The sequence below is a fragment of the Oncorhynchus keta genome, unplaced genomic scaffold, assembly GCF_023373465.1.
Source record: "Oncorhynchus keta strain PuntledgeMale-10-30-2019 unplaced genomic scaffold, Oket_V2 Un_contig_16115_pilon_pilon, whole genome shotgun sequence".
NCBI lineage: Eukaryota > Metazoa > Chordata > Actinopteri > Salmoniformes > Salmonidae > Oncorhynchus > Oncorhynchus keta.
In genome coordinates this window covers 1-57,114 of record NW_026279714.1, presented here as the reverse complement: position 1 = coordinate 57,114, position 57,114 = coordinate 1, and the positions used below count along the sequence as shown (strand labels likewise).

General features: G+C 43.0%; 1 pseudogene; it reads right to left on the bottom strand.

The window, feature by feature from the left end:
• Positions 1 to 9,491: 9,491 nt before the first annotated feature.
• Positions 9,492 to 40,205, bottom strand: LOC127919253 (zinc finger CCCH domain-containing protein 15-like; annotated as a pseudogene).
• Between the last annotated feature and the right edge of the window lie 16,909 nt (positions 40,206 to 57,114).

The following is a 57,114-nucleotide window of genomic DNA, read 5'->3' as shown; positions in this document are numbered from 1 at the left end:
ACTGAGACAGAGATTTCTGCATTCACTCCTTAGCCACAGATCTCCTCGCCTGCCACTAGGAGAACAATATTGACAGATGGTGTGATAAAGATCACATTAATGCAGCTTTGAAGCTTACATAATAATTGTTCAGATTTGGATATAAGACTGGAGTGTTTGTCCATAAAGAGTTTGTGTGCTAGAATATTTGGCACCAAAACCCTGTGTCTTTGTTTTGCATATTTCAGTTGTGAAATGTATTCTAACCTGAGTTTCTCAGTTGTCGTAGGAAGAAAATGCCGACAGGTAATCTCTTGCTGATTTAAAAATATGGGCAAAACAAATTCTAAATAAATCACAGACAGTGTCACAAACAAAGCATACCCATACCATCACACCTCCTCCTCCATGCTTCGTGGTGGGAACTACTCTGTGTCTCAAAAAGACGGTTGAAACCAAAAATCACAATTTTAGACTCTTCAGACCAATGGACAGATTTTTACCGGTCTAATGTCCCTTGCTCATGTTTCTTGGCCTAAGCAAGTCTCTTCTTATTATTGGTGTCCTTTAGTAATGGTTTCTTTGCAGAAATTCAACCATGGTGGCCTGATTCACGCAGTCTCCTCTGAACAGTTGATATTGAGATGTGTCTGTTACTTGAACTCTGTGAAGCACTTATTTGGGATGCAATTTCTGAGGCTGGTAACTCTAATGAACGCAACCCTCGGCAGCAGAGGTAACTCTGGGTCTTCCTTTCTTGTGGCAGTCCTCACTTATGAGCCAGTTTCATCATAGCACTTGATGGTTTTTGTGACTGCACTTAAAGAAACTTTCAAAGTTCTTGAAATGTTTAGCTGACCTTCATGTCTTAATGTAATGATAGACTAACTTTTCTTTGCTTATTTGAGCTGTTCTTGCCATAATATGGACTTGGTCTTTTACCAAATAACTCTATCTTCTGTATACCACCCCTACCATGTCCAACACAACTGATGACTCAAACGCAATAAGAAGGAAAGAAATTCCATTAACTTTTAACAAGGCACACCTGTTAATTGAAATGCATTCCAGGTGACTACCTCATGATGCTGGTTGAGAGAACACAAAGATAGTGCAAAGCTGTCAACAAGGCAAAGGTTGCTACTTTTGAAGAATCTCATATAAAATATATTTTGATTTGTTTTAACACTTTTTTTTGGTTACTACATGATATGTGTTATTTCATAGTTTTGATGTCTTCACTATTATTCTACAAAGTAGAAAGTAGTTCAAATAAAGAAAACCCTTCAATGAGTAGGTGTGTCCAAACTTTTGACTGGTACTCTATATTGTGTTTAATCTGTATTTTATAATGCATTATACAGGGCACATTTGGAAAAAGAGACCAACATCCTCCGACGAACCATCAAACAAGCAAAGCATCAATACAGGACTAAGATCAAATCCTACTACATGGGCTCTGATGCTCGTCGGATGTGGCAAGGCTTGCAAACCAGCACGGATTACAAATGGAAACCCAGCCGGAGCTGCCCAGTGACACGAGCCAAACAGACAAATAAATGCCTTCTATGCTCGCTTCGAGGCAAGTGACACTGAACCATGCATGAGAGCACCAGCTTTTCCGGATGACTGTGTGATCACACTCTCCATAGCCGATGTGAGTAAGACCTTGCAACTAGTTAACCTCTCTGCGCACCGAACCCGTTAGCGGGATTAAATTCGACAACATACGGTGATCGCTACATAAATAGTCATATTAAACATTCATGGAAATACAAGTATCTCACATGTTTCGAAAGCCTAGAATCTTGCTAATCCAACTGCGTTGTCAGATTTAAAAAAGGATTTACTGCGAAAGAATATGATGCTATTATCTGAGGACAGAGCCCCATAAAAAAAACTATTTCAACCAGCACAGGCGTAACAAAATCACAAATTGCAATAAAATAAATCGTTTCTTCCTCTGTTTGTCTTCCTTTATCTTCCTCTGTTTGCAATCCCAATGCTCATTGTTACACAATGAATGGTGTTTTGTTTGATAAAATCCATTTTATAGCCTAACACGAAACATTTTGTGAACCGCTTGTGTAATGAATTCCGTCTCATTCAATTTGCGCCAACACATTTGATGTAAATGCACACACTAAACGTGACTTATCCAGTCATGTTTGGTTTCATTGCAATCAACTGGTTGTTTGTAACACAACCAAACGTGATGGGTCATTTCACGGGACGTATTGACTGAAAGAAGCCGATTTGAAGACAACAAGTAATGACATCATTGTGCACCAATGATATGACCACTGTTTCGATGATTGACTGTATTTTAACCCACTGACCACTGATCGTCTTGAAATCTATCTTGGTCAATAGACAATGAGCTGAGGTAAATGGCAATATGTAATGGTTATGTGTTGGAAGACCAACCCATGTAGTAAACTCCAGAGTAAAGAGGGTCATTCACCATTGAAGATTCATACTGGAAGGAGCCGTGCATGTTACGCACTTTTTTGGACGGAGAGGACATCGTTTTCTAGGTTAGCTAGCCAGCTATTGTCGTTCTTTTACGCAACGTAACGTAATCAACACTGCTAGCTAGCCAGCTGGCCCCCGAATAGCAGCACTGTAGAAACTATTACACTCAACGGAACGACTTGATTAGTGTAGTGTCAACAACGCAGCCACTGCCAGCTAGCCTACAAAGTCAACAACGCAGCCACTGCCAGCTAGCCTACTTCAGCAGTACTGTATCATTTTAATCATTTTAGTCAATAAGATTCTTGCTACGTAAGCTTAACTTTCTGAACATTCGAGACGTGTAGTCCACTTGTCATTCAATCTCCTTGCATTAGCGTAGCCTCTTCTGTAGCCTGTCAACTATGTGTCTGTCTATCCCTGTTCTCTCCTCTCTGCACAGACCATACAAACGCTCCACACCGCGTGGCCGCGGCCACCTAATCTGGTGGTCCCAGCGCGCACGACCCACGTGGAGTTCCAGGTCTCCGGTAGCCTCTGGAACTGCCGATCTGCGGCCAACAAGGCAGAGTTCATCTCAGCCTATGCCTCCCTCCAGTCCCTCGACTTCTTGGCACTGACGGAAACATGGATCACCACAGATAACACTGCTACTCCTACTGCTCTCTCTTCGTCCGCCCACGTGTTCTCGCACACCCCGAGAACTTCTGGTCAGCGGGGTGGTGGCACCGGGATCCTCATCTCTCCCAAGTGGTCATTCTCTCTTTCTCCCCTTACCCATCTGTCTATCGCCTCCTTTGAATTCCATGCTGTCACAGTTACCAGCCCATTCAAGCTTAACATCCTTATCATTTATCGCCCTCCAGGTCCCCTCGGGGAGTTCATCAATGAGCTTGATGCCTTGGTAAGCTCCTTTCCTGAGGACAGCTCACCTCTCACAGTTCTGGGCGACTTTAACCTCCCCACGTCTACCTTTGACTCATTCCTCTCTGCCTCCTTCTTTCCACTCCTCTCCTCTTTTGACCTCACCCTCTCACCTTCCCCCCACTCACAAGGCAGGAAATACGCTCGACCTCATCTTTACTAGATGCTGTTCTTCCACTAACCTCATTGCAACTCCCCTCCAAGTCTCCGACCACTACCTTGTATCCTTTTCCCTCTCGCTCTCATCTAACACCTCCCACACTGCCCCTACTCGGATGGTATCGCGCCGTCCCAACCTTCGCTCTCTCTCCCCCCGCTACTCTCTCCTCTTCCATCCTATCATCTCTTCCCTCTGCTCAAACCTTCTCCAACCTATCTCCTGATTCTGCCTCCTCAACCCTCCTCTCCTCCCTTTCTGCATCCTTTGACTCTCTATGTCCCCTATCCTCCAGGCCGGCTCGGTCCTCCCCTCCCGCTCCGTGGCTCGACGACTCATTGCGAGCTCACAGAACAGGGCTCCGGGCAGCCGAGCGGAAATGGAGGAAAACTTCGCCTCCCTGCGGACCTGGCATCCTTTCACTCCCTCCTCTCTACATTTTCCTCCTCTGTCTCTGCTGCTAAAGCCAATTTCTACCACTCTAAATTCCAAGCATCTGCCTCTAACCCTAGGAAGCTCTTTGCCACCTTCTCCTCCCTCCTGAATCCTCCTCCTCCTCCCCCTCCTCCTCCCAAACGACACCGCTGGTTCTGCTCACACTGCCCTACCCTATGCTCTGACCTCTTTCTCCCCTCTCTCTCCAGATGAAATCTCGCGTCTTGTGACGGCCGGCCGCCCAACAACCTGCCCGCTCGACCCTATCCCCTCCTCTCTTCTCCAGACCATTTCCGGAGACCTTCTCCCTTACCTCACCTCGCTCATCAACTCATCCCTGACCGCTGGCTACGTCCCTTCCGTCTTCAAGAGAGCGAGAGTTGCACCACTTCTGAAAAAACCTACACTCGATCCCTCCGATGTCAACAACTACAGACCAGTATCCCTTCTTTCTTTTCTCTCCAAAACGCTTGAACGTGCCGTCCTTGGCCAGCTCTCCCGCTATCTCTCTCAGAATGACCTTCTTGATCCAAATCAGTCAGGTTTCAAGACTAGTCATTCAACTGAGACTGCTCTTCTCTGTATCACGGAGGCGCTCCGCACTGCTAAAGCTAACTCTCTCTCCTCTGCTCTCATCCTTCTAGACCTATCGGCTGCCTTCGATACTGTGAACCATCAGATCCTCCTCTCCACCCTCTCCGAGTTGGGCATCTCCGGCGCGGCCCACGCTTGGATTGCGTCCTACCTGACAGGTCGCTCCTACCAGGTGGCGTGGCGAGAATCTGTCTCCTCACCACGCGCTCTCACCACTGGTGTCCCCCAGGGCTCTGTTCTAGGCCCTCTCCTATTCTCGCTATACACCAAGTCACTTGGCTCTGTCATAACCTCACATGGTCTCTCCTATCATTGCTATGCAGACGACACACAATTAATCTTCTCCTTTCCCCCTTCTGATGACCAGGTGGAAAATCGCATCTCTGCATGTCTGGCAGACATATCAGTGTGGATGACGGATCACCACCTCAAGCTGAACCTCGGCAAGACGGAGCTGCTCTTCCTCCCGAGGAAGGACTGCCCGTTCCATGATCTCGCCATCACGGTTGACAACTCCATTGTGTCCTCCTCCCAGAGCGCTAAGAACCTTGGCGTGATCCTGGACAACAAACACCCTGTCGTTCTCAACTAACATCAAGGCGGTGGCCCGTTCCTGTAGGTTCATGCTCTACAACATCCGCAGAGTACGACCCTGCCTCACACAGGAAGCGGCGCAGGTCTAATCCAGGCACTTGTCATCTCCCGTCTGGATTACTGCAACTCGCTGTTGGCTGGGCTCCCTGCCTGTGCCATTAAACCCCTACAACTCATCCAGAATGCCGCAGCCCGTCTGGTGTTCAACCTTCCCAAGTTCTCTCACGTCACCCCGTTCCTCCGCTCTCCACTGGCTTCCAGTTGAAGCTCGCATCCGCTACAAGACCATGGTGCTTGCCTACGGAGCTGTGAGGGGAACAGCACCTCAGTACCTCCAGGCTCTGATCAGGCCCTACACCCAAACAAGGGCACTGCGTTCATCCACCTCTGGCCTGCTCGCCTCCCTACCACTGAGGAAGTACAGTCCCCGCTCAGCCCAGTCAAAACTGTTCGCTGCGCTGGCCCCCAATGGTGGAACAAACTCCCTCACGACGCCAGGACAGCGGAGTCAATCACCACCTTCCGGAGACACCTGAAACCCCACCTCTTTAAGGAATACCTAGGATAGGATAAAGTATTCCTTCTCACCCCCCTTAAAGATTTAGATGCACTATTGTAAAGTGGCTGTTCCACTGGATGTCATAAGGTGAATGCACCAATTTGTAAGTCGCTCTGGATAAGAGCGTCTGCTAAATGACTTAAATGTAAATGTAATGTAAATGTTTACCGGAGTAAAGTATTTAAACAGCTGAAGTCTGAATAATTGTTCTTTAGTTTGTAGATTTCTAAGCCATTTCAACATCGGAATGTGCTTAAACATTTCAACATGTAGTGACAGCTCCATGTTTTCTAGTCTAATGTGAATTTTGTCAAGGGTGGTTTTATACTCTGTGGAAGAAGGGGCAGTTCTATGACACCTTGATGTAATGTCTGGCCTCACGGGGGTGTGGCCACTGACTAGTAGTAAACGTTATATCTAAGTATCTTGTTTAGAAGGCCAGCATCACATTACATCTTCTCACACAGTTTCATATTCAGTCATGTATTTTATACAACCATCACATTCAAACCCCATAATTGAGAAGTGTACACAACCAAAGACGCAGTTATATGTATGCACACATGACTGTAAGTCGCTTTGGATAAAAGCGTCTGCTAAATGGCATATATTATTATATTATTATTATTATATTGTTCTACTGTCTTTCCTTATGTCACACAATGAAACCAATTCAACATGATTGTTCTTTAAATACCCCGGACAATTCCCACATTCTCAAAAATATAAATATTGTTTAATTCTCCAATTTTGGGGATTAAGAGTTTTGGGCAAGAAAAATGTATTTGTTCTCCTCTCCATAGGCTCTCTCACTCCATATTCCATGGCAGCGAAGAGAGTTTCTACCAATAATTTATGACCGTTGTAAAACCTGTGGTGGGAGAGGGGAGCCACAATATACACACAAAAGGGCCACATCGTGACAGTCCCCCTCTGGTGGGTTCAATCTTGTGATTATCCTGCAAGTTGCAAACCGACAAAATAACGACCATGTGAAGTCCTGGTTGTGGATCAGCGTTGCAGTCCCCCTCTGGTGGTCAACCTTGGTAGGCTCTGAGAGTGGAGCAGTTTACCACAAGAATGGGCAGTGGATGTACGATTAATGATGGGCAGTGGATGTACGATTAATGATCGCCATTGCGGTCCCCCTCTGGTGGTTTCCCTTGGTAAGCTCTCTGAAAGTGAAGTCGTCCACCACAAGGATGGCCAGTGGATGTCCGGTTGATGAACGTCGTTACAGTCCCCCTCTGGTGGTCAACCCGGGTAGGATTTCTGCAAATGGAGCAGGCCGATTGGGATTGACGTTTCGGACCCGTCGTCTGGTCGTCCAGGCTGGTGGATCTAGGCAGTAACTTAGGCAGATATTAAAAACGCACACTCATGAAATACATAATTACATTTCTTCCCAAATGAGCGGTGTTGTGGCACTAAGTGATGGTTGTATGGGGAACTTGTCAAGGAAATTAAAGAAAAAAGGAATGAAAACAAAAACGTATACAAGATATAGCTATCACACCATAATCATCTAATTGGACTGTATTCTATATACGTTCATGGTCTTGGCAAAATGATCCTATCATGGCATTGTCTAATGTCATATCTAGGGCATTCCTAAATTGCGGTGTGTTGCTTACGGCACTATCAAAAAATTGATAACGACATGATAATCTACAGCTCTAAGCCAGTTTCAGGCAGTCTACAGGGATGACCTCGTGGAGAAACTTGTGAGTAATGTAGCTGTAGAGTCAAAGGCCTCAGAGTCAATTTTCAACTTTAAGGCTGGAATTTTGTTCGGACCCTTCAGGTGATCCAAGAAATAAATTCTCATTAAGTGTTCTGTTGTACATGTGTGTTTGTGCTTACACAAGTGCACATACCAAGGAAAAAACCAGTATCCAGGTAGGCTGCAACCTGTTCAGAATCCGAAGCACCAAGGAAAAGGTTGGACCCCATGTACGAGTTGTCAGCGGCCACATTGTTATGAGAATGGCTGTAACCTTTCAACCAAATCTCCTGGTGTTTGTGCTTCAAAATGCTCAGTGGATGTCGAGGCCTGTCAGTCACCACAGTGTCTGCGTGTGGCAACCTCTTCAGTACCTGCGAACTGAGACAAGGATATCTGTCTGTGATATCGCAAGGTGTTTCACCAGTCATTGGGTCAGTTGCTGGACTAATGCCATTAGCATCATTGTAAGGGGTGACAGTCCCCACAAAGAGGAAGATGTATCATCGGCAGCAGAGTGCACTCTGCACGTCAATGTTTTACTTGCTACGACAGCCGCAGTGCTTGCGGAAGTGTCTGAAGGGCAAGAGAAGTTCATCTCAACTACAGTATTGCACGACTTCAAGGAGGAGGGAAGTCGCTCATTCAGAGACTGCTGGCTCAAAATCATGAAAAGAATGGTCAATCAGGTTTGCTGATTGAAAAAAGCATGGTGGTGGTAGCATCATGCGGTGGGGATGTTTTTCAGTGGCAGGGCCTTGGAGACGAGTCAAGAATGGGTTGAAGATGAACAGAGCAAAGTACAGAGACCATTGATGAAAATCTGTTCCAGAGCACTCAGGACCTCAGACTGGGGTGAAGGAGGGAGTGGCTTCGGGACAAATCTCAATGTCCTTGAGTGGCCCAGCCAGAGGCCGGACTTGAACCCGATCGAACATCTCTGGAGACCTGAAAATAGCTGTGCAGCGACACTCTCCATCCAACCTGACAGCTTGAGAAGATCTTCAGAGAATGGGAGAAACTCCTCAAATACAGGTGTGCCAAACTTGTCGCGTCATACTCAAGACTCGAGGCTGTATCGTTGCAAAAGGTGCTTCAACAAAGTGGTAAAGGGTCTGAATACTTATATAAATGGCATAAGTTAAATACATTTGCTAAAATAAAACAAAAAGTTTATGCTTTGTCATTGAGGGAAAAAACAATGTAATCCATTTTAGAATGAGGCTGTAACGTAACGGAATGTGGAAAAAGTCAAGGGGCCAGAATACTTTATAAATGGCATGTTCATCCAACCATGTTCTATTTTGATAATTGTAGGATGTCTGTAATGCCTCAATATTTCATGTGTGCAAAGTGCCAAATCTTTATTTAGTGTATTATAGGGTAAGCATTAGAATAAGCTGCCTCAATATTTGCATTCCTTGGTGAGATCTTTCTGATTAATTGTCAGTATTGTGGAATAATTCTAATGTTAAGATGAATGGAAAAAGCTGACCCGAGAGCAATGTTTGCCTTTCTTTCGCTCCTATCAATATCGACACACTTAGCGAACATTCTCTTTGCGTGGTGTTTGGCAAATGCATGTAACATTGTCGGTCTTTGTAGGAAAGACGCATCGTTAAAAACACTCATAAGCCTTAAATTCCATCGCTGTCAGGAAACCGGGCCCAGGATGTATTCCTCATGGTCTCTACGTCATGGGTTTTATTCTGTAAAACTCAATATATGTAGATCCCAAAAGTGTAAAATAATTGCATGAATATGGAATTTCTCTTAATCTGCTATTCAATCAGTTTTTTACACTACAACCCTACGTCCCTGTTGTACCTGCTCAAAAGCAGTTGCACAATCTGTCATGGTATGGTCTAATAATACAAGTCAGGAGGATGTTTATTAGATAGAACCCAAAATCAATATACAGGATTCAGGACAGCCAGAAAGAACTGGTGATTTCACATGAACCCAATTCAAGATGTACCCCCTCAAATCCTTTTCACTCTTTTCACAATCAGGACCACTGAGGGGTAAAAGAAACAGCAGCAGCAACAAGATGTGATCATCAGGATGTTTTATTGTGAATCTGTTTTAGACATCTCTTATTCATAGTCCATGAGGCACTGTTCTACTAGAAGTCATCATTGTCAGTCATCCAGGTCCAGTGTGTTGAGTTCCTCATCCAGTTCGTCCAGGTCCTCGCCGGTGAAAAGGTTCTCGTCCACAGGCACGGGCTCTGCTTCCTTGTCGTCGAGAGTCTCGTCTTCCCCATCGTGACCGTTCTCCTCCACACCTCCGCAAGCACCGTTCAGCTGGTCATCTGGGAGAAGGTGCAAGGCACAGGTTCAGAACATCACATCTCCTCAGTCAAAGGCATCAGCATCTGTGCTGTGACCCATGAACGGAATTGTAATGGCAGGTGATGTGGCAAGGGAGTCATTCAACTTTGTGCAAGGGGCACCTGGGATTAGAATGTATCTTTTTGGACTTTTAATATAGCCATTGATTCCTGAAGAATATAACTTATAAATTCCTCATGGTGGGGTATGACAGTTAGTTCAACTGTCATACCCCATCAGAACCCAAAATATAAACTTGTTTTACTCAATTGTTTACAATTACAAAGCTTAAACACTGTATAGATTAAAGGGGAAATCCTCAGTGGAAACAAAGCGTTCTCCCTGTCCATTTCACAAAAGCTATGGGATTTGGCTGGAATTCACTCAAATTCATACAGCGCTATGGATGCAAGGAGTGACCATCCATGATATCAAAATTATAGTTTTAACCAGGGGTTGGAACCGGTTCAGGGAACAGAACCGAAAACATTTTTCAAGGAACAGAAATGTAACCTGGAACGAAAGTGATCCATATTGTTGCGGGAACAGAACGGTTATTTTAAAAGCATGGAAATAAGTTAACATTATTTTTCGTTCCAGGCATTTATTTCTAGTCCCACAAGCTGAAAATATGTCAGTGTGTGTGCAGGCTCCCTGCCCTTCCCAAGTATAGGGTACTGTACTGATGTTAAAACAGTGATAAGATCGGAGAGGTTTTTATTAGCAAAAGAATGGATTCACTTTTGAATGTTACTTGACTTCTTATGGCTGGGGGCAGTATTGAGTGGCTTGGATGAATAAGGTGCCCAGAGTAAACTGCCTGCTGCTCAGGCCCAGAAGCTAAGATACGCATATTATTAGTAGATTTGGATTGAAAACACTCTGAAGTTTCTAAAACTGTTTGAATGGTGTCTGAGTATAACAGAACTCATATGGCAGGCAAAAACCTAAAAAAAAAATCCAACCAGGAAGTGGGAAATCTGAGGTTTGTAGGTATTCACGTCTTTGCCTATCCAAGATAGTGTAAAATTGGTCCGATTGCACTTCCCAAGGCTTCCACTTAGATGTCAACAGTCTTTAAAACCTTGTTTCAGGCTTCTACTGTGAAGGGGAGTGAATAAGAGCTGTTTGACTAAGAGGTCTGGCAGAATGCCATGACCTAAATCATGATCCATTTCATTTCGAAAGACAAAGAAATTGTCCGGTTGAAACATTATTGAAGAGTTATGTTAAAAACATCCTAAAGATTGATTCTATATACCGTTTGACATGTTTCTACGAACTGTAATATACCCTTTTTTGCTTTTCGTCTGGACTAAGTGCCTGCGCCTCATGAATTTGGATTTGTGAACTAAACGCGAACAAAAAGGATGTATTTGGACATAAATGATGGACTTTATGGAACAAAACAAACATTTATTTTGGGACTGGGATTCCTGGGAGTGTATTCTGATGAAGATGATCAAAGTGAATATTTATAATGCTATTTCTGACTTCTGTTGACTCCACAACATGGCGGGTATCTGTATGGCTTGTTTGGTGCCTGAGGGCTGTTAGACCCAGATTACTGCAGGGTGTGCTTTTTCCGTAAAGCTTTTTTGAAATCTTACACAGTGGTTGCATTAAGGAGAAGTATATCTTTAATTCCATGTATAACACGTGTATTTTCATCAACATTTATGGTGAGTATTTCTGTAAATTGATGTAGCTCTCTGCAAAATCGCCGGATGTTTTGTAAGCAAAACATTACTGAACATAACGCACCAATGTAAACTGAGATTTTTGGATATAAATATGACCTTTATCGAACAAAACATACATGTATTGTGTAACATGAAGTCCTGTGAGTGTCATCTGATGAAGATCAAAGTTTAATGATTAATTTTCTCTATTTCTGCTTTTTGTGACTCCTCTCTTTGGCTGGAAAAATGGCTGTTTTTCTGTGACTAGGCGCTGATCTAACATAATCGCATGGTATGCTTTCGTTGTAAAGCCTTTTTGAAATCGGACACTGTGGTAACAAAAAATGTATCTTTAAAATGGTGTATTATACTTGTATGTTTGAGGAATTTTAATTATGATATTTTGACGTTTGGATTTGGCGCCCTGCACTTCCACTGGCTGTTGTCAAATCGATCCCGTTAACGGAATTTCAGTCGTAAGAAGTTAAGGATTACTATAGGCCTAGTTATCACATTTCAAATTGGATTTATTCATTACAAAAAAAAGGTTAAACATGTTTTTAATTCTGGTGACGCTCTGCACACACAAGTTGTTAGCTAGCTCAAAAGGACATTCAAAAGTCCCTTCATAGAAGCTGCTCCTCCTAGGTATAATTCTGTGGACCCAATTGAGATAATGCAATGTCATAACAAGATGCCTAGTGCTTCAAGCCTGCTCTTCAGGCTTCACACTTCTTCTGCCATAGGCTACACTTGTCTGTTCATCACGCATGTGATGCACTAGACGACCAGTTCTTATATCCCTTATCCTACTCCTCCTCTGTTACTCTGGTGATGTAAAGGTTAATCCAGGCCCTGTTGCCTCTAGCTCCACTCCTATTCCCCTGGCACTATCATTTGTTGACTTCTGTAACCGCAAAAGCCTTGGTTTCATGCATGTTAACATCAGAAGCCTCCTCCCTAAGTTTGTTTTATACACTGCTTGAGCACACTCTGCTAAACCTGATGTCCTAGTCATGTCTGAATACTGGCTAAGGCAACCAAAAATTCTGACATTTCCATCCCCAATTACAACATTTTCCACAGATAGAACTGCCAAAGGGGGTGGAGTTGCAATCTACTGCAGCGACAGCCTGCAGAGGTATGTCATGCTATCCAGGTCTGTACCCAAACAGTTCAAGCTTTACTTTTAAAAACCCACCTTTACAGAAATAACTCTCTCACTGTTGCCGCTTGTTATAGACCACCCCTCAGCCCCTAACTGTGTCCTGGACACCATATGTGAATTAACTGACGTCCGTAATGGGTCCGCGGTCAAACAATCACCCCTCATCACTGTCAAACGCTCCCTAAAACACTTCAGTAAGCAGGCCTTTCTAATCGACCTGGAAGCATATTGACCTCATTACGTCAGTAGAGGATGCCTGGTTATTCTTTAAAAGTGCCTTCCTCACCATCTTAAATAAGCATGCCCCATTCAAGAACAGATATAGCCCTTCGTTCACTCCAGACCTGCCCTTGACCAGCACAAAAACATCCTGTGGCGTACTGCATTAGCATGAAATAGCCCCTTTTCAACTGGGAAGTTAGGAACCAATGTGCACAGGCAGTTTGAAAAAGCTAGCCTTTGCTTTCCTAACAGAAATTTGCATCCTGTAGCACAAACTCCAAAAAGTGCGGGACACTAAAGTCCATGGAGAATAAGAGCACCTCGGTGGGAGGTGGGATTCTGCAAAGGGACCAGGACGACTGATCCGTGTAAAGGAAAGAATGAATGGGGCCATGTATCGTGAGATTTTGAGTGAAAACCTCCTTCCATCAGCAAGGGCATTGAAGATGAAACATGGCTGTTTCTTTCAGCATGACAATGATCCCAAACACACCGCCCGGGCAACGAAGGAGTGGCTTCGTAAGAAGCATTTCAAGGTCCTGGAGTGGCCTAGCCAGTCTCCAGATCTCAACCCCATAGAGAATCTTTGGAGGGAGTTGAACGTCCGTGTTGCCCAGCAACAGCCCCAAAACATCACTGCTCTAGAGGAGATCTGCATGGAGGAATGGGCCAAAATACCAGCAGTGTGTGAAAACCTTGTGAAGACTTACAGAAAACGTTTGACCTCTGTCATTGCCAACAAAGGGTATATAACAAAGTATTGAGATAAACTTTTGTTATTGACCAAATACTTATTTTCCACCATAATTTGCAAATAAATACATTAAAAAATCCTACAATGTGATTTTCTGGAGAAAAAAATCTCATTTTGTCTGTCATAGTTGAACTGTACCTATGATGAAAATTACAGGCCTCGCTCATCTTTTTAAGTGGGAGAACTTGCACAATTGGTGGCTGACTAAATACTTTTTTGCCCCACTGTATGTCCAAATAGCCACTTGTTGGTATCGTGTTCAGCCCAGTAATCCATCTTCATGAGGTGCGAGCACTTAATCCAGTCCGGAGCACGCGTCATGAGACCAAAGCTCTCTGCCAGACCACTGACTCAGAGGTATCATGAGCCCCTCCTTTATAGTAGAATCCTCAAACTAGTTTCTAAAGACGGTTGACATCTAGTGGAAGCCCTAGGAAGTGCAACCTCATCCATATCTCAATGTGTATTCGGTCAGCCAAGCTTTGAAAAACTACAAACCTCAGATGTCCCACTTCCTAGTTGGATTTTTCTCAGGTTTTCACCTGCCATATGTGCTGTTATACTCACAGACATCATTCAAACAGTTTTAGAAACTTCAGAGTGTTTTCGATCCAATACTAATAATAATATGCATATATTAGCATCTGGGACAGAGTAGAGGCAGTTCACTCTGGGCACGCTATTCATCCAGAAGTGAAAATGCCGCCCCCTATCCCAAAAAGGTTAAATTAAGGTGAAAATGGTATATAATAATATAAATGTAAACTAGCTTGCCTGCTCAATCCGCACTGATTGGTGAAGTAATTTAATATTTATTTAAAGTTCATTTAAAGCTAAAATGAGAAAAAAAAATGGAAAAAAGGAAAAATACTTAAGAGACTATATAAAACGGTTACTTTTTGGGGTTGAACCGATTCAGAACTTTCTTTTGCTGGTCTATTTTGTGGCTTCTGTTCAAAATGAAACGATTGGGGGAAAAATCCATTCCAATCCCTGGTTTTAACCATGTTTTACTTTGTTTACAAATATTGGATTAAAGACAAGCGTATATTTTGGATTCTGACAGGGTACGATAGTTGAACTAAGCTCATGAGGCATTCTTCTTCAGAAGTCAATGGGTACATATCATTCATTTATAAATCCAAAGTGGATGTACCAACTTCAGATTGTCCCTTTAAAACTATAATTTTGATCAAAAGGATGGTCAGTCGTTGTATCATTAGGTATGTCTGCGAATTTGCGTTTATCAGCTGTTTACAGAAACAAGTCTCTCGGATTGCCCCTTTAAAGGCTGAGGGCCAATTGTGTGATCGAAAGAGGTTTAAAGACAGGCATGTTATGGAAAACACATTGGGATAGAAATAAATGCTTTGAAAAAAGAGATCAAGGATGATGTGGCTTCCATTAATCTTATTGGCAGAATAATTTCAAACACTCACCATTCGTTTCCTTTGTTGGCTTTGATTTGGCTGTAAATCTGTCGACTGCAGCAACAGTTATTCCGGTGTTGTCAACTTCCTTTGGAACAAACCTGGCTAGATCAACATCCTGGAACTCGTGAACATATTCAACCTGTGGGGGGGCAGTATCAATGTCATACATATGCATCACTTCATGATATATACATATGGTGTAGCACCTACACACTTTAAGGTACTTCAGTAAAGATTTCCTGAGTATCCCCACAGCATACCTATTGAAACATGTGTTTATCAGGCTTACCTCAACGTCATCATTGTCCTCAACATATTTTATGTCATCAGCCTCCTCATCGTCATCATCAGCCAGATCAGGACAGAACTCAAATACTTGACGGCCGCTTACCTACACAACAAAAACAACGTGTTAGTATTAAAATGTTTTCCACTTATCTGTAAGATGTGATACGGCAATAAAAATACATTATTATTTCGAGCTTTAGCAACATCCTCTGATAGAAAACAAAATCAAAGCTCACCCCAAAGGACCTGCCAGCTTTGAAATCAGCCTTCTTTTTCTCCATGTCTTGCTCTGCCTTGGCCACTTTTTCTTGCCTTTTCCTCTTTTTCCAGGCCAAGAAGGTCTCCAGAGTTATCCTGGTGACATTTGGTCCTAGGGCAGATCGCTGACAGACAAAGTCATTTTTTTGTAACATTTCTTAATCTCAGCACTGTTATTGAAGTTAGATTTTTTTTTTTTAATATGTTGGTCACTGAGTGATCTCAAACATTAACAGAGTTGACAGACAGTCCTGGCATCCATAGCTCTTTATATATTTCAGAGTGGATAAAGTAGCAGGGCTGCCGATTGAAACAAACATTGTGGCTTGAAGAGTAATATGGGCTAAATAATAATAAGACAAATCTCAAGTAGGAACATGAATTTTAGTGAAAGTGGTCAAATCTACCTCATTCTCTATCAACTCTTCCATTGAGATTTCATCTTCCTTTTCATCCTTCTTCTGGTCTTTCTTGAGCACAAAGCCAGCAGGCAATGCATGGCGGTACATACAAGTGTCAGCTCCACTAGGACATACCCAAAACCAACCATATTTGTTGTTTTCAATGGCATCAAGGAAATGCTTGCAAACCTACAAGACGATAAAAGCAGAAGTAAGTCTATTGCATTCAGAAAGTATTCAGACCCCTTGACTTTTTCCATATTTTGTTACGTTACAGCCTTATTAAAAAAAAAAAAAATCCCCCTCAATCTATACACAAATTGCAAATTGATTGAAAATAAACTGAAATATCACATTTACATAAGTATTCAGACCCTTTACTCAGTACTTTGTTGAAGCACCTTCGGCAGCGATTACAGCCTCTAGTCTTCTTGGGTATGACGCTATGCATGCCTGTATTTGGGGAATTTGTCCTATTCTTCACTGCAGATCATCATCTCAGGTTGGATGGGGAGCATCGCCGCACAGCTATTTTCAAGTCTCTCCAGAGATGTTCGATCGGGTTCAAATCCAGACTCTGGCTGGGCCACTCAAGGTTATTCAGACGTGTCCCGAGGCCACTCGTCTTTGCTGTGTGCTAAGGGTTGATGTCTTGTTGGAAGGTGAACCTTCAGCCCAGTCAGAGGTCCTGAGCGCTCTGGAGCAGGTTTTCATCAAGGACCTCTCTGTACTTTGCTCCATTCATCTTTGCCTCGATCCTGACTAGTCTCCCAGTCCCTCCGGCTGACAAACATCCCGACAGCATTGTGCTGCCACCCCCGCGCTTCACCGTAGGGATGGTGCCACGTATCCTCCAGATTTTATGCTTGGCATTCAGGCCAAAAGAGTTCAATCTGGTTTCATCAGACCAGAGAATCTTGTTTCTCATCTTTCTCTCACAATTCCTTCGACCTCATGGCTTGGTTTTTGCTCTGACATGCATCGTCAACTGTGGGACCTTAGACAGGTGTGTGCCTTTCCAAATCATATCCAATCAATTACATTTACCACAGGTGGAATCCAATCAAGTTGTAGAATCATGTTAAGGATGATCCATGGAAACTGGATGCAACCAAGCTCCATTTCAAGTCTCATAGCAAAGAGTCTGAAAACCTATGTAAAATTGAAAAAACAGTATTCGCTTTGATATTATGGGGTATTGAGTGTAGATTGAGGAGGATTTGGTTTTTTTTGTGTTTTTAAATCCATTTTAGAATAAGGCTGTAACATAAAATGTGGAAAAGGGGAAGAGGTCTGAACATTTGCTGAATGCCCTGTATAGTAGTGATGAATCTCAGCTTTTAGAGTGATGTGGCAAAACATACAATTTGAGTTTTTGAGCTTAGAGCTTTTTTCTTTTCAGCTTCTCCGTGCTTCTGGTTCACAACCTCCTCCAACTTCTTCTCATCCCAATTATCCATGGTGTCTATACAAAACAGGACAAATAGTCAGCTCTACAAAACCCAGCAGAGATATCAGCTGTTTATTCGCTGCTGACAACACTAATGATTAGAAGACACTAACCTTTCTCAAGCTCGTCATCTCTCTTGTCAACGTAGAGGCTCCGTTTTTTCACACTTCCTCTCGAGTGTCAAATCGTGGGAGAACTTGCACTTGTCTCCTTTGGTGCATTGGCCTTGCTTGAAGAAGGCACAGAGAACTGACTTTGGGTCCACCCCTGCAGAATTAAGAGGAAAATGTAACAAGTACTGTATGTTTCTTCTCGCGCTCATTACCTCAGGGTCTTTCCTGCCACTGTTGCCAGATGGGTGGATTGAATAGTATAATTACACAAATGTTTTTCTTATTCTCTTTTGTTATTGTAACCCAAAAGAGGGTAATGATAATGATTTATGATTTAAATTATGTACAGTACCAGTCAAAAGTTTGGGTTTTGCTTTACTTTTACTATTTTCTACTTTGTAGAACAGAAAAGACATCAAAACTATGAACACATGGAATAATGTAGTAACAAAAAAAAAAGTGTTAAATCAAAATATATTTTATAAACTTTAGATTCTTCAAAGCAGCCGCCTTGACAGTTTTGCACTCTTGGCATTCTCTTAATCAGCTTCACCTGGAATGCTTTTCCAACAGTCTTGAAGGAGTTCCCACATGCTGAGAACTTGTAGGCTGCTTTTCCTTCACTCTGCGGTCCAAACCATCTCAATTGGGTTGAGGTCGTGTGATTGTGGGTTGCCAGGTCATCTGATGCAGCACTCCATCCCTCTCTTTCTTGGTCAAATAGCCCTTAAACCTGGAGATGTGGTGTCATTGTCCTGTTGAAAAGCAAATTATAGTCCCACTAAGCGCATACCAGATGGGATGGCGTATCGCAGCAGAATGCTGCGGTAGCCATGCTGGTAAGTGTGTCTTGAATTCTAAATAAATCAGTGTCACCAGCAAAGCGCCCCCACACTTCATGGTGGGAACCACACATGCGGAGATCATCCGTTCACCTACTCTGCCCATCACAAAGACATGGGGGTTGGAACCAAAAATCACAAATCTGGACTCAGCAGCCCAAAGGACAGACTTCTACTGGTCTAATGTCCATTGCCCATGTTTCTTGGACAAAGCAAGTCATTTCTTCCATTTGGTGTCCTTTAATAGTGGTTTCTTTGCAGCAATTCAACCATAAAGGCCTGATTCACACAGCTTCCTTTGAACAGTTGATGTTGAGATGTGTCTGTTACTTGAACTCTGTGAAGCATTTATTTGGGCTGCAATTTCAGAGGCTGGTAACTCTAACGAACTTATCCTCTGCAGCAGAGGTAACTCTGGGTCTTCCTTTCCTGTGGCGATCCTCAGAGCCAGTTTAATCATAGCGTTTGATGGTTTTTCCCGACTGCACTTACATTTTCCCGATTGACGGACCTTCATGTTTTAAAGTAATGATGGACTGTCGTTTCTCTACTTATTTGAGCTGTTCTTGCCATAATATGGACTTGGTATTTTGCCAAATAGAGCTATCTTCTGTATACCACCCCTACCTTGTCACAACAACGGGATTGGCTCAAATGCATTACAGAGAAAATAAATTCTACAAATTCACATTTAACCTTTTAAAGATAGGGGGCAGCATTTTCACTTTGGATGAATTGCGTGCCCATAGTGAACTGCCTCCTACTCTGTCCCAGATGCGAATATATGCATATTATTATTACTATTGGATAGAAAACACTCTGAAGTCTCTAAAACTGTTTGAATTATGTCTGTGAGCATAACAGAACTCATAGGGCAGGCAAACATCCAAACAGGAAGTGGAAATTCTGGGGCTGGTTGATTTTCAACTCATCGCCTATTCACATCCAAATAAGATATGGATCTGTTCGCACTTCCCACGCATTCCACTAGATGTCAACAGTCAGTAGAACGTGGAATGAAGCCTCTAGTGTGATGTGGGACCGGATGGCCACTATTTTGAGTCACTGGTCTGGCAGAATGCCAGTTCCTGGTCCCGCGCAGTAGTCATTATATCGCCTTGCGTTCCCATTACTTTGTAGACAAAAATGAATGCTCAGGTTTGAATGTTATTGGATATTTATGATAACAGCATCCTGAAGATTGAAGCTCTACTTAGTTTGACCAGTTTATTCGACCTGGAATATAACTTTTGACGTTTTTCGTCCGAGTTCGCCTGGACCAGTGCCAGCTTTTGGACATGTGAACTAAACGTGCTAGCAAAAGTAGCTTATTGGACACTAGTAATGGACATTATGGAACAAAACAACGATTTATTGCAACGATTAGGATTCCTTGCACTGCATTCTGATGAAAGATCAAAGGTAAGGGAATATTTATGATGCAATTTCGTATTCTGTTGACTCCAACATGGCGGAGAAATATATTTACTTCTGAGCGCCATCGTTTAAAAACAATCTGACACACTGGTTGTTAATGCAACCGCTGTATCTTTAATTATATGTAAAACATGTATCTTTCGTCAAAGTTTATGATGAGTATTTCTGTTATATGACGTGGCTCTCTAATTACTCCGGATATTTTGGAGGCATTTCTGAACATGGCACCAACGTAAACCGAGATTTGTGGATATAAATATGTATATTATCGAACAAAACATAAATGTAGTGTGTAACATGTCATATGAGGGTCATCTGATGAAGATTATCAAAGGTTAGTGATTAATTATCTCCAATTCTGCTTTTGTGACCATCTTTGGCTGGGAAAAATGGCTGTGTGTTTTTTGGGATTTGGTGGTGATCCAACATAAATATATGTTGTGTTTTCGCTGTAAAACATTGTAAAAATCGGAAACGATGGGTCGATTAACAAGATGTTTCTTTCATTTGCTGTATTGGACTTGTTAATGTGTGGAAGTTAAATATTTAAAAACATTTTTGAATTTCCCGTGCTGCCTTTTCAGCGGAATGTTTGGGGGTTCGTTAGCTGAACCTGTGTCCTAGACAGGTTAACAAGGGACACCTGTTAATTCAAATGCATTCCCGGTGCCACCTCATGAAGCTGGTTGAAAGAATGCCAAGAGTGTGCAAAGCTGTCATCAGAGCAACGGGTGGCTACTTTGAAATATATTCTGATTTGTTTAACACTATTTTGGTTACGACATGATTCCATGTGTTATGCAGTTTTTGATGTCTTCACTAGTATTCTACAATGTAGAAACTAGTCAAAATAAAGAAAACCCTTGAATGCGTAGGGTTCTCCAAACTTTTGACTGGTACTGTACATCAACAAGAAACATTAACATGCATTACAAACTCATTCATTGAAACACGCAATACAATCTTTAAGAACTTTATTAACATTACAGTGAACATTAATTTGTTAACACTGTTACAAATGCTTTTACATGTTAGTGTTAAACTTGTAATTTGAGACAGCTATTTTACAGAGCCCCCATTTCAATAAACTTTTCTTTACAGAGACAACTTAGAGCGAACATTGCAAATTGGATTAATTGAAACCTGATATAACCCTCCAGAGAAAACTGAACTAATGGAATGAATAATGTTCCAAGTTTTCTATTTGGAATTTTAACATCTCTTATAGTATCTCCGACACAAGACAGCAATGATGCAACTATGCACACTGGTTGGCTTTTCGAGACTGAAGATACACAGTAGTTTTCTTGGTGCACAAAAATGCTCAGTTTATAGCATAATACCTTTTGCACCTTTGCCCTGTTCTAATTATTGACAAAGATTAGTGGTGGGTAGTATGCAAAAGCCTAATCAGTGATTAATCCTGACAATATGAGTTTCCTAAGCATTCAATAGGGTAAGGTCGCAAAACGTCCTTTAGATTAAACAGGGCATTTTCTAAATCTATGTACAGTTGAAGTCGGAAGTTTACATACACCTTAGCCAAATACACTTAAACTCACCTCAAAATTCCTTACATTTAATCCTAGTAAAATTCCCTATCTTCGGTCAGTTAGGATCACCACTATTTAATGTGAAATGTCAGAATAATAGTAAAGCGAATGATTTATTTCAGCTTTTATTTATTCCCAGTGGGTCAGAAGTTCACATACACTCAATTAGTATTTGGAAGCTTTGTTTTAAATTGTTTAACTTCGTTAAACAATTTCAAACACACAAGCATCCCACAGAAAGCTGGGTGAATTTTGGCTCATTCCTCCTGACAGAGCTGGTGTAACGGAGTTTGTTGACCTCTGTGCTCGCACACGCATTTTCAGTCCTGCCCAAAGATTTTCTATGGGATTCAAGTCAGGGATTTGTGATGGTTTGTGATGGTATTGGAGTGGCCTTGACTTTGTTGTCCTTAACTTCTTATGGGATGGGGGTATTGAGTAGCTTGGATGAATAAGGTGCCCAGAGTGAACTGTCTGCTACTTAGGCCCAGAAGCTAGGATATGCATAGTATTAGTAGATTTAGATAGAAAACTCTGAAGTTTCTAAAACTGTTTGAATGATGTATGAGAGTATAACAGATCTAATATGGCAGGCAAAAACCTGAGAAAAAAATCCAACCAGGAAGTTGGAAATCTGAGGTTTGTAGGTATTCAAGTCGTTGCCTATCCAAGATGTGTAAATTTGTAAAAGTGTAAATTTGATCCTATTGCACTTCCTAAGGCTTCCACTAGATGTCAACAGTCTTTAGAACCTTGTTTCAGGCTTCTACTGTGAAGGGGGAGTGAAAAAGAGCTGTTTGACTAAGGGGTCTGGCAGAATGCCATGAGCTGCATTCCTTTTCATTTCAAAAGACAAAGGAATTGTCCGGTTGAAAGATTATTGAAGATTTTAACATAAAACATCCAAAAGATTGATTCTATATATTGTTTGACATGTTTCTACGAACTGTAATATAACTTTGTTGACTGTCTGGACTAAGTGCCTGCGCCAAAACGCGCAAACAAAAAGGAGGTATTTGCACATAAATGGACTTAAAAAATAAATAAAAAACATTTGTGGAACTGAGATTCCTGGGAGGCATTCTGATGAAGATGATAAAAGGTAAGTTAATATTTATAATGCTATTTCTGACTTCTGTTGACTCCAACATGGTGGGTATCTGTATGGCTTTTTTGGTTCCTGAGCTCTGTACTCAGATTATTGCATGGTGTGCCTTTTCCGTAAAGCTTTTGAAATCTGACACAGCGGTTGCATTAAGGAGAAGTATATCTTTAATTCCATGTATAGCACTTGTATTTTCATTAACATTTATGGTCAGTATTTCTGTAAATTGATGTGGCTCTCTGCAAAAATCACTGGATGTTTTGGAAGTAAAACATTACTGAACATAACATGCCAATGTAAACAGATTTTTGGATATAAATATGAACTTTATCGAACAAAACATACATGTATTGTGTAACATGAAGTCCTATGAGTGTCATCTGATGAAGATCGACAAAGGTTAGGGATTCATTTTCTCTCTGCTTTTTGCGACTCCTGTTTGGCTGGGAAAATGGCTGTGTTTTTCTGTGACTAGGTGCTGACCTAACAATCGCATGGTATTCTTTTGTCAAAAAGCCTTTTTTATTTTTTTTTATTTTTTTAATCGGACACTGGTGAGATTAACAAGTTTATCTTTAAAATGGTGTATAATACTTGTATGTTTGAGGAATTTTAATTATGAGATTTCTGTTTGAATTTGGCACCCTGCACTTTCACTGGCTGTTGTCAAATCGATCACGTTAACAGGATTTCAGCCCGCCTCATCCCTAAGAAGTTTTAAGCCATTTTGTCACAACTTTAGAAGTATGCTTGGGGTCATTGTCCATTTGGAAGATCCATTTGCGGCCAAGCTTAAACTTCCTGACTGATGTCTTGAGATGTTGCTTTAATATATCCACGTAATTTTCCTTCTATTTTGTGAAGTGCATTAGTCCCTCCTGCAGCAAAGCACCCCCACAACATGATGCTGCCACGCCTGTGCTTCACAGTTGGGATGGTGTTCTTCGGCTTGCAAGTCTCCCGCTTTTTCATCCAAAAATAACAATGATCATTATGGCCAAAAAGTTATATTTTTGTTTCATCAGACCAGAGGAAATTTCTCCAAAAAGTACGATCGTTGTCCCCATGTGCAAAAACCGTAGTCTGGCTTTTTTATGTCGGTTTTGGAGCAGTGGCTTCTTCCTTGCTGAGCGGCATTTCAGGTCATGTCGATATAGGACTCGTTTTTACTGTGGATATAGATACTTTTGTACCGGTTTCATCCAGCATCTTCACAAGGTCCTTTGCTGTTTTCTGGGATTGATTTGAAATTTTCGCAGCAAAATACTCTGAGACAAAACACGTCACCTTCCTGAGTGGTATGAGGCTGCGTGGTCCCATAATGTTCGTACCTGCGTACTATTGTTTCTACAGATGAGCGTGGTACCTTCCGGGCGTTTGGAAATTGCCCCCAAGGATGAACCAAACTTGAGGTCTACAAAAAGAAAATCTGGGGTCTTGGCTGATTTCATTTGATTTTCCCATGATGTCAAGGAAAGAGGCACTGAGTTTGAAGGTAGGCCTTCAAATACATCCACAGGTACATCTCCAATTGACTCAAAATTATGTAAATTAGCCTATTAGAAGCTTCTAAAGCCATGATGGAATTATCTGGAATTTTCCAAGCTGTTAAAAGGCACTGTCAACTTAGTGTATGTAAACTTCTGACCCACTGGAATTGTGACAATGAATTATAAGTGAAATAATCTGTCTGTAAACAATTGTTGGAAATCTTACTTGTGTCATGCACAAAGTAGACGTCCTAACCGACTTGCCAAAACTTTTAGTTTGTTATTAAGAAATTTTAGGAGTGGTTGAAAAATTAGTTAATGACTCCAACCTAAGTGTATGTAAACTTCCGACTTCAACTGTACTAGAAAAAACTTTGTAGCTGAATATAGAAGACATTTCCATCCTCACCTTTAGCGACTTTCTGAGCAGCCACCACTGGCTTGAAAAGCCGTTCAGCTCATCTAACTCTTTCTTCTTGTCACCCTTTTGTTCTTGTCCCCTTCAGCAGCAGCCTAGGAAAACAGGATCTAGTTAGTCACAAGTCCACAACAGGATCCAGGTTTGCCGACCTCCTGACCTAATAGTAAGCAATAGCTTGAGATTAGGCCGGCTTTATATCCATTTACATTTTCCAGAAGGTGCCTTATTTTACCTTGTTTAGCAAGAACGTTGAATGAACTGTCATTGGGACTTGCATACCTTAAGGGAACATTTTGACATTCGCCATATGGTTAGTGAGAAAGTCCATATTGCAAATGTACGGTCCCTTACTAGGCGTCCGAAAATGTTTGTAAAATTCGCAGAAGGCGTCGGGGCCGTTTGGCAGGGCCGGATCTACCGGGAAGTCATCAAATGAAATCTGACATTCGGTTTCCGTCAAATTTTGGTCATTTTTCCACTGTCCCGATAAATCCCACAAGAGGGCGAATGGAATCATATTGCAAATGTACAAAACATTACGAATCACGACGTGGCCTTATCTCCAAAACGGAAAAGACTTTGAAGACGAAACTTGGTGAGCATAGGTTTGGCATAATGGGCAGTTGGCCCCGAACAAGATGGCGTCTAGGCCTCAACGGTTTTTGAGTTATGGCCATTTTTCTGGGATTAAAGGTCCAAAATGAAAATAGAGCAATGATTTTTCCGCTTCACGTCAAAAAAGAACCAGGCATTTATCTATTGTCATTTAAGAGAAATCATACACTGTCAAATTGGTGATGTTCAAAAATATATTTTTTTAAAACAGTTACAGATCCAGTTGCAGCGTGTTCATACGAATCTTTTTAAAGTGTGCTTCGGAGCTCTGCGAGACTTCTGTGATTTTTCTAAAATAACACACTCACTAAACACTCCGTAAATAAGTCAGTTCTTAACATAAAGACTTAAAACTCAAAATTCTATAATTGCCTACCCCAAGGAGGATATGTTCACTTTCAGCTTCCTGTGTAAACCGGAAGTGCCTTAAAATGGTGTCATAGGTGCTGTTCCGAAGGGTTAAAAAAGTCAGATCTTTCCAAAACTTCATATGTGTGATTAGGCAACCCCATGAACTGTAAATCAGTCATTTTTCCTGTAAAATTTCAAAGGAAAACTAAATCACACACACAGCTTGGAAGGAGGGACACATTGGGGTGCATAGAGACATACACTGCCTGCATTAGTTAACCTTGTTGGAACTTTTAAAGAACCGTCAGACCTAGAGTTCCAAACTTTAGAAACCTGTTCTAAACCTCAGGTCGATAGTGCGTGGTGAGTTACATGGCTCTAGAAGGTTCTCGGACCGAGAAACAGCCTCGTACATTTGCAATAACTTCAATTCATTTTTGCATCATTTAAAATTACGACATTTAGAAATGTCGCAGAGTCGCAAGACTAGGTGCATTACGACCGTCTTGGCCCATATAGACGGACCCCAACGCTCCTGTCCGATTGCTCATTCAAGGGCCGCGTAGCAAGGCATGGAAAAAGTGGATTTTCAGCACCAATGAGGGTCTTGCTCGGGCACCAAATGACCTATCGAGCCAAAACTTGGGATTCGGGGTCGCCTCACATAATGTCAGGACTGGAACCGCAGCTAGTACGTAACTACGTGTTTTACGTTTTATTATGGTTTGAACAGAAGGCGTTGTGAATTTTGGGCCAGCTCTGAAGTATGTGATAGTTGGCTACGAAACGAGTTGGAAAAAGTGGGTTTGGTGTCAGAATGATATCTAATTGACTGGTGGACGGTGACTTGCTGGTGACTCTTGTCCATTTGCAATATGTTTAAACAGTGAGGTACGATCACCAAAATGACATTCTGAAATCAACCCTAACGAGCGATTGAGAGGAACCAGAATCACTGCCCAGCCATCCCGAGTTCATCGGGCCAGTCAATTCCGCATTCATGCAGGTTTTTTGAGCATGCCAAATTCGTGATGGTACATGCCCAATAGTGAAAGAAACATCACCAATTGGACATGATGAAATCAACACAATGAGCTATGCATAGGAGCAACTATCACTGCCCGGCCATCCTGTGTTCATCAGGTCAGTCAATTTTGCATTTCTGCAGTATTTCTGAGCATGTCAAAATTGTGATGGTAAATGGCAAAAGGACATAACATCCTGATTTGGCATTTTCAAATCTTTCATATTGCATTTGGACATTTCTTATGGCATTTGGCCCAAAAAAAGTGACTTTTGACTTCCTATGAAATCATATTACAAATGGACAAAACATATGCACAAGTAAAAAATAAAATAAAAAATTATAAAAGTTTACAAAAGTATATTCTACAGTTCTTACACATGATTAATTGACAAAAAGCGAAAGAATTTTGAAAAACGGTCCAGAAAGCACTTTAAGGGTGTGTGAAGTTTTTATAATTTCTGCTATTTTTGACTTTTGACTTCCTATGAAATCATATTGCAAATGGACAAAACTTATGCCTTATGCACAAGTTCATTTATTTTTTAAATTATGATAATAAAATTGGACAAAAATATATTCACAGTTCTTACACATGTGTAATTGAAAAAAAAAATCAAAAGAACTTCAAACAACGGTCCAGAAAGCACTTTAAAGGGGTTGCTAGGTTTTTGATGTTGCTTTTGGATATTGACTTGTGTTACATTTGCATATGGCATTTGCAATCAACTTTGAACGAAACGACACCGAATTGAGTGGTATTGGACACCGTGTATATGGTTTGTCCAGTGCCAATGACTTCCCATTCATTTTTGTCCATTTCAGGGGGGTGTTCCCTTACTCTGCCAATTGTCCACTTGGTTGGTCCTATGCCATTTGAAATTTCACAAAATATCCACAGGAAAGTATTATCAAACCGACTTTTTAAAATGCTTGTTCTGCTGTTGAAATTCCTATCTGGCAGTACGTATGCATCGGGTGCATGTATTTATGTCTTATGTGCATGCCTCAGGGAATTAAAAACGAAATCACGAGAGCTAGGCACAGAGTCATGAGGTTTGATGCCAGTTTAAAGAGATTCTTCAGTACTTTTGTATCAGGGTTCGTACGCATTTTGACAGATAGAATTTCATGACTTTTAACCAAATATCCTTTATGCATGTATTAAAAAGTATGCTTAAAGTGGTAGACTCAAAAGCTGCTCTCTAGCGCCATGTCGCATCTTCTGTCATGGTGCAAGGCACTTAACTTTTTATGGCTGGGGGACAGTATTGAGTAGCTTGGATGAATAAGGTGCCAAAAGTAAACGGCCTGCTCCTCAGTCTCAGTTTCTAATATATGCATTTTCTTATTAGTATTGGATAGAAAACACTCAAGTTTCTAAAACTGTTTGAATGATGTCTGTGAGCATAACATAAGTCATATTAGCAGGCAAAATCCTGAGTTGAAATCAAAACAGGAAGACAGAAATCTGAGCTTTGTATATATTCAGAGTCCCCAATGAAATCCCCTTGAGATATGAATGATGTTGCACTGCCTAGGGTTCCACTAGATGTCAACCATCAATATAAATTAGAATGAGACTTCTATGATGTTGTAGGAATGAATGATAGCAGAATCTGTCAGGTGTTTGGCAGTCAGCCATTTTCTGATCATGTTTATTCCTCATGGTAGTCACTTGCGTTCCATTGCTCACAAAGACAAGAAGGAGTACGCCGGTGTTAAGGGATTTTTATTTTATTTACAATGACTAATTATGAATACATTTCAATCAGGATGTACTAATCAGAATACTATTATGCTACTGTACATGTATGAATGTTCTCTCTTGCTCCCAGTATTGAATATAATGTAGTGAATGTAGTCAAGAGTTTAGAACAATGACGGTCTGTCCTTGGTACAAATGAATGAACTATGAATCTAGACTGTCTAGAATGCTTATCTACACTGACTGGCCTTGGCTCTAGGTTAAGAGGGAAGGTTTGAGAGCTCTAGAGCCTTTCTACCAGTGTCAAGAAGAGACGGAACATTTAGAAAACGCTGACGTCATTTTCAGTTTATAACCTGTGGTAAAATGTGTATGTACTCAGTACTCTCTTGATTAAAGGTTGTTACTTGACTTTTAAGACCGGGCTCTGTCCATTCCTATAAAATAAGGGTCTTACAAATTCTTATGAATTGACAGAGTGTTTAATTTTAATTGGGAATTAAAACAGAGGAATTAAATTCCTTCAACAGCCGGTTGGAAATTTATTGAAGCTATATGTTAAAAACATCATAATGATTGATTCTGTACTTAGTTTGAAATGTTTCTTCGACCGGTAATATCACTTTTTGAAGTTGTCCGATATAACGCTGAAACGCGCTAACAAAAGATGGTATTTGGACATAAATAACGGATATTTTCAAACAAAACAAATTAAAACATTTATTGTGGACCTGGGATTCCTGGAGTGCTTTCTGATGTAGATCATCAAAAGGTAAGGGAATATTTATCATGTAATTTCTTGTTTATGTTGACGCCATCTTTGCGGCTGTGGCGTTTTTACTTTTAAGCGCCGTCTCAGATTAAGGCATGCGTTTCTTTTTCCGTAAAGTCTTTTTGAAATCTGACATAGCGGTTGCATTAAGGAGAGCTATATCTATAATTCCATGTGTTTAACTTGTATTATCATCTACATTTATGATGAGTATTTCTGTTGAATGATGTGGCTATGCAAAATCACTGGATGTTTTTGGAACTAGTGAATCTAATACGCCAATGTGAACTCAGATTTTCTGATATAAATATGAACTTCATCAAACAAAACATGGATGTATTGTATAACATGAAGTCCTATGAGTGTCATCTGATGAAAATGATCAAAGGTTAGTGATTCATTTTATCTCGATATGTTTTTCTCTCTTTCTCTTTGGCTGGTAAAATTGGCTGTGTATTTTAGTGAGTTGTTGGTGACCTAACCTAATCATTTGTGGTGCTTTCCTCGTAAATCCTATTTGAAATTGGACACCGTGGTGGTATTAACAAGAAAACTACCTTGAAAACGATATAAGATACATGTATGTTTGAGGAATTTTAATTATGCGATTTCTGTTCTTTTGAATATGGCGCCCTGTACTATCACTGGTTGTTGTTATATCGCTCCCGGTAACGGGATCTCAGCCATAAGAAGTTAACACCCCCTCAAAGTAGAATAGCTTTCAGGCAACAGTATAAAACATGTGGTCAACCCTCAGTCTGGAGAGCTACTGGGTGTGCAGGCTTTTGATCAAACACAGAGCCAGTTTATCAAGGGCCAGCATAGCAGCTTAATTCTAAAATATTTGTTAGAGGGGGACTAGAATAAAAGCATACACATCCATTGGATCTCCTGGAGCACTCACTCCTGTCATCATGAAATGCTTTGAGAGACTAGTCAAGGATCAAGTCAACCTTACTTGACAGCCTAATAAACCCACTTGAATTTGCTTACCGCCCGATAGACCCAGACAATGCAATCGCCGTCGCACTGCACAATGCTTTAGCCCATCTGAATAAGAGGAATACCTATGTAAGAATGCTGTTCATTGACTATTGCTCAGCATTCAACACCATAGTACCCAACAAGCTCATCATCAAGCTTGAGGCCCTGGGTCTGAACCCCACCCTGTGCAACTGGGGACTTCCCTGACGGGCCACCTCCAGGTGGCTACGGTAGGAAACAACACCTCAACTTCGCTGATCCTCAACACTGGGCACCCACAAGGGTGCATGCACAGCCCCCCCCTCCCCCCGGACTTCCTGGTCACCCATGACTGGCATGGCCACGCACGCCTCCAACTCAATCAAGTTTCAGATGACAACAGTAGTCGGCCTGATTACCAACAATGACGAGACAGCCTACAGGGAGGTGGTGAGGGCCCTGGGTGTGTGGGGCCAGGAAAATAACCTCACTCAACGTCAACACAACAAATGAGCTGATCGTGGACTTCAGGAAATAGTAGAGAGAACACCCCCCCTATCCACATCAACGGGACTGCAGTGGAGAAGGTGGAAAGTTTCAAGCTCCTCGGCATAAACATCACTGACAAACTGAAATGGGCCACCCACACAGACAGTTGTGAAGGAGGCGGAATAGTTCCTCTTCAACCCCAGGAGGCTGAAGAAATTTGGCTTTGCACCTAAAACCCTCAAACTTTTACAGACGCACAATTGTGAGCATCCTGTTGGGCTGTACCACCGCCTGGTACGGTAACTGCACCACCCACAACCGCAAGGCTCTCCAGAGGGCGGTGCGGTCTGCCCAACACATCACCGGGGGCAAACTACCTGCCCTCCAGGACACCTACAGCACCCGATGTCACAGGAAGGCCAAAAAGATCATCAAGGACAAACACCCAAGCCACTGCGTGTTCACCCCGCTATCATCCAGAAGGCGAGGTCAGTACAGGTGCATCAAAGCTGGGACTGAGAGACAGAAGCTGTTTTTCAATCTCAAGGCCATCAGACTGTTAAACAGCCACCACTAACATTGAGTGGCTGCTGCCAACACACTGACTCAACTCCAGCTGAAAAACAGCTTCTATCTCAAGGCCATCAGACTTAAATAGCAATCACCAGCACGGAGGATGCTGCCCTATATACAGACGACTTGAAATCACTGGCCACTAATGTTTACATATATTGCATTACCATCTCATATGTATATGGTACTTTGTTCTATTGTACTGTATCCCAGTCTTTGCCACGCTGACATTGCTCATTCAAATATTTTTTAGTCTTAATTCCTTTACTTAGTTAGATGTGTGTATTGTGAAATTGTTAGATATTACTGCACTGTTGGAGCTAGAGAAAAAAGCATTTCACTACACCCGCAATAACATCTTCTAAACACATGTATGTGACCAATAATCGATTTGACCATCCTTGATGTAAAACATTGCAACATTACAACCAAATAGTTCCTCTTGAAATAATGATCTCATTCAATATATCAAAGATCAAATGGCTATGGTAGGTTACAAATATTTTGATTCATCTGAAGCAAGCCCACAAATTCCTGTCTTGCAGGAAATCACGCTCAGAACGAGCAGTATGTCTGGTGGCAATGTCATGCTGGAGGGTCATGTCAGGGTGGTGATCCCGCAGGAAGGGTACCACATGAGGGAGGAGGATGTCTTCCCTGTAACGCACAGCGTTGAGATTGCCTGCAATGACAACAAGCTCAGTCCAATGATGATGTGACTCACCACCCCAGACCATGACGGACCCTCCACCTCCAAAATCGATCCCACTCCAGAGAACAGGCCTCGGTGTAACGCATATTTCTTCGACGATAAACGTGAATCTGACCATCACCCCCGGTGAGACAAAACCTCAACTCATCAGTAAAGAGCACTTTTTGCCAGTCCTGTCTGGTCCAGCGGCAGCGGGTTTGTGCACAACCTGGTGATGTCTGGTGAGGACCTGCCTACAACAGGCCTACAAGCCCTCAGTCCAGCCTCTCAGCCTATTGCGGACAGTCTGAGCACCGATGGAGGGATTGTGCGTTCCTGGTGTAACTCGGGCAGTTGTTGTTGCCATCCTGTATCTGTCCCGCAGGTGTAATGTTAGGATGTACCGATCCTGTGCAGATGTTGATACACGGTCTGCCACTGTGAGGACGATCAGCAGCCCGTCCTGTCTCCCTGTAGCGCTGTCTTAGACGTCTCACAGCAAGGACATTGCAATTTATTGCCCTGGCCACATCTGCAGTCCTCATGCCTCCTTGCAGCATGCCCAAAGCACATTCACGCAGATAACAAGCAACCCTGGGCATCTTAATTTGGTTTTTTCCAGAGTCAGTAGAAAGGCCTCTAGTGTCCTAAGTTTTAATTGCCTACAGTCTGTAAGCTGTTAGTGTCTTAACGACCGTTCCACAGGTGCATGATCATTAATTGTTTATGGTTCATTGAACAAGCAATGGGAAACAGTGTTTAACTTCTTTGGGGTAGGGGGCAGTATTGGGTAGCTTGGATGAAAAACGTGCCCAAATTAAGCTGCCTGCTACTCAGCCGTAAAAGCTAGAATATGCATATAATTAGTACATTTGGATAGAAAACACAGTTTCTAAAACTGTTTGAATGAGTGAGTATAACAGAACTCATATGGCAGGCAAAAACCTGAGAAAAAAATCCAACCAGGAAATGGGAAATCTGAGGATTGTAGTTGTTCAAGATACAGTGGGATATTAGTTATGTTTAATTTCCTATTTACATTTACATTTTACATTTAAGTCATTTAGCAGACCCTCTTATCCAGAGCGACTTACAAATTGGTGCATTCACCTTATGACATCCAGTAGAATAGTCACTTTACAATAGTGCATCTAAATCTTAAAGGGGGGTGAGAAGAAATACTTATCCTATCCTAGGCTTCCACTAGATGTCAACAGTATTTAGAAAATGTATTGAGGATTCTACTAAAGGAGGGGCTCATAATAGCTCTTGAGTGAGTGGTCTGGCAGAGTGTCACAGCCTCGGTCTGGAGCGCTCACATGAAAAGGTTACGTTCCACTTCATTTGTACAGACAAAGGAATTGTCTGGTTGGAACATTAAGTTGTATGTTAAAAACATCCAAAAGATTCCATACTTAGTTTGGCATGTTTCTACGGGCTGTAATGGAACTTTTCCAACTTTTTGTTCGGCGCGACCTGAACACGCTTTTGGATTTTTCACCAAACGCCCTAACAAAAGAAGATATTTGGACATAACTGATGGACATTAATCGAACAAATCAAACATTTATGGTGGAACTGGGATTCCTGCGAGTGCATTCTGATGAAGATCATCACAGGTAAGTGAATATTTAAAATGCTATTTCTGAGTAATGTTGACTGCTTTGTTGTGTAAAGGCTGTACTCAGATTATTGCATGGTTTGCTTTCTCCTTTCTTTATCAAACAAAACATACATGTATTGTGTAACGAAATCCTATGAGTGTCATCTGATGAAGATCAAAAAAGGTTTGATTAATTTTCTATTTCTGCTTTTTGTGACTCCTCTCTTGGCAGGAAAAATGGCTGTGTTTTTCTGTGGCTTGGTGGTGACCTAACAATCGTTTGTGGTGCTTTCTCTGTAAATTATTTTTGAAATCAGACACTGTGGCTGGATTAACGAGAATTGTATCTTTAAAAATGGTATAAAATACTTGTATGCTTGAGGAACTTTAATAAGATTTTTGTTGTTTTGAATTTGGCGCCCTGCACTTTCACTGGCTGTTGCGGGGGCTTCCGCTAGTGGAATGACGATCTGAAGTTATTTGGATTTTTACTAATTATTTTTTAAAGACAGGGTCCTGAAAAAAAGGACGTTTATTTTTATGCTGAGTTTGTGTATCCCATAATTGCTCTGCTGTGTGCATCTTGCTAGCTGTCACTCAAGACTGATGGCTGAAGCTCGAATTACTAGGGGGCTGGCCAAGGTGGGGGAAAACGGCGCGGCCCGGCTTCCAGAAAAGAGTCTTTCAGACTAGGCATTGCATGGCTAATTGAGGTAAGACGGAAATTCTGCTTATAGATCATGCATGTATGAACTGCACACATTAACACATCCAGCCTAAAGTCGGAGGTTTCAACAATAATTACTCGCCAAAGTTCCGGAGCATGTCTTTAATACTTTTCTGTGGATGTTTTGTCTCAAATTTCCAACAGCACAAGGACGAACTCAGTGGACAACCAGCAAATCAAATGAAATTTTATTTGTCACATACACATGGTTAGCAGATGTTAATGCGAGTGTAGCGAAATGCTTGTGCTTCTAGTTCCGACAATGCAGTAATAACCAACAAGTAATCTAGCTAACAATTCCAAAAATAACTGTCCTATAAACAGTGTAAGGGGATAAAGAATATGTACATAAAGATATATGAATGAGTGATGGTACAGAGCAGCATAGGCAAGATACAGTAGATGGTATTGAGTACAGTATATACATATGAGATGAGTATGTAAACAAAGTGGCATAGTTAAAGTGGCTAGTGATACATGTATTACATAAAGATGCAGTAGATGATATAGAGTACAGTATATACATATGAGATTAAAATGTAGGGTATGTAAACATTATATTAGGTAGCATTGTGGCTAGTGATATATTTTACATCATTTCCCATCAATTCCCATTATTAAAGTGGCTGGAGTTGAGTCAGTGTGTTGGCAGCAGCCACTCAATGTTAGTGGTGGCTGTTTAACAGTCTGATGGCCTTGAGATTGAAAAACAGCTTCTGTCTCTCGGTCCCAGCTTTGACGCACCTGTACTCACTCGCCTTCTGGATGATAGCGGGGTGAACAGGCAGTGGCTCGGGTGGTTGTTGTCCTTGATGATCTTTATGGCTTTCCTGTAACATCGGGTGGTGTAGGTGTCCTGGAGGGCAGGTAGTTTGCCCCCGGTGATGCGTTGTGCAGACCTCACTACCCTCTGGAGAGCCTTACGGTTGTGGGCGGAGCAGTTGCCGTACCAGGCGGCGATACAGCCCGCCGGCGATACAGCCCGCCAGGATGCTCTCGATTGTGCATCTGTAGAAGTTTGTGAGTGCTTTTGGTGACAAGCCGAATTTCTTCAGCCTCCTGAGGTTGAAGAGGCGCTGCTGCGCCTTCACGATGCTGTCTGTGAGTGGACCAATTCAGTTTGTCTGTGATGTGAATGCCGAGGAACTTAAACTTACTACCCTCTCCACTACTGTTCCATCGATGTGGAAAGGGGGTGTTCCTCTGCTGTTTCTTGAAGTCCACAATCATCTCCTTAGTTTTGTTGACGTTGAGTGTGAGGTTATTTTCCTGACACCACACTCCGAGGGCCCTCACCTCCTCCCTGTAGACCTTCTCGCGTTGTTGGTAATCAAGCCTACCACTGTTGTGTCAGTCCGCAAACTTTATGATTGAGTTGAGGCGTGCGTGGCCACGCTGTCGTGGTGAACGGAGTACAGGAGAGGGCTCAGAACGCACCCTTGTGGGGCCCTAGTGTTGAGGATCAGCGGGGTGGAGATGTTGTTGCCTACCCTCACCACCTGGGGAGGCCCGTCAGGAAGTCCAGTACCCAGTTGCACAGGGCGGGTCGAGACCCAGGGTCTCGAGCTTGATGACGAGCTTGGAGGGTACTATGGTGTTGAATGCCGAGCTGTAGTCGATGAACAGCATTCTCACATAGGTATTCCTCTTGTCCAGATGGGTTAGGGCAGTGTGCAGTGTGGTTGAGATTGCATCGTCTGTGGACCTATTTGGGCGGTAAGCAAATTGGAGTAGGTCTAGGTTGTCAGGTAGGGTGGAGGTGATATGGTCCTTAACTAGTCCCTCAAAGCACTTCAAGTGAGTGGTAGTCATTTTGCTCAGTTACCTTAGCTTTCTTGGGAACAGGAACAATGGTGGCCCTCTTGAAGCATGTGGGAACAGCAGACTGGTATAGGGATTGATTGAATATGTCCGTAAACACACCGGCCAGCTGGTCTGTGCATGCTCTGAGGGCGCGGCTGGGGATGCCATCTGGGCCTGCAGCCTTGCGAGGGTTAACGTGTTGAAATATTTTACTCACCTCGGCTGCAGTGAAGGAGAGTCCGTATGTTTTCGTTGCAGGCCGTGTCAGTGGCACTGTATTGTCCTCAAAGCGGGCAAAAAAGTTATTTAGTCTGCCTGGGAGCAAGACATCCTGGTCCGTGACTGGGCTGGTTTTCTTCTTGTAGTCCGTGGTTGACTGTAGACCCTGCCACATACCTTGTGTCTGAGCCGCTGAATTGAGATTCTACTTTGTCTCTATACTGACGCTTAGCTTGTTTGATAGCCTTGGAGGGAATAGCTGCACTGTTTGTATTCGGTCATGTTACCAGTCACCTTGCCCTGATTAGAAGCAGTGGTCCACGCCATTTTCACGCGAATGCTGCCATCAATCCACGGTTTCTGGTTAGGGAATGTTTTAATCGTTGCTATGGGAATGACATCTTCAGCGCACGTTCTAATTAACTCGCACACCGAATCAGCGTATTCGTCAATGTTGTTATCTGACGCAATACGAAACATATCCCAGTCCACGTGATGGATGCAGTCTTGAGTGTGGAATCCGCTTGGTCGGACCAGCGTTGGACAGACCTCAGCGTGGGAGCTTCTTGTTTTAGTTTCTGTCTGTAGGCAGGGATCAGCGAAATGGAGTCGTGGTCAGCTTTTCCGAAAGGAGGGCGGGGCAGGGCCTTATATGCGTCGCAGAAGTTAGAATAGCAATGATCCAAGGTTGCCAGACCTGGTTGCGCAATCGATATGCTGATACAATTTAGGGAGTCTTGTTTTCAGATTAGCATTGTTAAAATCCCCAGCTACAATGAATGCAGCCTCAGAATGTATGGATTCCAGTTTGCAAAGAGTCAAAAAAAGTTTGTTCAGAGCCATCAATGTGTCTGCTTGGGGGGGAATATATACGGCTGTGATTATAATCGAAGAGAATTATCTTGGTAGATAATGCGGTCGACATTTGATTGTGAGGAATTCTAAATCAGGTGAACAGAAGGATTTGAGTTACTGTATGTTTCTGTGATCACACCCACGTCTCGTTAGCCTTATGCTGCTCTTATATTCAGTAGTTCTTCTCGACTGTATGTAATGAAACCTAAGATGACCTGGGGTACTAATGTAAGAAATAACACGTAAAAAAAAAAAAACTGCGAAGCGAGGCGGCAATCTCTGTCGGCACCGGAAGTAACTCGTTCAACTTAAGTTTATTCAACATTCTGACTTGTAAAGGGATTGTTCAGTCTTCTGGAATGTTATTGTTAGCAACTAGTGTGGGAAGTCCACATGCCGAAATAAGACGCTAGATCCAGGCAAAAATTAGGCTAGATGAGTGTCAATTCAAAGTAAATTAGCGAGAAAACATCTATAGATTGATGTAGCCATAAGAACCTGACTTTCGTAAAAATGTATTCTCTAGTTGGAACAGAGCAATGCCATAATGTGGACAGCGTGGAGCCCGGCACGGTATATGGCTGGGAAAATGTACCTCAATCCAATGATGGAATATGTCACTGTACTCGTAAAATGTTCCCAAAATGATAAAATGTTTAATTGATAAGATTGAAATACTGATAGTTTATTAAACTGCCTTTTTTCGTCAGCCTGCTAGGCCAGCAAATGCTTTAGCAGCCCATTGGATCCCAAAAATGCAACGCTTAGCGTTGGGGTGAGTAGTAGCTATCTTGTGTTGTAAAATCCAACAGGTTGCTTTAGCTGTCCACATTCTGGCAAAGCACACGGTTTCCGACCAGCTCTCAAAAACTCTAGGGGACTTTAACAGACTTCAGCGATTAGCTTCGCCAAAGACTGGCTCATGTGACCTACAATCCCGACTGTTTTAAAGTTTAGAAACATAAATAATTGTCAGTTGAAATACAGCTTTCGAAACAGATGGGGCGGCAGCGTAGCCTAGTGGTTAGAGCGTTGGACTAGTAACCGGAAGGTTGCGAGTTCAAACCCCCGAGCTGACATGGTACAAATCTGTCGTTCTGCCCCTGAACAGGCAGTTAAACCCACTGTTCCCAGGCCGTCATTGAAAATAAGAATGTGTTCTTAACTGACTTGCCTGGTTAAATAAAAGGTAAAAAATATATATATATATATATATATATGGCCCTTAGTCATCAGCGAAAGAATCATTAAAATAAAAAAATACACTTACTGCAGCAGCGTTGCACAGATCCATACAGTTTTGGGTGGCTCCATCCGGCAAAACTACACTTCCCCAGTTACACACAAGTGTTTGGAGCACGCTATAGATAGCTAATTAGCACAGGTGGTCGCTTCTGTGTCTGCAGTCCAAACACTTAAGACACATCCTATCCCCTCAGCCCTCAAATTAAGTGTACACTTCTAATGACATATTATGACGTCTGACTTGAATACACTTGCAGGGCAATAGGGGAAGGAATGATTTTTAAATGGACCTTCCTTGGCCAAAACTTCGTCACTGCTCATCCCGTGATGATTGTGTTTCAAGCCGCCGGTAGTTTGTGGGTGCTTTATATGTCCTTCAGTCAATTATGAGTGCAATCCTACTTAAATTAAATATATAATTATTATATGCCTACTGTATGCTTGCTAGAAAATTAATTAGCTAAATAACATTAGCTAGAACGTCTGAAGGAAAATGTTTTATTTCCAAAAATTCCAAAAGGTAACAAAAACATTTACGAGACGCGTTTGTGCCGTCATCTGCATTAGTAGCACAATTTCTAACTTGTATGCATTCGTTTTTACTTACACTTGTATGTTGACTTCATTGTTGTTTTTACGTTTTGGCTGACTTTTCTAAGCGGATGTACAATCTTCACGATTTGAAAATGGGGAGTTTCAGGCCCCGGAGTGAACATAATTGTACACTCGCAAAGCCGACTAAAAACGAGGGCTGAGGGGCTTACTTTGCAAACTTCCCTTGCTTGGCTAATCATTTGACCGCCCTCCAAGATGGCGATGGGGCATAATGTATAAAGCATAAGTGGACAATGGTGTGTCTTTTCAGTGTTTGGACCGCAGCCTGTCTTCCATAAACAAGCGCCGTAACATGGAGATATGGCCGTGCGGGAACACTAACCATAAAGTGTGTAGATATTTAACATTTTGTTTAATTTTTCTTTACTGATATGCAAGAAACGTTCCTCATGTTTCCAAAACAGTACCAGAAGAGATGCATGTTAATGTTAACAGCAAGTGCCAGGGATCTTAACAAAACTCCCCCGGTCAGATTATACTATTATCAATAGGCCCTAAAGCAATTAATGTCTATGAATGGGGTACATTCTGACCAAAGAGAAGACACGAGAACAAAAGCCTGGTTCTTATGGCTATAGGTTGATGATGCTCTAATGGCAAACATCTCTGTTGAATTTACAAGTCAAGCCAGTGGTCATTCACTGAGAATGCTTACCTTACTACCAGGAACTTGCTTGACTTGCTGAGAGACATTCTTGATAAATTTCTGTTGTTTTCCACCCTTTTTGTTCTTCAACCCAAAAGTCTTGTCCTACATAAAAGATAAACAAATGGAATATCAACAATTTAATAAGGACATAACGTTAAACGTTGTTAGTTGGCAGGCTACCAAGAAGAAACCTCTGACCGACAAAATAATACGGTTTCTGGCGCTAGCTATCTAAGCAGTCATAGTAGCTGACTAACTAGCTAACTTACTGTACCAACAAAGATTAGACATGATAACTAGCTAGCCATCTGTTACAACTACTAACGTTAATTAACCAGTTCATTCAAGCCCTGGACAGACGATCACACAACCTAGCTAACATTAATTCGAATAAATAAGTTTGTAACCTTTGCTAGCTACTTTCTACAGCTAACTAGCTACAACATCCAAGCACAAATTAGATACCAGTAGCTACCACGTTCTTAAAAAGGGGTTAGCATAAGAACGCTACGTTTGTCAGTTTGGTACCAAGCAAATATAACGGTTTGGAAAGTGCGTTCAACAATCCGTGGTATAACTAGCTAGCATCTAACGTTCTAACTCACTAGCTAGCTTCACAAAATAACCTTTGACGTTACTGTAATTTAGCTAGCTACCAATTACTATTGTAGCTAGCAAACTAGCTTAGCATTATCCCATTTAATTTGACTATGGTGCGCGAAAGGGATTTCACCTCAATTATCTTTTCCTTCTTCTTTTCTTGCGTTTTTTTACTACCAGTGGCAGCTTGAGCTGGTTTCTTCGGAGGCATAGTGAATGATGTAACTATATTTAGAAATATTCTATTACCATAGCCACCGCTACATAAAGTACTAACAGGCCACTCCGTGACGCTGAATGACGTCAGTGTTCATTTTCTTCTTCGTAGGTATTTTTTTGGTGCGGTTGGCATCCAACATTAATGGTATATTACCGACACCTACTGTGCTGGAGAGTCTTGACCATCGTTTTACGTCAAACACATTCAACCACAAACATTCAAAATCGTGGCTATATTGTTCAAATTCATGAAATAAATCTGAATATAAGGTTCGGCACAATGATAGCAGTGTGGTTAAGATTAGGGGTTCACTTTCAAATCAGATTTTAAGAAGAGAAATTGCGGAAATAGGTGGCGTTTAGCAGTTATGACTATGTCGCTGTGGTAACTAGTGGAGAAATCCCTCAACCAATATTATGAAAAACTGTTTATTTACATATACAGAGTGCATCAAACGTTGTTTATGGAAAAGTGTTTATTTCTGTATTTCATGGTTGCAACTTGCTGAAAATTGTCCACAGTGTTCTTATCATCTAGTTTCAACAGTAGTGCAATAAAAATTACACAGTGTGCATCAAACATGATTTAGACCTTGTTTATGGAGATTTTTAAAAATATGTTTTTCATGGTTGCAATTTCTGAAAATTGTCCAGTGTTATAATTTAGTTTAAACAGTACTACAAAAAATGTTACTTACAGATTGCATCAATCATGATTTAGAGCTTGTTTATGGAAGTGTTTATTTCTGCATTTCAATATTGCAACTTGCTGAAAACTGTTCAGTGTTCATATCGTCTCAAATAGACAGCACAGCAAAAATTGTGCATCAAACATGAATTAGAGCTTGTTTGTGGAAAAAGTGCCTATTTCTGTATGTTGCAACTTGCTGAAAATTGTCCACGGTGTTTATATTGTCTCGAATAAACAGAACATTTTTTTTTTTACATCCAGAGTACATCAAACATGATTTAGAGCTTGTTTATGGAAAAGTGTTTATTTCTGCATTTCAATGTTGCAACTTGCTGAAAACTGTCCCATTTTTGCTGTGCTATCTATTTGAGATGAAATGAACATTGTGGACAGTTTTCAGCAAGTTCCAACATTTGAATACAGAAGTAACTTTTTTTCCATAAACAAGCTTGTCACGTAGAGTAGGCCAGAAGGCTAAACTGGATAACCTAACCTCTATCAAAATAAAAAGATGGCGGAACCGCAAAAGTTCTTCTGTGCAAAGGTGTTTATTTACAAGTGATTCCGGAACAAAAAACAACAGTACTGCCATCAACGTCTACCTTATGGGACAGCTTAAAAACAATGCTGCCCCATCCACAGCTCAATCCAAAACAAAACCTCCCCATGACTGAAAGAGAGGCTCCTTTTGTAGGGCTAGCCCCTCCCCTCAGAACAATTAACCCTGGTTAATTAATCAATTAACAATACAAACCTACATTTTCCATGAACTAAACATACTAAAGGATATACATTGCAACACGGTTTTAAACAATATCACAACATAACATTTACAACATTACATCACTACTGACAATATATTTCAATATGCCTATATGCATTAATGAGCCATTTGGGACAGGCACTATAAAGCCAACCCAATTCCCTTAGCTCGGGTCCTTTTCCAGCTTACCCGGAAGCTACAGAGATGGAGAGAGAGGAACCGAACAAACAAACAATGCGCTCATCCACAACATTGATAAGTATCATAATTATTGTATCTCTCAAATATGAACATTGACAAGTGTGAAATGCATGCACCAAGACAGAAGTTAATTTGTGTGTCGACCCACATTGTTAACTTATCTTATAATGGAGCAGGGAGGAGTGATGAATATGTGTGTGCGTTAAAGAACCAAATGCTGCCCGCGGCCAGTGACGGACTTCTACGTCACAAAGCTCTAAATCATGTTTGATGCTGTATATATTTGTGCACATTCATGTACGTTGGCGTGTATAAGAGCTAATCATTTGATGGTTTGTGTGTGGAGTTGATGCAAAAACACAATTTTGAGAAGAGTTCAAATAGTTTTGAATTAAGTGTTTGGTTTTGTAAGAGATGTGACGTTTTGGGGTTTTGTGTAGAGTCTAGAGAAAATGAACTATAGTTTCAGAAATCATATGTAAGCAATTGTCAAAAAACTGTAACTAGGCAAGTCAGTTAAGAACAAATTCTTATTTACAATGACGGCCTACCCTGGCCAAACCCGGACGACACTGGTGCCAATTATGCGCTATCCTATGGGCGGATGTGATACAGCCTGGATTTAAACCAGGGACTGTAGTGACAACTCTTGCGCTGAGATGCAGTGCCTTAGACGGCTGCCCCACTCGGGAGCCCAAAGACATGGATTGTGTAAGTGTGCCATTCAGAGGGTGAATGTGCAAGACAAAAGATTTCAGGGCCTTTGAACAAGATATGGTTGTACAGTAGGTGCCAGGCTCACCAGTTTGGGTGTGTCAAGAACTGCAACACTGCTGGGGTTCACACAACAGTTTCCTGTGTGTACTAAGAATGGTCCACAACCCAAAGGACATCCAGCCAACTTGACACAACCGTGGGATGCATTGGAATCAACAGGGGCCAGCGTTCGTGGAGTGCTTTCAACACCTTGTAGAGTCCATGCCTCAATGAATTCAGGCCGTTCTGAGGGCAAAAGGGGGTGCAACTCAATATTAGAAAGGTGTTCCAAATGAGTTGTACACTCAGTGTACACATGATTTATCTGAAATGTTTTTTAATAACACAAGCACAGGTTTATTGACTCTCGTTACCATTGTACCACAATAGAGTACCACAGAAGGAGTCATAATACCCATAAAAACTAGGGAACTGGTTCCAATTGTTTTTACACCATTTATTTTTCCCATAGAGGATTTTAGAAACACTTAAAACAAAGGGCTGTGTTTCTTGTGGGCTTACCCTGGTGTGATGTTTTGATAACCTTGTAAAGATTGTAGTACAAGGTGACTTTCAATATATTTGCCTGTATTTACCCCCACAAAATGAAATGCTAATTAGCTGCTAATGCCATGATGATCTGGACGAGACTGCTGAATCGAGGCAAAGGTAAGAATCTCTGGATGAACTAATGCACTTTCCTAAATGTACTGTAGTAATAAGTGCTAAATGTATTTAAATAGTCAAGTTAGTTAACTTAGTTTAAGTGTTGCTAAAAATCCATTATGGGAAAAATGAATGGTGGAAGAACGACTAGAACCATTTCTGTTTCACAGCTAGGTTTTATGGGTATAATGACACCTCCACTGTAATCTATTTTAGCACTCACTGTGGCGGGTAGCATTTTCGCTATATACAACGACAAGACTTTCTGCCAATATTCTTTATTGTCCCTTAAGTTCAAGTACAGTACCCGGCAAATGTTTGGATACACCTACTCATTCAAGGGTTTTTATTTATTTTTAAATAATTACATTGTAGAGTAATAGTGAAGGGAAAGGGGATACCTAGTCAGTTGTACAACTGAATACCTTCAATTGAAATATGTCTCAGCATTTACCCCAACCCCTCTGAATCAGAGGTGCGGGGGGCTGCCATAATCGACATCCATGTCTTCGGCGCCCGGAGAACACTGGGTTAACTGCCTTGCTCAGGGCAGAATGACAGATTTTTACCTTGTTAGCTCAGGGGATTCGATCCAGCGACCTTTCAGTTACTGGCCCAATGCTCTAAGACATCAGAACTATGAAATAACACATATGGAACCATGTGTTAACCATAAAAAGTGTTGAACAAATTAAAATATATTTTCTATTTGAGATTCTTCAAAGTATCTACCCTTTGCCTTGACGGCAGCTTTGCACACTCTTGGTATTCTCTCAACCAGCTTCATGAGGTAGTCACCTGGAATGCAATTCAATTAACAGGTATGCCTTTTTAAAAGTTAATTTGGGGAATTTCTTTCAATGCATTTGAGCCAATCAGTTCTGTTGTGACAAGGTAGGGGTGGGTATACAGAGGATAGCCCTGTTCGATAAAAAAAGACCAGCTCAAAAAGGCAGAGAGATACGATAGTCCATCATTACATAAAGGTCATTCAATCTGGGAAATTTCATGAACATTTAAAATTCAGTCACAAAAGCCATCAAGAACTATGATAAACTGTCTCTCATGAGGACACCCACAGGAAAGGAAGAGTTAGTCCATTAGAGTTAACTGCACCTCAGATTGCAGCTCAAATAAATGCTTCAGAGTTCAAGTAACAGACACATCTCAGCTTCAGAGTTCAAGTAACAGACACATCTCAACTGTTAAGCAGACTCAGATGAGGAAACAGGGATGAATGATCCAAAATATGTATTGTTACACAGAGGGACATGGAGTGTAGATCCGGGGAAGCTTGGATGAGTTGCAGAAAAAACAGACGTGGAGACTGAGGTTGGAGTTAGCTGAGTAGAACAGGGTAAATGGTCCTGAGGGGAATTCAAGGTAGTGGTGGTGAGTAAAATCCAGAGCAAGGTAGTTGGTAGGTGTAATGTGGAACAGGAGACAGAGAGAGAGAGTGGTAACTGCAATGAGAGTGTCAGGCAGGGAAACAGGATCTTGAGTAATCATAAATTGCTAGAATCATGAACTGACTGAGCAGAGATTACGATCTGGCAGGACTGAGTATTTGTAGAGGTGCTGATTGTGAAACGAGTTGCAGCTGGTAGGGATCTGCTCTGACTCCAGCTCACCTGTCCAACCACAGAGAGAGAGAGAGAGTGTACAGGGGAATAACTGCAGGTCAAGAAGACACCGGATGAACACCAGAGGGCGAAGCAGGAGCAGATGTGACATCAACATCAACTGTTCAGGGAGACTACGTGAAATGTATTTGTATTTATTTCACCTTTATTTAACCAGGTAGGCTAGTTGAGAAAAGTTATTTGCAATTGCGACCTGGCCAAGATAAAGCAAAGCAGTTTGACACATACAACAATTACACATGGAGTAAACAAACATACAATCAATAATACAGTAGAAAAATCTATATAAAGCATGTGCAAATGAGGTAGGATAGAGGTAAGGCAATAAGTAGGCCATGGTGGCAAAGTAAATACAATTGAGCAATTAAACACTTGAATGGTGGATGTGTAGAAGATGAATGTGCAAGTAGAGATACTGGGGTGCAAAGGAGCAAGACACAAGTAAATACAGTATGAGGATGAGGTAGATTGGATGCGTTATTTACAGATGAGCTATGTACAGGTGCAGTGATCTGTGAGCTGCTCTGACAGCTGGTGCTTAAAGCTAGTGAGGGAGATATGAGTCTCCAGCTTCAGATATTTTTGCAGTTCGTTCAGTCATTGGCAGCAGAGAACTGGAAGGAGAGGCGGCAAAAGGAAGAATTGGCTTTGGGGTGACCAGTTAGATATACCTGCTGGAGTGCGTGCTATGGGTGGGTGCTGCTATGATGACCAGTGAGCTGAGATAAGGTGGGCTTTACCTAGCAGAGACTTGTCGATGACCTGGAGCCAGTGGGTTTGGCGACAAGTATGAAGCGAGGGACAGCCAACGAGATCATACAGGTCGCAATGGTGGGTAGTATATGGGGCTTTGGTGACAAAACAGATGGCACTGTGATAGACCGCATCCAATTTGTTGAGTAGAGTGTTGGAGGCTATTTTGTAAATGACATCGCCGAAGTGGAGGATCGGTTGGATGGTCAGTTTTACGAGGTTGTTTGGCAGCATGAGTAAAGGATGCTTTGTTGCAAAATAGGAAGCCGATTCTAGATTTAATTTTGGATTGGAGATGTTTAATGTGAGTTTGAAATGAGTTTACAGTCTAACCAGACACCCAGGTATTTGTAGTTGTCCACCTATTCTAAGTCAGAACCGTCCAGAGTAGTGATGCTGGATGGGCGGGCAGTGATCGGTTGAAGAGCATGCATTTAGTTTTACTTGCATTTAAGAGCAGTTGGAGGCCACAGAAGGAGAGTTATGGCATTGAAGCTCATCTGGAGGTTAGTTAGCACAGTGTCCAACGAAGGGCCAGAGGTATACAGAACGGTGTCGTCTGCATAGAGGTGGATCAAAGAATCACCAGCAGCGAGAGCGACATCATTGATGTATACAGAGAAGAGTCGGCCTGAGAATTTAACCTGTGGCACCCCCATAGAGACTGCCAGAGGTCCGGACAACAGGCCCTCCGATTTGACATACTGAACTCTAACGGAGAAGTAGTTGGTGAAACAAGCGAGGCAATCATTTGAGAAACGAAGGCTGTTGAGTCTGCCAATAAGAATGTGGGGATTGACAAAGTAAAAAGCCTTAGCCAGGTCGATGAATACGGCTACACAGTAATGTCTCTTATCGATGGCGGTTATAATATTGTTTAGGACCTTGAGCGTGGCCGAGGTGCACCCATGACCAGCTCTGCAACCAGATTGCAAAGCGGAGAAGGTACGGTGAGATTCGAAATGGTCGGTAATCTGTTTGTTAAAACTTCTTATGGTATAGGGGATGCTTATGCGTCCCACTTGGCAAAAGCCAGGGAAAATGCAGTGCGGCATATAAAAATCTAACTTTCATTAAATCACACATGTAAGACGCTAAATTAAAGCTACACTCGTTGTGAATCCAGCCAACATATCAGATTTAAAAAGGCTTTTCGGCGAAAGCATAAGAAGCTATTATCTGATGATAGCACAACAGTAAACAAAGAGGGTAGCATATTTCAACCCTGCAGGCGCTACACAAACGCAGAAATAAAATACGCCTTACCTTTGACGATCTTTTGTTGGCACTCCAATATGTCCCATAAACATCACAATTGGTCCTTTTGTTCGATTAATTCCATCCATATATATCTAAAATGTCCATTTATTTGGCTCGTTTGATCCAGAAAACAGCTTCCAAATTGCGCAACGTCACTACAAAATATTTCTTTGCCAAAACATTTCAAACTACTTTTGTAATACAACTTTAGGTATTTGTAAACGTTAATAATCGATCAAATTGAAGACGATTCTGTGTTCAATACAGGAAGACAACAAACCAACCTACTTTAAGTCTTGCGCAACTCTCAACATTGTTACGCAGTTCCTAGATGGCCATACTTCTTCATTGCACAAATTAATTAGTTCAACCAAATTCCAAAGACTGGTGACATCCAGTGGAAGGGGTAGGAACTGAAAAGAAATTCCTAAGAAATATCGTTTCCCAATGAGAACTCAGTGAACAGACAGACCTAAAAAAAAAAAAATCTGAACGGTTAGTCCTCGGGGGTCTTGCCTGCTACATAGTTCTGTTATACTCACAGACATGATTCAAACAGTTTTAGAAACTTCCAGAGTGTTTTCTATCCAAATCTACTAATATGCATATCTTATATTCTTGGCATGAGTAGCAGGAAGTTGAAATTGGGCACGCTATTTATCCAAAAGTGAAAATGCTGCCCCTATACCTTAAGTTAACTTGGCTTTCAAATACCTTAGAAAGGCAGGGTAGAATAGATATAAGTCTGTAGCATTTTGGGTCGAGTGTGTCTCCCCCTTTGAAGAGGGGGATGACCGTGGCAGCTTTCAATCTATGGCAATCTCAGACGATACGAAGAGAGTTTGAACAGGCTAGTAATCGGGGCTAGTAATCAGGCCCCCATGATTGAATTTCTGCAAAGAAACCACTACTAAAGGACACCAATTAGAAGAGACTTGATTGGGCCAACAAACAAGCAATGGACATTAGACCAGTCCTCTTTGTGAGACGCAGAGTAGGTGAACGGATGATCTCTGCATGTCGTTCCCACCGTGAAGCTTGTGGGATGATGGTGTGGGGGTGCTTTGCTGGTGACACAGTCTGTGATTTATTTAGAATTCAAGGCACACTCAATTAACCAGCATGGCTACCAAAGCATTCTGCAGCAATATGCCATCCCATCTGGCTTGCACGTAGTGGGACTATTATTTGTTTTTCAACAGAACAATGACCCAGGCTGTGTACGGGCTATTTGACCAAGGAGAGTGAGGGAGCGTTGCATCGGATGACCTGTTCTCCACAATCACACGACCTCAACTCAATTGAGATGGTTTGCTATGAGCTGGACCGCAGAGTGAAGGAAAAGCAGCCAACAAGTACTTGCAGCCAACAAGCATGTGGGAACTCCTTCAAGACTGTTGGAAAAGCATTCCAGGTGGAGCTGGTTGAGAGAATGCCAAGAGTGTGCAAAGCTGTCAAGGCAAAGGGTGGCTACTTTGAAGAATCTAAAATCTAAAATATATTATGATTTGTTTAACACTTTATTGGTTACTACATGATTCCATGTGTCTAATTTCATAGTTGATGGCTTCACTATTATTCTAGTAAAAATAAATAAAAACCCTTGAATGAGTAGATGTGTCCAAACTTATGACTGTATTTATACACACCCGTCATAGGATGTCACCTTTCCAACAAGTAAATTCGTCAAATTTCTTTCCTGCTAGAGCTCGTTATTCTGAGCTCTGGCTCTGCACTCTGGCACACCCAGTTGCAGATGACGCCAACAGAGATGGTCGCCCGCTTCGCGTTCTTAGGAAACGTTCTTAAGAAACTATGCCGTATTTAGTTTTTCAATGTATTATTTCTTACATTGTTACCCCAGGAAATCTTAAGTCTTAGTACATGCAGCCTGAAATAACGATTGGATATAAGAGCAAGTCAACTTACCTACATTACAACCAGGAATACGACTTTCCTGAAGCAGATTCTCGCTTCGGACCACCACCCAGGACAATGGATCTAATTGCAGCAGATAACCGAAAACAATGACTACGCAGAGGGGCAGACGGAGAGGTCTTCTGGTCAGGCGTCGTAACGGGCACACCGCTCCCGAGTATACTACTCGCCAATGTCCAGTCTCTTGACAACAAGGTAGACAAACGTCAAGTGAGGGTTGCCTTCCAGAGAGACAGAGATTGTAACATTCTATGTCTCACGGAAACATGGCGCTCTCGGGATATGTTGTCGGAATCAGTTCAGCCACCAGGCTTCTCCATGCATCGCGCCGACAGAGATAAACACCTCTCTGGGAAGAGTAAGGGCAGGGGTGTATGCTTATGATTAACAACTCATGGTGTAATCATAAGAACATACAGGAATGCAACTCCTTCTGCTCACCTGACCTAGAATTCCTTACTAATCAAATGTTGGCCATTCTACCTACCAAGAGAATTCTTGTCAGTTATAGTAACAGCTGTGCACACTATACATAGGGCTAATACTCTCTACCACTGTACCAGTAACGAGAACCACTCAACATTGGTCTGACCAATCGGAAGCCATGCTCCAAGATTGTGTCGAGCACGTGGACTGGAATATGTTCCGATCAGCCTCAGAGGACAACGTTGACCTATATGCCGACTCGGTGAGTGTATATAAATAAGTCCATTGGAGACATCGTACCCACTTTGACCATTAAAACCTACCCAAACCAGAAACTGTGGATGGACAGAGGCATTCGCATATAACTGAAAGCGCAATCCAGCGCATTTAACCATGGAAAGAGGTCTGGAGATATGGCTGAATATAAACAGTGTAGTTATTCCTTCCGCAAGGCAATCAAACAAGTGAAATGTCGGTACAGGAACAAGGTGGAGTCGCAAGTCGTTCAGACACGAGATGTGGTAGGGTCTACAGGAAATCACATACTACAAAAACAGCCACGTCACTGATACCGACGTCACGCTTCTTTGCCCGCTTTGAGGATAATACAGTGCCACAGTCGCGGATCGCTAACAAAGACCACTCCCCTCTCCTTCTCAGTGGCTGACGTGAGTAAAACATTTAAACTTGTTAACCCTCACAAGGCTGCTGGCCCAGACGGAATCTCTAGCCGCGTCCTCAGAGCATGTGCAGACAAGCTGGCTGGTGTGTTTACAGATGTATTTAATCGCTCCCTATCCCAGTCGGTTATCCCCACATGCTTCAAGATGGCTACCATTGTTCCTGTACCCAAGAAGGCAAAGATAACTGAACTAAATGACTACCGCCACGTAGCACTCACTTCTGTCAACATGTAGTGCTTTGAGAGGCTAGTCAAGGATCATATCACCGCCACCTTACTGGTCACCCTAGACCCACTTCAGTTTGCATACCGCCCCAACAGGTCCACAGATGACGCAATCGCCATCACACTGCACACTACCCGATCCCATCTGGACTTAAATAATACCTACCTAAGAATGCTGTTCATTGATCACATCTCAACATTCAACACCATAGTACCCTCCAAGCCCATTATCAAGCTGGAGGCCTCCGGGTCTCTACCCCTCCCTGTGTAACTGGGTCCTGGACTTTCTGTTGGGCCATCCCCAGGTGGTGAAGGTAGGAAACAACATCTCCACTACGTTGACCCTCAACACTGGGGCCCCACAAGGGTGTGTGCTCAGGCCTCTCCTGTACTCCCTGTTCGCCCACAACTGCGTGGCCATGCACATCTCCAACTCAATCATCAAGTTTACCGAAGACATAACAGTAGTGGGCTTGATCACCAACAACGACAGCCTACAGGCAGGAGGTGAGGGCACTCCGAGTGTGGTGTCAGGAAGAGAACCTCTCAGTCAACGTCAACAAAACCAAGGAGATGCTCTTCTCTGTATCACGGAGGCGCTCCGCACTGCTAAAGCTAACTCTCTCTCCTCTGCTCTCATCCTTCTAGACCTATCGGCTGCCTTCGATACTGTGAACCATCAGATCCTCCTCTCCACCCTCTCCGAGTTGGGCATCTCCGGCGCGGCCCACGCTTGGTTGCGTCCTACCTGACAGGTCGCTCCTACCAGGTGGCGTGGCGAGAATCTGTCTCCTCACCACGCGCTCTCACCACTGGTGTCCCCCAGGGCTCTGTTCTAGGCCCTCTCTTATTCTCGCTATACACCAAGTCACTTGGCTCTGTCATAACCTCACATGGTCTCTCCTATCATTGCTATGCAGACGACACACAATTAATCTTCTCCTTTCCCCTTCTGATGACCAGGTGGCGAATCGCATCTCTGCATGTCTGGCAGACATATCCGTGTGGATGACGGATCACCACCTCAAGCTGAACCTCGGCAAGACGGAGCTCCTCTTCCTCCCGGGGAAGGACTGCCCGTTCCATGATCTCGCCATCACGGTTGACAACTCCATTGTGTCCTCCTCCCAGAGCGCTAAGAACCTTGGCGTGATCCTGGACAACACCCTGTCGTTCTCAACTAACATCAAGGCGGTGTCCCGTTCCTGTAGGTTCATGCTCTACAACATCCGCAGAGTACGACCCTGCCTCACACAGGAAGCGGCGCAGGTCCTAATCCAGGCACTTGTCATCTCCGTCTTGATTACTGCAACTCGCTGTTGGCTGGGCTCCCTGCCTGTGCCATTAAACCCTACAACTCATCCAGAACGCCGCAGCCGTCTGGTGTTCAACCTTCCCAAGTTCTCTCACGTCACCCCGCTCCTCCGCTCTCTCCACTGGCTTCCAGTTGAAGCTCGCATCCGCTACAAGACCATGGTGCTTGCCTACGGAGCTGTGAGGGGAACGGCACCTCAGTACCTCCAGGCTCTGTTCAGGCCCTACACCCAAACAAGGGCACTGCGTTCATCCACCTCTGGCCTGCTCGCCTCCCTACCACTGAGGAAGTACAGTTCCTGCTCAGCCCAGTCAAAACTGTTCGCTGCTCTGGCCCCCAATGGTGGAACAAACTCCCTCACGACGCCAGGACAGCGGAGTCAATCACCACCTTCCGGAGACACCTGAAACCCCACCTCTTCAAGGAATACCTAGGATAGGGTAAGTAATCCTTCTCACCCCCTAAAAGATTTAGATGCACTATTGTAAAGTGGCTGTTCCACTGGATGTCATAAGGTGTATGCACCAATTTGTAAGTCGCTCTGGATAAGAGCGTCTGCTAAATGACTTAAATGTTAAATGTAAATGTAATGATCGTAGACTTCAGGAAACAGCAGAGGAGCACCTCCCTATCCACATCAAAGGTACATAAGTGGAGAAGGTGGAAAGTTTTATATTCCTGGGCGTACACACCACAGACAAACTGAAATGATCCACCCATGCAGACAGTATGGTGAAGGTGCAACAGCCTTTGTCAAGGTTGTCGTCACCCAAAACCTTGACAAACTTTTACAGATGCACAATCGAGAGCATCCTGTCGGGCTGTATCACAGTCTGGTACGGCAAATGCACCCCCTCAACCACAAGGTTCTCCAGAGGTGGTGAGGTCTGCACAACGCATCACAGGGGGCAAACTACCTGCCCTCCAAGACACCTACAGCACCCGATGTCACAGGAAGGCCATAAACATCATCAAGGACAACAACCACCCAAGCCACTGCCTGTTCACACTGTTATCATCCAGAAGGCGAGGTCAGTACAGCTGTATCAAAGCTGGGACCAAGAGATTTAAAAACGACTTCTATCTCAAGGCCATCAGACTGTTAAATAGCCATCTAACTCAGAGGCTGCTGCCTAAACAGACCCAATCACTGGACACTTTAATAAATGGATCACTAGTCACTTTAAACAATGTCACTTTAAATAATGTGACTTTAATAATGTTAAATACATTACTCATATCACATGTATATACTGTATTTTATACCATCTACTGCACCTTGCCTGTGCCGCTCGGCCATCGCTCATCCATATGCTTATGTACATATTCTCATCCACCCCTTTAGATTTGTGTGTATTAGGTAGTTGTTTGGGAATTGTTAAATCACTTGTTAGATATACATTTACATTTAAGTCATTTAGCAGACGCTCTTATCCAGAGCGACTTACAAATTGGTGCATTCACCTTATGACATCCAGTGGAACAGCCACTTTACAATAGTGCATCTAAATCTTTTAAGGGGGGTGAGAAGGATTAATTTATCCTATCTTAGGTATTCCTTAAAGAGGTGGGGTTTCAGGTGTCTCCGGAAGGTGGTGATTGACTCCGCTGTCCTGGCGTCGTGAGGGAGTTTGTTCCACCATTGGGGGGCCAGAGCAGCGAACAGTTTTGACTGGGCTGAGCGGGAACTGTACTTCCTCAGTGGTAGGGAGGCGAGCAGGCCAGAGGTGGATGAACGCAGTGCCCTTGTTTGGGTGTAGGGCCTGATCAGAGCCTGGAGGTACTGAGGTGCCGTTCCCCTCACAGCTCCGTTAGGCAAGCACCATGGTCTTGTAGCGGATGCGAGCTTCAACTGGAAGCCAGTGGAGAGAGCGGAGGAGCGGGGTGACGTGAGAGAACTTGGGAAGGTTGAACACCAGACGGGCTGCGGCGTTCTGGATGAGTTGTAGGGGTTTAATGGCACAGGCAGGGAGCCCAGCCAACAGCGAGTTGCAGTAATCCAGACGGGAGATGACAAGTGCCTGGATTAGGACCTGCGCCGCTTCCTGTGTGAGGCACTATCGTACTCTGCGGATGTTGTAGAGCATGAACCTACAGGAACGGGCCACCTTGATGTTAGTTGAGGAACGACAGGGTGTTGTCCAGGATCACGCCAAGGTTCTTAGCGCTCTGGGAGGGAGGACAATGGAGTTGTCAGCCGTGATGGCGAGATCATGGAACGGGCAGTCCTTCCCGGGAGGAAGAGCAGCTCCGTCTTGCCGAAGTTCAGCTTGAGGTGGTGATCCGTCATCCACACTGATATGTCTGCCAGACATGCAGAGATGCGATTCGCCACCTGGTCATCAGAAGGGGGAAAGGAGAAGATTAATTGTGTGTCGTCTGCATAGCAATGATAGGAGAGACCATGTGAGGTTATGACAGAGCCAAGTGACTTGGTGTATAGCGAGAATAGGAGAGGGCCTAGAACAGAGCCTGGGGGACACCAGTGGTGAGAGATGTGTGTGAGGAGACAGATTCTCGCCCACCTGGTAGGAGCGACCTGTCAGGTAGGGCAATCCAGCGTGGGCCGCGAGAGGGATGCCCAACTGGAGAGAGGTGGAGAGGAGGATCTGATGGTTCACAGTATGAAGGCAGCGATAGGTCAGAAGGATGAGAGCAGAGGAGAGAGTTAGCTTTAGCAGTGCGGAGCGCCTCCGTGATACAGAAAGAAGCTGTCTCAGTTGAATGACTAGTCTTGAAACCTGACTGATTTGGATCAAGAAGGTCATTCTGAGAGAGATAGCGGGAGAGCTGACCAAGGACGGCACGTTCAAGAGTTTGAGAGAAAAGAAAGAAGGGATACTGGTCTGTAGTTGATGACATCGGAGGGATGGAGTGTAGGTTTTTTCAGAAGGGTGCAACTCTCGCCCTCTTGAAGACGGAAGGGGCGTAGCCAGCGGTCAGGGATGAGTTGATGAGCGAGGTGAGGTAAGGGAGAAGGTCTCCGGAAATGGTCTGGAGAAGAGAGGAGGATAGGGTCGAGCGGGCAGGTTGTTGGGCGGCCGGCCGTCACAAGACGCAAGATATCATCTGGAGAGGGGAAAGAGGTCAGAGCACAGGGTAGGGCAGTGTGAGCAGAACCAGCGGTGTCGTTTGACTTAGCAACGAGGATCGGATGTCGTCGACCTTCTTTTCAAAATGGTTGACGAAGTCATCTGCAGAGAGGGAGGAGGGGGAGGGAGGAGGATTCAGGGAGGGAGGAGAAGGTGGCAAAGAGCTTCCTATGGTTAGAGGCAGATGCTTGGAATTTAGAGTGGTAGAAAGTGGCTTTAGCAGCAGAGACAGAGGAGGAAAATGTAGAGAGGAGGGAGTGAAAGGATGCCAGGTCCGCAGGGAGGCGAGTTTTCCTCCATTTCCGCTCGGCTGCCCGAGCCCTGTTCTGTGAGCTCGCAATGAGTCGTCGAGCCACGGAGCGGGAGGGAGGACCCGAGCCGGCCTGGAAGATAGGGGACATAGAGAGTCAAGGGATGCAGAAAGGGAGGAGAGGAGGGTTGAGGAGGCAGAATCAGGAGATAGGTTGGAGAAGGTTTGAGCAGAGGGAAGAGATGATAGGATGGAAGAGGAGAGAGTAGCGGGGGAGAGAGAGCGAAGGTTGGGACGGCGCGATACCATCCGAGTAGGGGCAGTGTGGGAAGTGTTGGATGAGAGCGAGAGGAAAAGGATACAAGGTAGTGGTCGGAGACTTGGAGGAGTTGCAATGAGGTTAGTGGAAGAACAGCATCTAGTAAAGATGAGGTCGAGCGTATTGCCTGCCTTGTGAGTAGGGGCGGGAAGGTGAGAGGGTGAGGTCAAAGAGGAGAGGAGTGGAAAGAAGGAGGCAGAGGAATGAGTCAAAGGTAGACGTGGGGAGGTTAAAGTCGCCCAGAACTGTGAGAGGTGAGCCGTCCTCAGGAAAGGAGCTTATCAAGGCATCAAGCTCATTGATGAACTCTCCGAGGGACCTGGAGGGCGATAAATGATAAGGATGTTAAGCTTGAAAGGGCTGGTAACTGTGACAGCATGACATTCAAAGGAGGCGATAGACAGATGGGTAAGGGGAGAAAGAGATGACCACTTGGGAGAGATGAGGATCCCGGTGCCACCACCCCGCTGACCAGAAGCTCTCGGGGTGTGCGAGAACACGTGGGCGGACGAAGAGAGAGCAGTAGGAGTAGCAGTGTTATCTGTGGTGATCCATGTTTCCGTCAGTGCCAAGAAGTCGAGGGACTGGAGGGAGGCATAGGCTGAGATGAACTCTGCCTTGTTGGCCGCAGATCGGCAGTTCCAGAGGCTACCGGAGACCTGGAACTCCACGTGGAGTCGTGCGCGCTGGGACCACCAGATTAGGGTGGCGCGGCCCCGCGTGTGGAAGCGTTTGTATGGTCTGTGCAGAGAGGAGAGAACAGGGATAGACAGACACATAGTTGACAGGCTACAGAAGAGGCTACGCTAATGCAAGGAGATTGGAATGACAAGTGGACTACACGTCTCGAATGTTCAGAAAGTTAAGCTTACGTAGCAAGAATCTTATTGACTAAAATGATTAAAATGATACAGTACTGCTGAAGTAGGCTAGCTGGCAGTGGCTGCGTTGTTGACTTTGTAGGCTAGCTGGCAGTGGCTGCGTTGTTGACACTACACTAATCAAGTCGTTCCGTTGAGTGTAATAGTTTCTACAGTGCTGCTATTCGGGGGCTAGCTGGCTAGCTAGCAGTGTTGATTACGTTACGTTGCGTTAAAAGAACGACAATAGCTGGCTAGCTAACCTAGAAAATCGCTCTAGACTACACAATTATCTTTGATACACAGATGGCTATGTAGCTAGCTATGTAGCTTAGCTACGATCAAACAAATCAAACCGTTGTGCTGTAATGAAATGAAATGAAAATGTGATACTACCTGTGGAGCGAAGTGGAATGCGACCGGGTTGTTGAGTGCGGAAGTTCTATTCAGTAGACGTTGGCTAGCTGTTGGCTAGCTAGCAGTGTCTCCTACGTTAAGGACGACAAATAGCTGGCTAGCTAACCTCGGTAAATTAAGATAATCACTCTAAGACTACACGCTCTAAACTACACAATTATCATGGATACGAAGACAGCAAAGACAACTATGTAGCTAGCTAACACTACACTAATCAAGTCGTTCAGTTGAGTGTAATAGTTTCTACAGTGCTGCTATTCAGTAGACGGTGGACGTTTGCTAGCTGGCTTGCTGCTGGGCAGATAGCAGTGTAGACTACGTTAGGACGACGAAATACGAAGTTGCAATAGAAGTGCTGACTGTTTTTCACTTTGTTGTCTTTCTTTTCCTTTTTCTTCTGTCCTTCTTTTGTCCTTATTTTGTCTTCCTTTCTTCTGTTAACTAGATATTTTTGTTGTTATTCTTTGTAAGCTAGCTAGCTTCTTCCAGGAGAGTCCCTAGCAACTGCTTGGCAACAAGTAAACAATTCTGCTAGCAATTCAGCTAGCTAAGATAACTGTACAATTTTATGAAAAATAGTTAATTTTTCAAAAGCCTGTCTTTTGGTTTGTTCCTTGTTTTGTCTTCTATTGAGTCTTGCAGTTCTCTTGATTTTTTCAATGTACTTCACTCTAAAAACCATTTAAATCTCAATATATACAGGAGCTCATTTTTCAGCAGCTACTCAATTTAGAACTCCGGAACAC